Source organism: Lolium perenne, chromosome 3, assembly GCF_019359855.2.
Source record: "Lolium perenne isolate Kyuss_39 chromosome 3, Kyuss_2.0, whole genome shotgun sequence".
Lineage (NCBI taxonomy): Eukaryota > Viridiplantae > Streptophyta > Magnoliopsida > Poales > Poaceae > Lolium > Lolium perenne.
The window spans coordinates 344,879,026-344,950,062 of record NC_067246.2 but is presented as its reverse complement, the minus strand read 5'-3'; the positions used below and the strand labels follow the sequence as shown (position 1 = coordinate 344,950,062).

The 71,037-nt window shown below is 42.9% G+C and overlaps 4 protein-coding genes, 2 long non-coding RNA genes and 1 other non-coding gene across 10 annotated transcripts; 3 read left to right on the top strand and 4 right to left on the bottom strand.

Annotated features, from left to right (window-relative positions):
- Positions 1–1,468: 1,468 nt before the first annotated feature.
- LOC139838671 (putative disease resistance protein RGA4) lies at positions 1,469–6,358 on the top strand. The gene is made up of 3 exons (XM_071828781.1): positions 1,469–1,514; positions 1,617–5,512; positions 5,917–6,358. The coding sequence occupies exons 2-3, from the start codon at positions 1,663–1,665 to the stop codon at positions 5,967–5,969; spliced, it is 3,903 nt and encodes a 1,300-aa protein (XP_071684882.1). The 5' UTR covers positions 1,469–1,514; positions 1,617–1,662; the 3' UTR covers positions 5,970–6,358.
- A 4,609-nt stretch (positions 6,359–10,967) lies between these two features.
- On the top strand, positions 10,968–12,462 carry LOC127346097 (uncharacterized). The gene is made up of 3 exons (XR_007879324.1): positions 10,968–11,581; positions 11,690–11,969; positions 12,188–12,462. It is a non-coding gene; the product is annotated as an uncharacterized lncRNA (long non-coding RNA).
- Positions 12,463–25,333: 12,871 nt separating this feature from the next.
- Positions 25,334–31,438, top strand: LOC127346092 (disease resistance protein RGA2-like). 3 transcript variants are annotated; one of them, XM_051372618.2, is made up of 4 exons: positions 25,334–25,641; positions 25,788–25,802; positions 26,706–30,569; positions 30,988–31,438. In XM_051372618.2, the coding sequence occupies exons 3-4, from the start codon at positions 26,720–26,722 to the stop codon at positions 31,038–31,040; spliced, it is 3,903 nt and encodes a 1,300-aa protein (XP_051228578.1). In that variant the 5' UTR covers positions 25,334–25,641; positions 25,788–25,802; positions 26,706–26,719; the 3' UTR covers positions 31,041–31,438. The 3 variants fall into 3 exon arrangements, with proteins under 3 accessions (XP_051228578.1, XP_051228579.1, XP_071684881.1); XM_051372619.2 differs by lacking the exon at positions 25,788–25,802; XM_071828780.1 differs by lacking the exon at positions 25,334–25,641 and having other exon boundaries at positions 25,786–25,802.
- A 982-nt stretch (positions 31,439–32,420) lies between these two features.
- Positions 32,421–32,503, bottom strand: TRNAL-UAA (transfer RNA leucine (anticodon UAA)). The gene has a single exon. It is a non-coding gene; the product is annotated as a tRNA-Leu (tRNA).
- Positions 32,504–32,676: 173 nt separating this feature from the next.
- On the bottom strand, positions 32,677–38,459 carry LOC127346091 (BTB/POZ domain-containing protein FBL11). 2 transcript variants are annotated; one of them, XM_051372616.2, is made up of 18 exons: positions 38,189–38,458; positions 37,984–38,101; positions 37,634–37,769; positions 37,475–37,524; positions 37,203–37,291; positions 37,004–37,112; positions 36,870–36,906; positions 36,596–36,741; positions 35,632–36,172; positions 35,246–35,527; positions 35,028–35,173; positions 34,214–34,552; positions 33,893–34,133; positions 33,757–33,812; positions 33,472–33,552; positions 33,340–33,384; positions 33,187–33,255; positions 32,677–33,096 (listed from the first exon to the last, which is right to left on the bottom strand). In XM_051372616.2, exons 1-18 carry the CDS (start codon positions 38,413–38,415, stop codon positions 32,920–32,922), a joined length of 2,889 nt encoding a protein of 962 aa, XP_051228576.1. In that variant the 5' UTR covers positions 38,416–38,458; the 3' UTR covers positions 32,677–32,919. The 2 variants fall into 2 exon arrangements, with proteins under 2 accessions (XP_051228576.1, XP_051228577.1); XM_051372617.2 differs by having other exon boundaries at positions 32,937–33,089; positions 38,189–38,459.
- A 478-nt stretch (positions 38,460–38,937) lies between these two features.
- LOC127340522 (uncharacterized) lies at positions 38,938–40,037 on the bottom strand. Its single transcript, XM_051366264.2, has 2 exons — positions 39,809–40,037; positions 38,938–39,650 (listed from the first exon to the last, which is right to left on the bottom strand). Exons 1-2 carry the CDS (start codon positions 40,035–40,037, stop codon positions 38,938–38,940), a joined length of 942 nt encoding a protein of 313 aa, XP_051222224.1.
- Positions 40,038–53,048: 13,011 nt separating this feature from the next.
- Positions 53,049–67,934, bottom strand: LOC139837754 (uncharacterized). Its single transcript, XR_011754421.1, has 3 exons — positions 67,860–67,934; positions 67,687–67,743; positions 53,049–53,144 (listed from the first exon to the last, which is right to left on the bottom strand). It is a non-coding gene; the product is annotated as an uncharacterized lncRNA (long non-coding RNA).
- Between the last annotated feature and the right edge of the window lie 3,103 nt (positions 67,935–71,037).

Below are 71,037 nucleotides of genomic sequence, written 5' to 3'. Positions count from 1 at the left end.
ATTTGACAAAAAAATTCAAAACCAAATTTGAAACCACTCTTGTACTTGCATAAGAGTTGAATCTAGAAAAAAAAATGCCAACGGTACCAATTCTGGGTAAATAAGTACTTCCTCTGTCCATAAAAGAATATGAAAAATTTATGTAAGTTTAGATGTATCTATACAATAAAGAGTGTTTAAATACACCTAAATTTAGATAAACTTACGATATTATTTTATGGAGAGAGGTAGTACTATTGTAAGTAAACCAGGAATTTCTCGATTCAAAATTTAGGGGAGTATTTCCATCAGCGTTTCAAAACGAGACTTATTGCACGGTAACATAATTAGTGCATGTGGTTGGCAAGTGCATTATTGCAGTATTGAGAGCACGAGCCGAGAGGTAGGAACGAATTAAATTGCACGCGCGGGACACGGGTCAAGCGAGCACATGTGAAAGCACAAGACCATGAGATTGACTAATTGACAGACCCATCAAGAAGGAGCAGCAAGCAGTAGGGAGTTTTCACTTGGGTGATTGCATTACATGGCCATAATTTTAGGTCTAATTTTAACTAGTATAACTTTGGTTAAACAAATACTCCACTGTTGATTTCCTACCCGAATGAAATGTCCGATTGTATAATTTTTATGTTATTTTTCTCATGTACTGTTAATTTTTATGTTAGTTTCGAGTATTTTGCCCACAAGTAGATCTAATGACCAGATAACCGGTGAGCAGCAGAGGACTGAATCAATGCTGTTTGGACCGTTGCCAGCGGCTCGGCGTACGAAATGTTGAAGACGGGGGCCAGAGGACTGCTCTGCTGCTACATTGCTACTCAATCAGCTCCGCAAAATTTCCCATTCCCGGAACCAGAATCCCTAGCCCGCCGTGCTGCCAGAGGCGCGAGACGGCCGCCGGACGACTCGGAGCGCGCCGCCCACGGGTACCCATGCCGCTGGCCGGCGCCGCCGGGCGCGTGTGAACCAGAAGGCGGATCCGCCGGCCGTGCGCACCTAGCCCGCGAGCGCGGCGCCAAGCCGCCAACCATAACGCGTTGCCGCCGGGCGCGGCGGGAGCGTGTCTAGCCTCCTCTCCAGGTTCAGCTCCAGACGGCCTGTACACGCGGACCCAACCTAGCCTCCGCGCCGGAGCTGGTCGGCGAGCCTCTCCAGGTACTGCATTACAAAGCCAATATTCAAGTTTGCTTCCATTTCTCGTCAGACGCAAGCTAGCTAATACTTCCATTTCAGCGCCAAAGTGCCTCCACACACGTACCTCAGCTAGCCTCCAGAGCTGGTCGGCGAGCCGGGCGCGGTGCCAACCAGCCTCTCCGGCCTCCTCTCCAGGTACTGAATAAGAAATGCAGTATCCACGCCTGCTCACATTTCTCCTCAGAAGCAATCACCTGCAAGCTAGCTCACAGGGCCGTTTCCGGCCTCCTCTCCAGGTTCAGCTCCGGCGCGGATCTCCTAGCCTCCAGACACACTGACGTTGGCCGTGGCGCGAGGTTGTCCGGCCTGCTCTCTAGGTACTGCATTAGAAAAAGGCAGTACTCAACTTTGCTTACATTTCTCATCAGAAGCATAAACATCTCTGCATGCTAGCTCACACCGACATTTCTCCTTTCCAGGAACTGCACTTCTTGTTTGCCTGTGCTGCGAGCTCTGAGCGTTCCAATGGCGGAGCTGGCGGCCACCATGGTGGTCGGGCCACTGCTGTCCATCGTGAAGGACAAGGCGTCCAGCTACCTGCTGGACAAGTACAAGGTGATGGAAGGCATGGAGGAGCAGCATAGGATCCTCAAGCGCAAGCTGCTGGCCATCCTCGATGTCATCGCTGATGCCGAGGAGGCGGCGTCCCACAGAGAAGGTGTCAAGGCTTGGCTCGAGGAGGTCAAGAGGGTGGCTTACGAGGCGAATGCGATCTTTGACGACTTCAAGTATGAGGCTCTCCGTCGTGAAGCTAAGAAGAATGGGCACTGCAGAGAGCTCGGCTTCGATGCAGTAAAACTCTTTCTGTCCCACAACCGTGTTGCATTCCGCGTCAAAATGGGGAAGAAGCTATGCAGGGTTGTGCAGGCCATTGAGGTCCTTGTGACTGAGATGAATGCATTTGGGTTCAAATATCAGCAGCAAGTGCCAGCATCCAAGCAGTGGAGGCAGACTGATCATGTTATGTTTGATCCAAAGAAAATCATCAGCAGATCGAGGGACCAAGATACAAGGAATATTGTTGATACTCTACTTGGTCAAGCTAGCAATGCAGATCTCACGGTTGTTCCCATTGTTGGAGTAGGGGGACTAGGCAAGACCACCTTAGCGCAGCTCATTTACAATGAACCGGAAATTCAGAAGCATTTTGAGTTGCTCATTTGGGTTTGTGTCTCTGAGACCTTTGATGTGGATTCCCTGGCTAAAAGCATAGCTGAATTTCATCCCCCAAAAACTAAAGATGAAGCAGCTCCCAAAAAGAGCCCACTCGATATCCTTCAAGATGCACTAAGAGGGCACAGGTACCTCCTTGTGCTGGATGATGTCTGGAACAGAGAGCCCGATAAGTGGGAAAAGCTCAAGTCTTGCCTTACACATGGTGCCAAAGGTAGTGCGGTTTTGACAACTACTCGTGATGAAAGGGTTGCGAAAATAATGGGTACAGTTAAGGCCTATAATCTCGCAGCTTTGGGGGATAATTTTATAAAGGAAATTATCGAGATGAAAGCATTCAGTTTGCAGAAGGAAGAAGAAAGGCCTTCCGTGCTAGTTAATATGGTTGGTCAGATTGTGAAGAGATGTCGTGGCTCTCCTTTGGCCGCAGTATCACTAGGTTCGGTGTTGCGGACCAAGACCAGCAAAGAAGAATGGAAGGCTGTGTTAAGCAGAAGCAGCATTTGCACTGAGGAATCTGGAATTCTACCAATACTCAAGCTTAGCTACAATGACTTGTCATCCCAGATGAAGCAGTGCTTTGCTTTTTGTGCCGTGTTTCCGAAGGATTACGAGATTGATGTGGACAAGCTGATCCAACTATGGATGGCACATGGCTTTATTGAGGATCAAAAGGAAGTTAGTCCTGAAACCATTGGCAAACGAATTTTCAATGAGCTGGCCTCAAGGTCATTCTTTGTGGATGTGAAGCAAGAAAAAGTTCCAATGAACAAATATTACCCCGAGATGGGTAGCTTTTCCAAACATACATGTAAAATCCATGATCTTATGCATGATGTTGCACTGTCTACAATGGAAAAGGAATGTGCTCTCATGCCTGAGCAACCAAGTCAGATTGAGTGGCTTCCAGATACAGCTCGCCACTTACTTTTGTCTTGTGAAAAACCAGAAACTGTTTTGAATGATTCTCTGTTGACAAGATCTCCGGCTTTCCAGACACTTCTATGTGATAATGGTATGCAAGAACCATTGCAGCACTTATCGAAATACAGCTCTTTGATGGCATTACAGATCTATACAAATAGAAGGTCATTCCCCTTAAAATCCAAGCACCTGCATCACCTAAGGTACCTTGATCTCTCAAGAAGTTGGATCATAGCATTTCCTGAAGATATAAGCATTCTATACAACCTGCAAACATTGAACGTCTCTGGCTGCAAAGAACTTTCTGAGCTTCCAAGGCAAATAAAGTATATGACTGCCCTTCGTCACCTCTACACTCATGGTTGTCCGAAGATGAGGAGCATGCCTGTTGGCCTCGGAAAGCTCTTGTCCTTGCAGACACTTACGTGTTTTGTAGCAGGTCCTTCTGGCTCTGGGTGCAGTGATGTTGGAGAGTTGCAGCAGTTAAACCTTGGCGGACAGCTTGAGCTACTTCAGCTAGAGAATGTGACAGAAGAAGCTGCGAAAGCGGCAAACATCGGAAAGAAGGAGGAACTCCGGGAACTGAAATTCAAATGGAGTGCTGGTTGCGAGGATGATGCGAGAGTGCTTGAGGGTCTCAAACCTCATGATGGGCTGCAGGCTGTAACGATACAGTCATACGGAGGAACCGCCTTTCCGACATGGATGTCTATGTTGCGAACCGTGGTTGAGATTCATCTTTCAGGTTGTAGCAAACTGCAATGGTTATTCAGTTGTGATACATCCTTCAGTTTTCCATATCTGGAGGAGTTTACACTACAAGGTCTGCAATCTTTGGAGAGATGGTGGGAATTAAGTCACCAGGAGCAAGGAAAAGAGGTAATATTTCCTCTGCTTGAAAAGTTGTCTATTATACACTGTCCAAAGTTGACAACGTTACCTGAAGCAACACTCCTTGGAGAGTCTTATGGTATAATGGCACGGTCAGCATTTCCAGAATTGAAAGAACTCTGCTTAGATGACTTGGGCAGCTTTGAGAGATGGGAGGCAATCGAAGGAAATCAAAGTGGATACATAATATTTCCTAGGCTTGAGAAACTTGAAATTTCCAGTTGCCGTGTGTTGACAGCATTCCCGGAAGCACGGCCTGGTGGAGATTATGGTATGGCACGCTCAGCCTTTCCTGCGTTGAAGGTTCTCAGCTTAAATTATTTGCAGAACTTTGAGAGCTCGGACGCAGTTGATGGATCTCAAAAAGAAGACGCAATGTTTCCTCAACTTCAGGAGTTGTATATTGTAGGCTGTGTGAAGATGAAAGTATCATCAGGGAAACAAAAGGTTTCTCCAAAGCTGGCTGTGTTACACACTGAGGGAAGTGAGGAAGAGATGTTCCGGTTGGTAGCTAGACATATGACTTCACTGACCAACTTGAAACTGAAGAGCAGTGGAGAAACGGAAACAACCTTGTCAGTAGCTGATCATAGTTTGAAACTTGTGGTGGATGCCATTGAAAAAGGGAATCACAATGATTTGCCTCTAAAAGATATGGAGTTATGGGGCTTTAAGTCGGCGGGTGCAGCTGAGCTATGTGCACATTTTGTACAGCTTCAACACTTGGATTTTACTAGGTGTGATGCACTTGTCCACTGGCCAGAGAAAGAGTTTCAAAGCTTGGTATCCTTGAGGAGCCTAATAATTTATTACTGCAAAAAACTGATTGGATACGCACCACAAGCTCCTGCAGCGGAGCCATCAACAACACCAGAACCCTCGAGTGAACTCCTGCCACGTCTCGAATCTCTCAAGATATTTGGTTGTGCAAGCATGGTAGAGGTCTTAAAGCTCCCTGCATCCCTGAGGGTACTGACAATTATTGATTGCAATAAGCTCACATCCATATACAGCAGGAGGCTACAGCAGGGACAGTCAACATCATCAATTCTTCAAGGGCCGTCACCTGTATATTCAGAGGTGTCATCATCATCTGCCAGTGCCAGGACCACCAGCTTAGCAGGTGTCCCCTATCTTCTCCCATCGCTGGTTCTCCTCCGCATCAATGATTGCAAAACCCTGTCATCCCTACCGAATGGACCACAAGCATACTCATCTCTGCAAAGACTTGTCATCACGGAGTGTCCTAGTCTAAAGAGGCTCCCTGCATGCCTGCAGCAACGTCTAAGCAGCATCCCGGACAAAGATCTAGATGCCCGTTTTCAAGGTATTCACGTGTCAGTTTCCATCTCTTTTAGTTTGTCACATTTCAGTAAAAAAATAAGACGTACTTCCAGATATACTACTATTTCAGCTGGATCGACTACTTTAGCCAGCTAGCTAGATACACAACTAAATGAATATGTTTATCAATATTTTTCTGTGTAACAGCAGACATGTGTTACGGACACATGTAGTATGCTTCTAGTTCATCAATACACTAGTGAGCATACTTAACCAAGTAGCTACGTAAATGGCACACGCCATAGATAGTTGTAACAGCATGACTAGTAGTACAACCCAAAATCTGTTGCAAATATATTCCTTTTACGTAAATTTGTTGTTCCTTCAAATGTAAATCTGATGCTGTATTGATACTTACCAATTTTCTATGACATCATTTGTGAACAGATCCCAGTCTATTCAATCCCCAGTCATGGAGGAATGCCATCCGCAGAGCTTAGCGAGCTGTCAATATGCAACACCATCACCATGGGAAGCTACCAAGCCGCAAGCAGGAGATCTGACTGGGCCATGGATCATTGTATATTCCGAGCTTTCTTCTGGTGTCGATTGTAAGGCCGGGCGGTTCCTTGGCGGAACTGTTTCTGCCATCCGTATGTACAACCTATATATCAAGAGTAATACTGCCGCTTCTTGTCCTCCTGCTTTCATTCACCAACACTCATTCCTAGAATTGTGTAACATTTCATTTCTTGTTCCAAACTACGTGGCAAGTTTTAGTGCTTTATCTCCTTCAGTATGTATAGAACCAGAACACTTCCTGTTTGTGTGCTATGTATGGATACTCTCTATGCAATAATGCAGCTGCATCTTGAAACTTGGTAATCCAGGATTTACCTCCAGCTAAGCTTGTTTTCAGCTGCTTTCATGCATGGCGTGTGCAGCTTATTTTGTGATCAAATTCTGAAGCGGATAAAATACATGTTGTCATCAGAATATAGACAGGAGAGACACCTTCTGTCTATGTTGTCGTTCAGATCATGCAGCTACAGAAAATCTGAAGCGCACGCTACGGCACAAGGCCCGGAAGGGGTCTGGACGGCGACGGCGCAGCCAAATGCTAGGGACAGAGGGCCGGTGCCCAGTCAGCTTTCTGTATCGGCGTCGGCGACTGGATGGCGGCAGCAGCTGTAGGGCAGTCCTTTGATCTCTGTCCTTTGATCTCTGCAGCTCTGTTCGTAGTCTGAGCCGACTCGTCTGTCAGGAGCACCAAACGACTCGTCCCTCGGGAGCGCTCGGCCGAGTCGGTCACGCACGAGCACGCCTGACCTAGCTGCGTGAACCGGGATATGGAACGCCTTGAGCGTCGGCTATCGACCTTGCGCGCTGTCGCACTGATTCGTTAAGATGGTTCATGAAACCAAAGAACTGTTTATTTGATGGAACAAGGTCTCCAAACTTTCGGTTGATGTACAAAATGGAAAGTCGTTTGACGGATCATATAATCTCAGGAATTCTTTGACCAAGAAAACCATCACCAAAAACATTGAAAATAATAAAGAAAAGAAATTGTTCACTCTCATGTTTTAGAAAAAACAGTACCACTTGTTCTTTTTTCTTCCGCTGGCTGAACCTGAATTTGAAAATACAAAGACGATTGAGGATGACATCATCGGCAAATCGACCTACTCGAGCGTTTGTTGGCGGCCTTCACCGGTTGGCATCTTTGAGTACATCGATAATGGCACCTCCACTGCCACGAATATCAAGGCGATCATGTTTGAAGAGAACTGATTAGGCTCCGGAGGTACCATCTTACGTGCTCATGCCAAGTTGGGAAGTACATGACGACCATCCGCACATTGTTTTTAAACATAAGGCACAAGTGCCAGCTTTAAATTAATAAAGCTCAAACGGCCGAGGTTCGATACAAGGTACAACGAGTTTACAACACAACGAACATCAAAAGCACTAGATAAACAAGAAAACAACTTGTCGATGTCGAAGCCTCTTCGCGGAGCCACCAAGGAAGAAGCAGCACAGGCTCCAGGGATCCACCTGCTGCTTTGAGGGAAGTCATCGTCTACGTCGCAGGTTGGGGGGAGCTGCAACACCAACCATTTCCAATGCCGAAGAGGGATCCCTACCCTACCCTCTCGTCTTGGCTCGAAGGACGCCGAACCGTCGGACATCGGATACGCTCCGCTGAGCAATGGGGTAAGAAAGCCAAAGGCCAACCTGGCCAGAAACCAGACACACCTCGCCGAAGCTGACGAAGCCACCAGCGTTGAACTGCCGCCGATCGAAAGAGACGCCACGCAGAAATCAAACATGGGCCACGATCGCTGATGAAGAAGGAGCAGGGCACTGAGCATGCTTAGGCACCACTACGAGCCACCTACCACCTCCGCCGCCCTCAACCGACAACCGTTCCCAAAGCGACGCCCCCAAGGAGGAAACGACGCCCATGGCGCCATCGTCGCCCAATCCAAAGGATTGTGGGTTTTCACCCGGGAACATGACCGAGGTGGGGAGAAAATGGGACCTCAGCAGCACCTAGAGAGGAAGTGCGGCGCCCATGGCGTGGCCACTGCCATGATGGACCAGCCAACCAAGGATTTCTCCCGGTCCCAGACTCAGACCACCACCCCTCAAACCGTCCCCAGAACCAGCAAGGACCGATGACCAGCAAGAAGGGGAGGAGAGCTAACTACAGAGCTAAAATCTCACCTTCAGATCTAGCGGATGGTCGCCGGAGCAACCACCATGCCACAACCGCCACCCACCGCCACCGTTCCACCCACGTGGCCAAGAACGGCGGCGCGCACCCCGCGGACGTCACTAGCCACCGTCGTCGACGCCGCACCACCCAAGGCCGCCGCCCCGTCGTCCAAGAGACCCACCAGAAGAAGTTATGCCTCCGTAGTCGTCCCTCGCGAGGAAGACGCCTCCATCGTCGAGCTCCGCCGCCTCAACCACGATGAGCGCCAGCCACGCGAGGAGCCGTCGCCTCGTCGTTTTAGATCCCGCCGCCAGGTTGGGAGAGCCCCGCGCCGCCCCTCACGACTGGAATCCAGGGATCCGCCGCCGCCGGTACCGCACGGGCTTTGCCCAACGGCTATCACCGGCGGCAGCAGTGGAGGAGGGAGGGGAGAGGGGTGGCTGGGGCTAGGGTTTGAGGTAGCCCTCCCATCGCCCGCGGGCAGCGATAGGACGGGCCCACGGGGGGAGGGGACGGGAATGCATTGTCACTGTCTATCAAGACATGAGCGACATTTGTTTCACTTGTGGCAATGCCCATGTGAAAGTTGTGTGTATGTCAATTGTGCCTCAGACGAGGAGGCGGCAACATAGGGTTATTTCATTCTTTATAGTGCTCTTGGAGTGCCGTGTTTCACTTTCTAGGGTGAAAACTTTAGATCTAGCCTTCATTGGTTGCCTTCATTGGTTGTACGATTCTTCTAACCTTTTCTAGGGTGAAAACCTTTAATATGACTATTGGTTAGACAGGACGATGACAAACACTGATACCTTTTTGAAGGAATTGTTTTAGAGAACTATTTTGTAGTCTAGGTGTCGTCAATGGTGGTGGTTTGTTTCTTTCAGCTACGAGTCACTAATTGCATGGCTCGCATGTGTCCGGGGAACCCCACATGGAAGTGGGAGGCGGTGTCTCATGACGCTAATGCTTTTTTAATTGCGATACCTACAGCCGATGACTTGTTGAGGATTGATGGTATGCAGATGAGTGTGCCTAAGATAAATGCACATGCCATAGTATCTTCATGGACTTATCAGGATGTTACACCTGAGTTTGTTATGGAGCCTGTGTGGGTGCATGTCGAAGGTGTGCCAGACTCTCTCCGTCACTTCCTGGGTCTATGGGCTGTTGGTACTTTTATTGGCTCTACTCTTGATGTGGACTTGTATTCCCTTCGGAGTCAGGGGATAGTTCGGATTCAGGTAGCCATGAGGAATGTATCTGTTTTGGAGAAAGATAAGTCTAAGGACAGGCCACCATGCTTAGAGGTCTTGGCTCGTCTACAGCTTAATGTATATAGATTTCGGTTTCGTCGTGAGGCTCTTGGGTATAAGCCGGATCCTCGGTTTCGGCCTTTCTTCTGGAAGGGCGATGATGATGATGATGCGTCTCATGGTTTTGAGGATGAGGGGCTTGATGATTCTACGGCGGATGTGGCACCAGGGTCATCACACATGGAGGTCGATGGCCATGCACCTATGCACTCCTCTGACACAGCTTCGGTACCGGTTACTCAGGTGGCTTTGACCCCGTTTAACCGCTCGCCGAGGACAGACAGGGGGCGGGAGATAGTGGCACGAGCCATGACGGTCTCGCCTCATTTGGTGGCCACTCCGCCGTCCACGACCAGGGCGTCTTCTCCGTCTCACGTTCGGACTTTTATGCAGGGGAGGACTCGTCCCACTTCGTCGTCTACACCGTTGGGTAGTCCCTCAGTTGTTCCCGCTCCGTCTTCTACCTCAGCTCAGACGGAGAGGGTGCAGCCGAGGACTTTCCCTTCTTCGGCAGTGGACACGGCGGCCCCGGGGCAGCAGCCGGCAGCGACTACTCCGACGGCGCAGCAGCGTGACGCCGGTTCGGAGGGGCGGCAGCAGCCGGCCGGTGGCTCCGCGCCATCGCAGCAGCTGGCGTATGGACCGACGGGGCAGCTGCAGCCTGTCCCCATCGCCGTGGAGCAGCAGCAGCCGGCCCAGGGCTTGGCACTGCAACAGCTACCTCGCGGGGATGGTGAGATGTTGCGACCCCCACCGTCGGCCGTGCTCCCTCGTGCTCACTCTGGAGGCAGCGACGACATGACGGGGGCGCTGCCGGCGCAGCTTCACCCTGAGGCGGTGGTGCAGGCCGGGTTGGGGAGGAGCCCCAGCCCATCTTCCACGCCCCCTTCGCCTGGGGGGCAGCGGCGTCGCGGTCGGCCTCGGTGCAGGGGGCTTCTACGCCATTTACCCCTGCATCGTGTGCGCCTTCACCAGCTTCACGGGCTTCGTCTACTACGTCTTCGCTGTTGGGCTCGGCGCCTTCTTCACCACGCTTGAGTCCTTCTCCGCCAGCTGCCGTACCGCAGCCTCAGCCCACGAGTCCTCCACCGGTTGTTCAGCCGACAGTGAGGAGGAGTGGGAGGTATGCTGTGGCGGAGGACGGCGCGGGGGTCACGGATGAAGACGTGATGCAGAGGGCTATGCGGCGCAAGGCGGAGTTGAACCTCGACACGGCAGGTACTAAACAAACAGCCAAGTCGTTTACCTCTTTTTCGGATACTCGGATTTCTTCTAATCTTCTCTTTCTTAATAGATGGCCCCATTTTAGAGCCCTCTCATGCGTCCACGTCATCACTAATTCTGCCTTCCGTTGCCTATCGTTCGACCATGCTCGCTTTCTCGACATTGGGCTAGACGTCACACATATCTGTACGTGGCCTGGACATGTCCACTTAGGCTTCTATTTGGGCTGGAAGAGACAGCCGTACATGCCGCTCGCCATTCCATCTTCTTTAATTTTCCACGGCCGCAACGATTCATGGTCATAATTGCTTGTGAAACCGCTCTATGGTGCCCACCATTCATCAGCCATCATTAAATACAGAAAAAGCTGCTTCTAGATCAAACTTAACCGGAGCGCAGCTAGGTTGAACTGAACCGGCGCGCCTTGGTCTTTAAGAAGCTCCCCGTGGTTCCATGTAGATCCCGAGCGCCGGCCTGCTCACGTCCGTCTTTGGTAGAGGTCTCCGGTTTGGTTGCTGTCCGGCCAGATTCTCCTTCTCCCTTTCTTTTTATCCCCTCACTTATTTTTTCAATCTGCTAGGTTCACCTCCCGCTCGAAAACTGCTCAAGGTTTTGCCTGCTCCGATTTGATTGGAATTTTATTCATTCAAGATTGGTTCATGTTGGTTGGATTGCAGGTAGTCTAGCTGCTGGCCTTTGAAATGGTTCCCACTCTTCTCTGCTATCAATGGCGCTTACTCTGCCTAGAACGTGCCACCTCAAGGTTAGATTTTCTAAATCATATTTGAAAGTTAATGTTCATTGTCCTTCCTTTGTGAGCAGGGAGGTGGAGCTATGCAAATGTCAATTGCCTGTAAGTGCGATCTTGGCCTTAGATCTTATTCTCTAGATCGTTCTCTTTTTTCGAAACAAAATTACTTCGTGGTATAGAACTATGATGAATAGTATTTTATTGTGGCAGATCTGTTGTAAAGCTCGGAGTATAGAGATATAGAGCGTTCCAGATGTGCATTCACTATTATTATCAATTTGCGGCAATTCATCTTCAGGTCTATAGAAGCTAAAATAGTAAAGTTACAGTGTTTATATTGTGATGAACACTGATATATTATGGTAAGCCAATTGGTCAGTCCTGCAGCTATTGATGCCCTGGCTTCCAGCACCCGATCTATTTCAGGAATCATGTTTCTTGCATCTTGAAGACTCAAGAATGTGAGCTATTGGTTCTTAAACTAATAATGGTCAGTTGATTTTACTTCTAGAATCGAATCTATTTCATGAATCATGTTTGTTAAACTAATGGTCAATTAACTTTAGTAGAAGAGGCTATAAGAATTCACTTCCCATTCACTCATTATGCAATAATAAAATTTTGGATCTGAAAAATAAGCATCCACTTCTTTTTTTGCATGATCCTATTATTTACTGATGTCATTGTTTCTCACTGCAAATATTACAGGTGAAGTCGGGACATAGACAATGCCAGTTTGTTTGGGAGCATTATGTCTGTACAGTAGACACATAAAAGCAGAAATTCCAAAGATATGTACGATCATCATAGCATCGACTATTTGCTTATTTGGATAGAGCCAAATAGCATTTCGTTCCCTTTCCTATTCCCGTATGAAGTTTGTAGCCACTTGAAGGACATCCTTCCCAGCCAAAAAATAAATATTGAAAGGACATGCTCTGTGATTTTTTCTAGAAGTTTTTTATGTTGAAGTTTGTGATGTATTTAGGCAGCGATTGTTAGATTCTTATATGGATTTTTATGCATGTGCTATCAAAAAGGAATTATATACATGTTTGCTCTAAGCATCTCTTAATTTAACAATTTCATATAATGTTTCCGCAGCAACGCGCGGGAAATTATCTAGTTTATGTAGAGTAGGGGTCTCGTTGGGTAGTCGGTCTGATGAGATTTTAGCATCGGCTAATGTGTTGAGACAAACGGAGCTTGACCGTTTAACGGTTGCTTCAAATGGATCCACTGAGCCTGCTACTTCCTTTGTAGACGATGATGAAGATGATGACATCCTAGATGGTCAGCTTCTCTCGGCTATAGTTGGGAGTGTTACAGAGGTCGATTTAGAACACTCAGAGCTTAGTTCAGTTTATGATCTAAATACTTCTGCACGTGTGATGGCGTGTAACTCACACGTTCGTTGGGAACCCCAAGAGGAAGGTATGATGCGCACAGCAGCAAGTTTTCCCTCAGAAAGAAACCAAGGTTTATCGAACCAGGAGGAGCCAAGAAGCACGTTGAAGGTTGATGGCGGCGGGATGTAGTGCGGCGCAACACCAGAGATTCCGGCGCCAACGTGGAACCTGCACAACACAACCAAAGTACTTTGCCCCAACGAAACAGTGAGGTTGTCAATCTCACCGGCTTGCTGTAACAAAGGATTAGATGTATAGTGTGGATGATGATTGTTTGCAGAAAAACAGTAGAACAGGTATTGCAGTAGATTGTATTTCAGTAAAGAGAATTGGACCGGGGTCCACAGTTCACTAGAGGTGTCTCTCCCATAAGATAAGCAGCATGTTGGGTGAACAAATTACAGTTGGGCAATTGACAAATAGAGAGGGCATGACCATGCACATACATATTATGATGAGTATTGTGAGATTTAATTGGGCATTATGACAAAGTACATAGACCGCTATCCAGCATGCATCTATGCCTAAAAAGTCCACCTTCAGGTTATCATCCGAACCCCCTCCAGTATTAAGTTGCTAACAACAGACAATTGCATTAAGTATTGCGCGTAATGTAATCAGTGACTACATCCTTGAACATAGCACCAATGTTTTATCCCTAGTGGCAACATCATATCCATAACCTTAGAGGTTCTTGTCACCCCTCCAGATTCACGGAGACATGAACCCACTATCGAGCATAAATACTCCCTCTTGGAGTTACTAGCATCAACTTGGCCAGAGCATCTACTAATAACGGAGAGCATGCAAGATCATAAACAACACATAGACATAACTTTGATATTCAACATAACAAGTATTCTCTATTCATCGGATCCCAACAAACGCAACATATAGAATTACAAATAGATGATCTTGATCATGTTATGCAGCTCACAAGACCCGACAATGAAGCACAATGAGGAGAAGACAACCATCTAGCTACTGCTATGGACCCATAGTCCAGGGGTAGACTACTCACTCATCACTCCGGAGGCGACCATGGCGGTGAAGAGTCCTCCGGGAGATGAATCCCCTCTCCGGCAGGGTGCCGGAGGAGATCTCCAGAATCCCCCGAGATGGGATTGGCGGCGGCGTCTCAGTAAGGTTTTCCGTATCGTGGCTCTCGGTACTGGGGGTTTCGCGACGGAGGCTTTAAGTAGGCGGAAGGGCAAGTCAGGATGGGGCACGAGGGGCCCACACCCTAGGTCGGCGCGGCCAGGGCTTGGGCCGCGCCGCCCTATGGTGTCGCCACCTCGTGGCCCCACTTCATCTCCTCTTCGGTCTTCTGGAAGCTTCGTGGCAAAATAGGACCCTGGGCGTTGATTTCGTCCAATTCCGAGAATATTTCGTTACTAGGATTTCTGAAACCAAAAACAGCAGAAAACAAAGAATCGGCACTTCGGCATCTTGTTAATAGGTTAGTTCCAGAAAATGCACGAATATGACATAAAGTGTGCATAAAACATGTAGATAACATCAATAATGTGGCATGGAACATAAGAAATTATCGATACGTTGGAGACGTATCAGCATCCCCAAGCTTAGTTCTGCTCGTCCCGAGCAGGTAAAACGATAACAAAGATAATTTCTGGAGTGACATGCCATCATAACCTTGATCATACTATTTGTAAAGCATATGTAGTGAATGCAGCTATCAAAACAATGTATATGACATGAGTAAACAAGTGAATCATATAGCAAAGACTTTTCATGAATAGTACTTCAAGAGAAGCATCAATAAGTCTTGCATAAGAGTTAACTCATAAAGCAATAATTCATAGTAAAGGCATTGAAGAAACACAAAGGAAGATTAAGTTTCAGCGGTTGCTTTCAACTTGTAACATGTATATCTCATGGATAATTGTCAACATAGAGTAATATAATAAGTGCAATATGCAAGTATGTAGGAATCAATGCACAGTTCACACAAGTGTTTGCTTCTTGAGGTGGAGAGAAATAGGTGAACTGACTCAACATTGAAAGTAAAAGAATGGTCCTCCATAGAGGAAAAGCATCGATTTCTATATTTGTGCTAGAGCTTGTCAACGGTAGTAATAAAGCATATGTATCATGTAAATTATATCTTACAAGTTGCAAGCCTCATGCATAGTATACTAATAGTGCCCGCACCTTGTCCTAATTAGCTTGGACTACCGGATCATCGCAATGCACATGTTTTAACCAAGTGTCACAATGGGGTACCTCTATGCCGCCTGTACAAAGGTCTAAGGAGAAAGCTCGCATTGGATTTCTCGCTATTGATTATTCTCAACTTAGACATCCATACCGGGACAACATAGACAACAGATAATGGACTCCTCTTTTATGCATAAGCATGTAACAACAATTAATAATTTTCTCATATGAGATTGAGGATATATGTCCAAAACTGAAACTTCCACCATGGATCATGGCTTTAGTTAGCGGCCCAATGTTCTTCTCTAACAATATGCATGCTTAACCATAAGGTGGTAGATCTCTCTTACTTCAGACAAGACGAACATGCATAGCAACTCACATGATATTCAACAAAGAATAGTTGATGGCGTCCCCAGTGAACATGGTTATCGCACAACAAGCAACTTAATAAGAGATAAAGTGCATAAGTACATATTCAATACCACAATAGTTTTTAAGCTATTTGTCCCATGAGCTATATATTGCAAAGGTGAATGATGGAATTTTAAAGGTAGCACTCAAGCAATTTACTTTGGAATGGCGGAGAAATACCATGTAGTAGGTAGGTATGGTGGAAACAAATGGCATAGTGGTTGGCTCAAGTATTTTGGATGCATGAGAAGTATTCCCTCTCGATACAAGGTTTAGGCTAGCAAGGCTATTTGAAACAAACACAAGGATGAACCGGTGCAGCAAAACTCACATAAAAGACATATTGTAAACATTATAAGACTCTACACCGTCTTCCTTGTTGTTCAAACTCAATACTAGAAATTATCTAGACCTTAGAGAGACCAAATATGCAAACCAAATTTTAGCATGCTCTATGTATTTCTTCATTAATGGGTGCAAAGTATATGATGCAAGAGCTTAAACATGAGCACAACAATTGCCAAGTATCACATTACCCAAGACATTTATAGCAATTACTACATGTATCATTTTCCAATTCCAACCATATAACAATTTAACGAAGAAGAAACTTCGCCATGAATACTATGAGTAGAGCCTAAGGACATACTTGTCCATATGCTACAGCGGAGCGTGTCTCTCTCCCACAAAGTGAATGCTAGGATCCATTTTATTCAAACAAAACAAAAACAAAAACAAACCGACGCTCCAAGCAAAGCACATAAGATGTGATGGAATAAAAATATAGTTTCAGGGGAGGAACCTGATAATGTTGTCGATGAAGAAGGGGATGCCGTGGGCATCCCCAAGCTTAGACGCTTGAGTCTTCTTAGAATATGCAGGGGTGAACCACCGGGGCATCCCCAAGCTTAGAGCTTTCACTCTCCTTGATCATGTTGCATCATACTCCTCTCTTGATCCTTGAAAACTTCCTCCACACCAAACTTAGAACAACTCATTAGAGGGTTAGTGCACAATAAAAATTAACATGTTCAGAGGTGACATAATCATTCTTAACACTTCTGGACATTGCATAAAGCTACTGGACATTAATGGATCAAAGAAATTCATCCAACATAGCAAAAGAGGCAATGCGAAATAAAAAGCAGAATCTGTCAAAACAGAACAGTTCGTATTGACGAATTTTAAAATGGCACCAGACTTGCTCAAATGAAAATTCTCAAATTGAATGAAAGTTGCGTACATATCTGAGGATCACTCACGTAAATTGGCATAATTTTCTGAGTTACCTACAGAGAATTTAGCCCAGATTCGTGACAGCAAAGAAATCTGAAACTGCGCAGTAATCCAAATCTAGTATGAACTTTTCTATCAACGACTTTACTTGGCACAACAAAACACTAAACTAAGATAAGGAGAGGTTGCTACAGTAGTAAACAACTTCCAAGACACAAAATAAAAACAAAGTACTGTAGGTAAAAACCATGGGTTGTCTCCCATAAGCGCTTTTCTTTAACGCCTTTCAGCTAGGCGCAGAAAGTGTGTATCAAGTATTATCAAGAGACGAAGTGTCAACATCATAATTTGTTCTAATAATAGAATCAAAAGGTAACTTCATTCTCTTTCTAGGGAAGTGTTCCATACCTTTCTTGAGAGGAAATTGATATTTTATATTACCTTCCTTCATATCAATAGTAGCACCAACGGTTCGAAGAAAAGGTCTTCCCAATATAATGGGGCAAGATGCATTGCATTCAATATCCAAGACAACAAAATCAACGGGGACAGAGTTATTGTTAACGGTAATGCGAACATTATCAACTTTCCCCAAAGGTTTCTTTGTAGAATGATCAGCAAGATTAACATCCAAATAACAATTTTTCAGCGGTGGCAAGTCAAGCATATTATAAATTTTCTTAGGCATAACGGAAATACTTGCACCAAGATCACATAAAGCATTACAATCAAAATCTTTAACCTTCATCTTAATGATGGGCTCCCAACCATCCTCTAGCTTTCTAGGAATAGAGGCTTCGCGCTCTAGTTTCTCTTCTCTAGCTTTTATGAGAGCATTTGTAATATGTTGTGTGAAAGCCAAATTTATAGCACTAGCATTAGGACTTTTAGCAAGTTTTTGCAAGAACTTTATCACTTCAGAGATGTGACAATCATCAAAATTCAAACCATTATAATCTAAAGCAATGGGATCATTATCCCCAATGTTGGAAAAAATTTCAGCAACTTTATCACAGGCAGTTTCAGCAGTTTTGGCAATTTCAGGCAGTTTCTCGCGCTTTGCATTAGAAGTGGAAACATTGCTAACACCAATTCTTTTATTATTACTAGTAGGAGGTGCAGCAACTTGTGTAGCATTAGCATTACTAGTGGTGGTAATAGTCCAAACTTTAGCTACATTCTTCTCTTTAGCTAGTTTTTCATTTTTTTCTCTATCCCACCTAGCACGCAGTTCAGCCATTAATCTTATATTCTCATTAATTCTAACTTGGATGGCATTTGCTGTAGTAACAATTTTATTTTCAATATCCCTACTAGGCATAACTTTCGATTTCAAAAGATCAACATCAAAGGCAAGACTATCAACTTTAGAAGCAAGTATATCAATTTTCTCAATCTTTTCTTCAACAGATTTGTTAAAGGCAGTTTGTGTACTATTTAAGCATAGCTTCAAGTCCAGGGGGTGTGTTCCTATTATTATTGTAAGAATTCCCATAATAATTACCATAGCCGTTGCCATTATTATAAGGATATGGCCTATAGTTGTTACTAGAATTGTTCCGGTAAGCATTGTTGTTGAAATTATTATTTTTAATGAAGTTTACATCAACATGTTCTTCTTGGGAAACCAATGAAGCTAACGGAACATTATTAGGATCAACATTAGTCCTATCATTCACAAGCATAGACATAATAGCATCAATCTTATCACTCAAGGAGGAGGTTTCTTCGACAGAATTTACCTTCTTACCTTGTGGAGCTCTTTCCGTGTGCCATTCAGAGTAATTAATCATCATATTATCAAGGAGCTTTGCTGCTTCACCAAGAGTGATGGACATAAAGGTACCTCCAGCAGCTGAATCCAATAAATTCCACGAAGAAAAATTTAGTCCTGCATAGAAGGTTTGGATGATCATCCAAGTAGTCAGTCCATGGGTTGGGCAATTTTTAACCAGAGATTTCATTCTTTCCCATGCTTGTGCAACATGTTCAGTATCTAATTGTTTAAAATTCATTATGCTACTCCTCAAAGATATAATTTTAGCAGGTGGATAATATCTACCAATAAAAGCATCCTTGCATTTAGTCCATGAATCAATACTATTCTTAGGCAGAGATAGCAACCAATCTTTAGCTCTTCCTCTTAATGAGAAAGGAAACAATTTTAATTTTATAATGTCACCATCTACATCTTTATACTTTTGCATTTCACATAATTCAACAAAATTATTAAGATGGGCAGCAGCATCATCAGAACTAACACCAGAAAATTGCTCTCTCATAACAAGATTCAGTAAAGCAGGTTTAATTTCAAAGAATTCTGCTGTAGTAGCAGGTGGAGCAATAGGTGTGCATAGGAAATCATTATTATTTGTGGTTGTGAAGTCACGCAACTTAGTATTTTCAGGAGTACCCATTTTAGCAACAGTAAATAAAGCAAACTAGATAAAGTAAATGCAAGTAACTAATTTTTTTGTGTTTTTGATATAGCAAACAAGATAGCAAATAAAGTAAAACTAGCAACTAATTTTTTTGTGTTTTGATTTAGTGCAGCAAACAAAGTAGTAAATAAAACTAAGCAAGAGAAAAACAAAGTAAAGAGATTGAGATGTGGAGACTCCCCTTGCAGCGTGTCTTGATCTCCCCGGCAACGGCGCCAGAAAAAGAGCTTGATGGCGTGTAACTCACACGTTCGTTGGGAACCCCAAGAGGAAGGTATGATGCGCACAGCAGCAAGTATTCCCTCAGAAAGAAACCAAGGTTTATCGAACCAGGAGGAGCCAAGAAGCACGTTGAAGGTTGATGGCGGCGGGATGTAGTGCGGCGCAACACCAGAGATTCCGGCGCCAACGTGGAACCTGCACAACACAACCAAAGTACTTTGCCCCAACGAAACAGTGAGGTTGTCAATCTCACCGGCTTGCTGTAACAAAGGATTAGATGTATAGTGTGGATGATGATTGTTTGCAGAAAAACAGTAGAACAGGTATTGCAGTAGATTGTATTTCAGTAAAGAGAATTAGATCGGGGTCCACAGTTCACTAGAGGTGTCTCTCCCATAAGATAAGCAGCATGTTGGGTGAACAAATTACAGTTGGGCAATTGACAAATAGAGAGGGCATGACCATGCACATACATATTATGATGAGTATTGTGAGATTTAATTGGGCATTACGACAAAGTACATAGACCGCTATCCAGCATGCATCTATGCCTAAAAAGTCCACCTTCAGGTTATCATCCGAACCCCCTCCAGTATTAAGTTGCTAACAACAGACAATTGCATTAAGTATTGCGCGTAATGTAATCAGTGACTACATCCTTGAACATAGCACCAATGTTTTATCCCTAGTGGCAACAACACATCCATAACCTTAGAGGTTCTTGTCACCCCTCCAGATTCACGGAGACATGAACCCACTATCGAGCATAAATACTCCCTCTTGGAGTTACTAGCATCAACTTGGCCAGAGCATCTACTAATAACGGAGAGCATGCAAGATCCTAAACAACACATAGACATAACTTTGATATTCAACATAACAAGTATTCTCTATTCATCGGATCCCAACAAACGCAACATATAGAATTACAGATAGATGATCTTGATCATGTTATGCAGCTCACAAGACCCGACAATGAAGCACAATGAGGAGAAGACAACCATCTAGCTACTGCTATGGACCCATAGTCCAGGGGTAGACTACTCACTCATCACTCCGGAGGCGACCATGGCGGTGAAGAGTCCTCCGGGAGATGAATCCCCTCTCCGGCAGGGTGCCGGAGGAGATCTCCAGAATCCCCCGAGATGGGATTGGCGGCGGCGTCTCAGTAAGGTTTTCCGTATCGTGGCTCTCGGTACTGGGGGTTTCGCGACGGAGGCTTTAAGTAGGCGGAAGGGCAGGTCAGGATGGGGCACGAGGGGCCCACACCCTAGGTCGGCGCGGCCAGGGCTTGGGCCGCGCCGCCCTATGGTGTCGCCACCTCGTGGCCCCACTTCGTCTCCTCTTCGGTCTTCTGGAAGCTTCGTGGCAAAATAGGACCCTGGGCGTTGATTTCGTCCAATTCCGAGAATATTTCGTTACTAGGATTTCTGAAACCAAAAACAGCAGAAAACAGCAACTGGCACTTCGGCATCTTGTTAATAGGTTAGTTCCAGAAAATGCACGAATATGACATAAAGTGTGCATAAAACATGTAGATAACATCAATAATGTGGCATGGAACATAAGAAATTATCGATACGTTGGAGACGTATCAACGTGGTTCTCGATCGTCCGCTGGAAAGAAGTCTCCTGGATATGGCAAAAATACTAAATCTAAAATAGTTTCTCGATGAATGGCATGTTTCGGAATAGCAGAGATCTTGGTGAATTGGCTAAACATTCTCACATTGCCGACGGTTGTAGAGATTATGATTTAGATTTTATTGCTATATCTGAGACGGGTAGGCGAAAATTCTCACAAAGTTTCCTCGACCGTTTATCGGGTGGGATCAACTTTCAGTGGTTTTCTCGCCCGCCCCGTGGCAGGTCTAGGGGCACTTTACTTGGCGTCCGCATAGACACCATGACCGTTTTAGCTAGTTCTGATGGCGAGTATCACATTAAACTCGATATTCAGAACAAAGCAGATGGTTTCATTTGGAGTCTGGTCGCTGTTTATGGTGCCGCCCAAGACGCTTTTAAAGCTGACTTTTTACGTGAGTTGGTAAATCTTGCAAAAGATAATCCGCATCCGATTTTAATCGGAGGGGACTTCAATTTGCTGAGATTTCCTCATGAGAAAAGCAAAGGCATTTTCGATGGACATTGGCCTTTCTTGTTTAATGCTGTCATTGATAGCTTAGACTTAAGAGAGGTATTTATGTCCGGTCGACAGTTTACTTGGGCCAACAGCTTATCTGAACCCACATACGAGAAACTAGATCGCTTGTTGATGGATACCGAATGGGAACATAAATATCCTATGGTGTCCGTCCGTGCACTAGAACGTATTGAAAAAACTGTCTGACCATGCTCCTATCCTTCTAACTACTGGGAATCCCCGACCTGTTTGTAAGCGGCCGTTCAAATTTGAACTTGGCTGGTTACATCGAGACGGATTTCATGAGATGGTTAAGACGGTTTGGGAAAGACCAGTCGGGGGTAGTTCGCCAATATTGAGATGGAATAATAAGATGCGTGCTATGTGCAAACATCTCTCTGGTTGGGCTGCCCATATGGCTGGTATTCTTAAAAAAGAGAAGGCTCGCTTATCAAAAGTGATCGATGATCTTGAGGCCGTAGCGGAAGTGAGACCGTTGTCTACGCAAGAGATTGACCTTAAGAATCAATCTAATGCACAGATGGCGAGTCTTCTTCGCGCAGAGGAACTCAAATGGTATCAAAGATCCAAAGCCCAATTCATTTTGGAAGGTGATTCGAATACGCGATATTTTCATGGCTTGGCCAATGGCAGACATCGAAAAAAGCGTATTCATTCTCTCATCCAAGATGAAGGGCTGATTGAAGGCCACGAGCAACTCAAATCATACATTACTAATTATTATAAAGACATGTTCGGTCCTCCGGAGGAAAGTTCTTTTTCTCTTAACGAGGACTTAATGGATGACATACCCCAAGTTTCTATGGAAGAAAATGGTCTACTAACCGCACCTTATTCTGAGGATGAGGTTCAGAAGGCAATTTTTCAAATGGAATGCAATAAAGCACCGGGTCCAGATGGTTTTCCAGCGGAGTTTTACCAAACTTTTTGGGATACTATTAAATCGGACCTTCTAGATTTGTTCAGTGATCTCCACACAGGACAACTAGAATTATTTCGTCTAAATTTTGGTGAAGTAATTTTGTTACCGAAGGTTAATGAGGCAGAAAGGATTCAACAATATAGACCTATTTGCCTATTAAACGTCAGTTTCAAGATTTTCACGAAAGTGGCCACCATTAGACTTAAATACGATTGCGGATCACGTCGTTCAACCATCACAGACCGCTTTCATGCAAGGAAGGAATATACTTGATGGAGTGGCAGTGTTGCACGAGACGGTACATGAGATGCATTCTAAGAAACTAAATGGGGTCATTTTAAAATTAGATTTCGAAAAGGCGTGTGATAAGGTCAAGTGGTCTTTCCTACAGCAGACACTTAGGATGAAAGGTTTTTCTCCTGAGTGGCGGGCTCTAATTCATGATTTTGTGTATGGAGGTAGTGTGGCGATCCGGGTTAATGATGACACCGGCCACTATTTCCAAACATGAAAAGGGTTACGCCAAGGGGATCCGCTATCACCGATGTTGTTTAACATTGTAGCGGATATGTTGGCGATACTCATAGAGCGGGCCAAGTATGATGGTCAGATTGAAGGTGTGATCCCACATTTGGTTGATGGGGGTTTATCTATCCTTCAATATGCTGACGATACAATTCTATTTATGGATCACGATCTTGAAAAAGCTCGCAATCTGAAATTAATCTTGGCGGCTTTTGAGCAGTTGTCGGGATTGAAAATCAATTTCCATAAAAGTGAATTGTTCTGTTTCGGAGATGCCCAAAACGATATGACTCTATACACAGAGTTGTTTGGTTGTGGGCAAGGCCAATTTCCTATTCGCTATTTGGGTATTCCGATTCATTATCGGAGACTTACAATTGCGGAATGGAAAATTGTGGAAGAAAGATTACAAAAACGCCTTAGTAGTTGGAAGGGTAAATTGTTGTCCCTCGAAGGAAGATTGGTTCTCATTAATTCAGTACTGACAAATATGGTAATGTATATGTTATCATTCTTCCTGTTGCCAAAAGGAATTCTGCATAAACTCGATTATTATCGATCCAGATTCTTTTGGCAAGGGACAGCGAGAAAAAGAAATATCGACTGGTTAAATGGAGTGTAGTTTGTAGTCCCAAAGATCAAGGCGGACTGGGAGTTCATGACCTGGAGGTCAAGAATTCAGCTCTGCTAGGTAAATGGCTTTTTAAGCTTCTTACTGAGGATGGGATTTGGCAAACTATTCTTCGTAGAAAGTATATTGGCTCGAAGGCGCTATCCCAAGTGGTTTGGAAACCTGGGGATTCTCACTTCTGGGCTAGTCTCATGGCGACCAAAAATGTATTCTTTCGCCATGGTACTTTTTCTATTAAGAATGGATAACAGATACGGTTTTGGGAAGATGTTTGGTTAGACAATGCTTCCTTAAGTGAACAGTATCCTGCCTTGTATAGTATAGTTCGTCGCAAAGGTGATACCATTGCCACAGTAATGGCTACCTCACCTCCGAATGTGACGTTCAGACGGGTTTTACTTGGACAAAGGCTATTGGCATGGAATGCTTTAATTCAACGGCTGGGAGATATTCACCTATCACCTGAACCGGATGAATTTAGATGGAATCTTCATGTAGATGGCACTTTCTCAGTCAAATCTTTATACAATGTGATTCTTCATTCTGATATACCGGTTGATAATAATAAGAAAATCTGGAAGATGAAAATACCATTAAAAATTAAAATTTTCGGATGGTATCTTCGTCGCGGAGTTATTCTTACCAAAGATAATCTTGTCAAGCGGAATTGGCATGGAAATTCTAGGTGTGTTTTTTGTCACCAAGATGAAACTATTAAACACCTTTTTTTCTAGTGCCATTTTGCGAGATCTATTTGGTCAGTCATCCAAGTAGCATCTACCCTGTATCCCCCTACTAGTGTAGCCAATGTCTTTGGCAACTGGCTTCATGGTATCGATTCAAGGTTTAAGTTGCTTCTTAGGGTAGGGGCGCTAGCAGTTATCTGGGCACTCTGGCTAAGTAGAAATGACAAGATTTTTAACGATAAAAATTGTTCTTTTTGCAGGTCATCTACAGATGTACATGTATTCTCCGTTTGTGGTTACCTCTTCAGCGGATGGAGAACCGAGACCTATTTACGGAGGTCTGTACACGGTTGGAGGCTACGACGAGGGATACTTTTTCCCTACATGGGTGGCAGCATAGTCTACGGATTGCAGCACCACCCACACCTTAGGCGCTATATGATTCATCGCTCCGATATGTATTCCGCCTTGTCTTATATACTTTGAATCCACACACTTTGAACGGCTGTGTGCATCCTGGTTATGCAGAGGCTGGATGTAATTGCTTTCCAAAAGTAATAAAGCATCCTTTATCGAAAAACGAGTCACTAATTGCGTCAATGTCGTTTCTCTTTTTTTTTCTTTTTACTTTTTTCTATATACATTCTTGATATCTAGACTAGCTCACGACATTATATTGTTGCAGAGGTCTATATAATCCCTTTATCAAAGAAAATGTCCTGAAGAAGATTATGAAAAATGTAGCAATGATATGAGAGGTAAAGAGTTTACGTAGCTACTACATCAAAAAGAGTTGATGTTTTTGTCTTTGCTGGCATTTTCTTGAACAGTTCAAGAAATCTCTCAAGTCAACCGCTAAAATTACAAGGATATGCCCTGGAAGAAACGACGCTACTTGTACACGTCAGCACGAGTGTACATTTTATTTCCCTGGTCTAAATATTGTTTCTAGAATCCTCAGCTCCAAGTCTCACAATTTTTGTTCTGTTGCTAGCTGTGCGATAGAGATCCAACGGCTCTGGAATCCTCCTCAGCTCTAAGATTCCTGTGCTCCAGAACTGAACCACCCCGAGCTTCCGGGCTCTACGGTGGCGGCGGACGCCTTTGCCGGAATTCACCATTACCACACCTGCGCCGCCGCATTCGGACCTAATCCGGCGCGGTCCGCCCGTCCACTTCCCCCCGCCACCGCCTCCCTACCATTCTCAACGACTTCCACTCTCCTCCAGTCGGCATCCTCAGTGCTGATGCGTTTATCCGCAGCACGCCGGAGATTGGGCGGCCCGGTGGACGTCGAGGCGCGCCGGACTGCCGTTCAACCGGAGCAGCCCCAGGTAAATTTTCCGGCCTCACTCCCTCCCCTGCTCCGCGGTCAGCAACCCCCGAATTCGTCGCCACTCGGTTTATTTATTCAGATTAGTTGGGGGGTCACACTCTCTACTCTAATACCGTCTAATTTGTTCTCTGCATTCGTGTACAGGCTTATCAACCCAAGGTAAATTTGATTGTACTACCCGATTACTTCTGCCTGGCAGCACTGAACTACTACTAACTGTCAAGTAGATAATGCAATGGTTCTCCAGTTCATGAATCAACATTTAATCGAGGAGCGACTAGAGGGAGTTTTTTTTCCGGCACAACTTGTTATTCTTTATGTTCTCCAAAATGGTATTTTTTTTTATCTCTTTTGTGAATTAACAGTTCGTTTCTTTTTTTGACTCTGAGTAGGACAAATCTTTTTCTCTGCAAAATTGATTTCGAGAAACTCTTATGTGCTACTTTCCCGGTATCTGTTTTTTCTTACAAAGAGACGTCTCCGGTATCTATTAAATACGATTATTTTTAGAATCTTTTGGTGGTTGATGCTTCATGCTTTTGAGAGTAGCAACTTTGGCTGCACTCGGAACCTGCTTCATTGGCTGCACATATATATGTCTTGAACTGTTTGTCGATGTACGACAATGATTTTGTGCTAAGCTGTGGGGCATCATCTTAGTTAAGAAATAAAGGTGCCCTGTATTATTAGCTATATGTCAGATGGTTAGTTAGCTGTCCCTATTGCTATCCGTCAAGCAAGAAACAAAACAATGCCGGCCCGGTGCTGAGCTACTGCTGGCTGAAGGGAGCAGACCAACCTAATTGACTAGAAAAATACTGCAAGATTGAACTTGATTGGTTCAAGACGTACAGATCAAGCTTAACTCCTCCATAGGAGTATTTTATTAATAAGTGCAATCACCAATTTATATTCCGGTGATCAATGGAAGCAGCCATATACTCGCATTGGCTTCCATTTTCCTCAGAAGCAATCAATGCGCCTTTAGCTTGCTCGCACCACCATCCTCTTCTCCACCCTGCTCTGAGATTGTCTTTCCCTGTGCTCTGTGTGTGTTGCTAGTTCGGGGCAACCCAATGGCGGAGCTGGTGGCCACCATGGTGGTCGGGCCACTGCTGTCGATCGTGAAGGAGAAGGCGTCCAGCTACCTGCTGGACCAGTACAAGGTCATGGAGGGCATGGAGGAGCAGCACAAGATCCTCAAGCGCAAGCTGCCGGCCATCCTGGACGTCATCACCGATGCCGAGGAGGCGGCGTCCCACAGAGAAGGTGCCAAGGCTTGGCTTGAGGAGGTCAAGAGTGTGGCTTACGAGGCGAATGAGATCTTCGACGAGTTCAAGTACGAGGCGCTCCGTCGCGAAGCCAAGAAGAACGGACACTACAGCAAGCTCGGCTTCGATGTAATAAAACTCTTTCCCACTCACAACCGTTTTGCGTTCCGTGAAAAAATGGGAAAGAAGCTATGCAGGGTTGTGCAGGCCATTGAGGTCCTTGTGACTGAGATGAACGCATTTGGGTTCAAATATCAGCAGCAAGTGCCAGCATCCAAGCAGTGGAGGCAGACTGATCATGTTATCTTTGATCCAAAGAAAATAATCAGTAGATCAAGGGACCAGGATACAAGGAATATTATTGATACCTTACTTGGCCAAGCTAGCAATGCAGATCTCACGGTTGTTCCCATCGTTGGAGTAGGGGGGCTAGGCAAGACCACCTTAGCGCAACTCATTTTCAATGAACCAGAAATTCAGAAGCATTTTGAGTTGCTTCTCTGGGTTTGTGTCTCAGACAGCTTTGATGTGGATTCCCTGGCTAAAAGTATAGCTGAACTTCTTCCCAAAAATAGTATAGCTGATTCATCTTCCAAGAAGAGCCCACTCGATATCCTTCAAGATGCACTAAGAGGGCACATGTACCTCCTTGTGCTGGATGACGTCTGGAACAGAGAGCCCGATAAGTGGGAAAAGCTCAAGTCTTGCCTTTCACATGGTGCCAAGGGTAGTGCGATTTTGACAACTACTCGTGATGAAGGAGTCGCGAAAATAATGGGTACAGTTGAGGCATATAATCTCGCAGCTTTGGGGGATAATTTTATAAAGGAAATTGTCGAGACAAAAGCATTCAGTTTGAAGAAGGAAGAAGAAAGGCCTTCCGTGCTAGTTAATATGGTTGATCAGATTGTGAAGAGATGTCGTGGTTCTCCTTTGGCTGCAGCATCACTAGGCTCGGTGTTGCGGACGAAGACCAGCGAAGAATGGAAGGCTGTGTTAAGCAGAAGCAGCATTTGCACGGAGGAATCTGGAATTTTACCAATACTCAAGCTCAGCTACAATGACTTGTCATCTCAGATGAAGCAGTGCTTTGCTTTTTGTGCCGTGTTTCCGAAGGATTACGAGATTGATGTGGACAAGCTGATACAACTATGGATGGCACATGGGTTTATTGAGGATCAAAAGGAAGTTAGTCCTGAAACCATTGGCAAACGAATTTTCAATGATCTGGCCTCAAGGTCGTTCTTTGTGGATGTGAAGCAAGTCAATGTTCCAATAGACCACTTTGACCCCACGATGGGTAGTTATTCCAAACATACATGTAAAATCCATGATCTTATGCATGATGTTGCACTGTCTACAATGGAAAAAGAATGTGCTCTCATGCCTGAGAAACCAAGTCAGATTGAGTGGCTTCCAGATACAGCTCGCCACTTACTTTTGTCTTGTGAAGAACCAGAAACTATTTTGAATGATTCTCTGTTGACAAGATCTCCAGCTTTCCAGACACTTCTGTGTGATAATGGTATGCAAGAACCATTGCAGCACTTACCGAAATACAACTCTTTGATGGCATTACAACTCTGTACAAAGAGAAGGTCATTCCCATTAAAATCCAAGCACCTGCATCACCTAAGGTACCTTGATCTCTCAAGAAGTCATATCAAATCACTTCCTGAAGATATAAGCATTCTATACAACCTGCAAACATTGAACGTCTGTGGCTGTGAAGAACTTCGTCGGCTTCCAACGCAAATGAAGTATATGACTGCCCTCCGTCACCTCTACACTCATGGTTGTCCGCAGATGAGGAGCATGCCCGTTGGCCTCGGAAAACTCTTGTCCTTGCAGACACTTACGTGTTTTGTAGCAGGTCCTTCTGGCTCAGGGTGCAGTGGTGTTGGGGAGTTGCAGCAGTTAAACCTTGGTGGACAGCTTGAGCTACTTCAGCTAGAGAATGTGACAGAAGAAGCTGCGAAAGCGGCAAACATCGGAAAGAAGGAGGCACTCCGAGAACTGAAATTAAAATGGTCTGCTTGTTGCGAGGATGATGCGAGAGTGCTTGAGGGTCTGAAACCTCATGATGGGCTCCAGGTTGTAAGGATAGTGTCATACGGAGGAACCACCTTTCCGACATGGATGTCTATGTTGCGAAACGTGGTTGAGATTCATCTTTCTGGTTGTAGCAAACTGCAATGGTTATTCAGTTGTAATACATCCTTCAGTTTTCCAAATCTGAAGGAGTTTAGACTACGACATCTGGAATCTTTGGAGAGATGGTGGGAATTAAGTCACCAGGAACAAGGGAAAGATGTAATATTTCCTCTGCTTGAAAAGTTGTCTATTAAAAGCTGTCCAAAGTTGATAACGTTACCTGAAGCAACACTGCTAAGAGAATCTTATGGTACAATGGCACGGTCAGCATTTCCAAAGTTGAAAGAACTCTGCTTGGATGACTTGGCTAGCTTTGAGAGATGGGAGGCATTCGAAGGAAATCAAAGTGGATACATAATATTTCCTAGGCTTGAGAAACTTGAAATTTCCAGTTGCCTTGTGTTGAAAACATTCCCGGAAGCACAGTCTTGTGGAGATTATGATATGGCACATTCAACATTTCCTGAGTTGAAGATTCTCAGCTTAAAATATTTGCAGAACTTTGAGAGCTCGGACCCAGTTGATGGATCTCAAAGAGAAGACGCAATGTTTCCTCAACTTCAGGAGTTGTATGTTGCAGGCTGTGGGATGATGAAAGTATCATCAGGGCAACAAAAGGTTTCTCCAAAGCTGGCTGTGTTACACACTGAGGGAAAAAATAATGAAGAGATGTTCCAGTTGGTAGCTAGACATATGACTTCACTGACCAACTTGAAACTGCAGAGCAGTGGAGAAACGGAAACAACCTTGTTAGCGGCTGATCATAGTTTGAAACTTGTGGTGGATGCCATGGTAAAAGGGAATCACAATGATTTGCCTCTAAAAGATATGAAGCTAAGGGGCTTTAAGTCAGCGGGTGCAGCTGAGCTATGTGCACATTTTGTACAGCTTCAACGCTTGGGGTTTACTAACTGTGATGCACTTGTCCACTGGCCAGAGAAAGAGTTTCAAAGCCTGGTATCCTTGAGGAGCCTAGAAATTTATTACTGCAAAAAACTGATTGGATACGCACCACAAGCTCCTGCATCGGAGCCATCAACAACACCAGATCCCTCGAGTGAACTCCTGCCACGTCTCGAATCTCTCATGATAGAGGGTTGTCCAAGCATGGTAGAGTTCTTGAAGCTCCCTGCATCCCTGAGGGTACTGACAATTAGTGATTGCAATAAGCTCACATCCATATACAGCAGGAGGCTACAGCAGGGACAGTCAACATCATCAATTCTTCAAGGGCCGTCACCTGTATATTCAGAGGTGTCATCATCATCTGCCAGTGCCAGGACCACCAGCTTAACAGGTGTCCCCTATCTTCCCCCATCGCTGGTTGTCCTCTACATCAATTATTGCAAAACCCTGTCATCCCTACCGAATGGACCACAAGCATACTCATCTCTGCAAAGCCTTATCATCACGAACTGTCCTAGTCTAAAGAGGCTCCCTACATGCCTGCAGCAACGTCTATGCAGCATCCCGGACAAAGATCTAGATGCCCGTTTTCAAGGTATTCACGTGCCATTTTCCATCTCTTTTAATTTGTCACATTTCAGTAAAAAATTAAGACATACTTCCAGATATACTACTACTTCAGCTGGATCGACTGCATTAGCCAGCTAGCTAGATACACAACTAAATGAATATGTTTATCAATATTTTTCTGTGTAACAGCAGACATGTGTTACGGACACATGTAGTATGCTTCTGGTTCATCACTGCACTAGCAAGCATATTTGACCAAGTAGCTACGTAAATGGCACACGCCATAGATAGTGGTAACAGCATGACTAGTAGTCTAGCAGTACAACCCAAAATCTGTTGTAAATATATCCCTTTTATGTAAATTCGTTGTTCCTTTTAAGTGTAAATCTGACGGTTCATTGATACAGTACTTACCAATTTTCTGTGACATCATTTGTGAACAGATCCCAGTCTATTCAATCCCCAGTCATGGAGGAACGCCATCCGCAGAGCTTAGCGAGCTGTCAATATGCACAACACCATCACCATGGGTCATGGGAAGCTACCAAGCCGCAAGCAGGAGATCTGACTGGGCCATGGATCACTATATATTCCAAGCTTTCTTCTGGCGTTGATTGTGAGGCCGGGCGGCTCCTTGGCGGAACTGTTTCTGCCATCCGTATGTACAACCTATCTATCTAGAGTAATACTACTGCTTCTTGTCCTTCTGCTTTCATTCACCTACAGTCATGCCAAGAATCGTGTAACATTTCATTTCTTGTTCCAAACTACTTGGCAAGTTTTAGTGTTTTATCTCATTCAGTATGTATAGAACCAAAACACTTCCTGTTTGTGTGCTATGTATGGATATTATCTATGTAATAATGTAGCTGTATCTTGAAACTTTGTAATCCAGGATTTACCTCCAGCTAAGCTTGTTTGCAGCTGCTTTCATGCATGGCGTGTGCAGCTAATTTTGTGACGAGTTTCTGAAGGGGATAAAATACATGTTTTCAGAATATGGACAGGAGAGACACCTTCTGTCTATGTTGTCGTTCAGATCCTGCTGCAGTGTGCTGCTACAGGAAATCTGAAGCGCACGCTACGGCAGAAGGCCCGGAAGGGGTCTGGACAGCGAGGGCGAGCCAATCAGCTTATCCAGGCTCTGTGTCGCTCGGTGAACCCTTGTGCCATCACTCTACGGAAGGCCTTCAGCGTCGGCCATCGTTCAGCTCCTGCAGCTTAGCAGAACTCTAGCGCACGATGCTTTGACTGTATACAAGTTGTTGATGGCCGGATGGAGGGGTCACTGGCGCCGGCAGAAGGCCCTGACTGTAGACATGGACATAGGGCCAACGATGGAGCTCATCATCAGCTCAGCTGCTGCCTCGACTGGACGGTGAGAGCAGCTGTAGCGCAGATACAGGAGAAACCGAGGGATGAGGCGGCCAAGGCGATGACGATAGCAACTGAGCCGCCGTCCTATCCTAGTCGTCGCTGCTGCCCTTCTCCAGATTCATTAGTTATGAACTCTTTGCTCTTGAACATCAGAACATGCTACCTAATGTTGTCGTTACCAAAAAAGTAGGTTTTTTGGAGAGAAACTATTTGGCAAGGATGATGGTTCAAATCTCATTGAGAATTACTTTTACACGGAAATAAAATCGATGATTTTAGAGGAGAAGGAAGGAGCAAAAATAAGAGAAACAGACTAACAGTGTACATAAAAAAAGAACAAAACAAATATTTGGCAAGAGGGTTTTGTTCAAATCTCAATGAGAATTATTTTTACACAGAAATAAAATCGATGACTCTAGAGGAGAAGGAAGGAGCAAAAATAAGAGAAGCAGACAAACAGTGTACAGAGAAAAAAAAGAACAAAACAAAATATTTATATTGCTGGCTGTGGGGTTCGAACCCACGCGCACTTGAGTGCAGAAGATCTTAAGTCTTCCCCCTTAACCACTCGGGCAAACCAGCTGCTTTTGACTTTTTTCTTTATTAAGACTTCTTAAATGCTTTACCATTTTCACAACCCGCTTTACCATTTTTACCATACCTTTCTCCTGCGGACATGTTCCTATTTTTCAGAAATGCTTGCTTTGTACGATATTTCAGATAAACCGGACAATTTTCAAGGTCAAGATGCTTCCTTATGCACGGCCACTATAAGTCTGTAAAGCCATGTCAGTCATGTTGAAAGACCGTACATTTCATATCCCAAAAACTTCAGTTTTTCTTTTGCCGGTTTTCTCTTATATATTTTCCTGGATCCTTGTTCTTATCATCATACACTCCACAAAATATACAGAACCCCTATATCTGGGGAATTTCTGGTAAAATACGCGCACGAAAACAACTGTTGCTTCAAAACATTAGAGCTTTCTCTAGAATCATTACAATCTTTCTTCCACTACGGTGGTTCTGAGCTGCTTGCTGGTCCACTCCAGCACGATGGTCTCCTTGTGCACCGGCTTCGAGGAGGACGACACCTCCACGCGAGGATCGAAACACGATCTCGCTGACTTGCATCTGCTCATCCTCACGCTCCTCATCATCTTCCCCTCTGGATTCTTTGGAAACAACGGAAACCATGTTAGCAAAATTCTCTTTAGTTCGTATCAAGTCGCGTAAGTGCTTTGGGAAATCTATGTGATGCTCACGTTTGGGGTGTTGTAGCCTCCCTCAGAAGCATCGCAGAGATCTAGTGCCAGTTGCCTTAGCAGGGGCAACTGTAATTGGGAGCAAATAGGGCTGTAGTTACATCTACTAATGGTACAAAGGCTGAATTATAGATTAGAGGAAGTACATGGTACCTCTCTGATAGCATCTGTTATGATGGTTCTTCCAATACCTCTGCCCTGCAGTACTCAAGATTCAGGAAAATATCTTTAACTCAGATTGAACTACTTTGAGTTGAGTGGCAGCATATACGAGTCTGAACTGACCGTGTGCCTAAGTAAGATGTCTTCCAAAGCTTTACAATTCAAAATAGAAGAAACCCCGTCAACTGTTATCTGACCGCATTCCTGCATACCAGAAAAAAGAAAGTCCAATGAGCAACAGAGCTCTTTACCCTACCACTAAGGGCAAATCCTGGTTGTTATGGAGAATTGAAGATATTAGCATTGACATCCGCAGTTTGGATTTGATAAAAAAAGTTATACATATAAAATTCCCATGTAATTTTACCTACAAGTGCCATGTAATATTCACGGTGAGTTTGTGTGTACCTCAAGGTGTAAGCATGTCAAGTTTGGCCACCCAGACGAGATTATCTCTTGAGAGCCTATCAATTAAGATTAAAAAAAACTCAAGTCAACAAAATTACAAATGGATCCAAATAACTGAACCTGAGAGTAAACTTACTGGAGTCGAGGAGTTTGCAACCAGAGAGACAAAGCTCAACTAAATTACAATTATGTGCAAGAATTGTCAAGTCATCGTTTGTCATCCATGGAGTAACCCACTGGAGACATAAAATTCTTAATGTTGGTGCCTTTGTTTGAAAGCCAAATGAAGTAAAACTGCCAAGACAATACTGCAGGCAGAGCACCTGAAGATTCATCGAGGATTCCAGTAGATTCCTTACAACATTGTCAGAGATTACCTGGATTCAGTTCATATAATTATTATACAATGAAAGGCACAGGTAGCTCACTAATTCAACAGTGCAGAGTAGTGACCCACCTGAAACCTAAGAACCAATGACTCGAGAAATGGGCAAATATCAGGAAGGGCATGCAGTATATTGTCTGGTATTGTTGTGCCAAGACCAACTGTCATCTTTCTTACTTTACTAAAAGAAGGAATAAGGTCATCTATTCGAACAGGACAAAATGCCCAGCCCAATTCGACATCCTCCAAACAGCAAGTACTGGTAATCTCCTGAAGAAAACTGCCATACTTGTTACCATTCACGGACTGTACCTCACCATGTTCAGACAGCAGGTTGCGACATCCAGTAGTTTTCAAGCAGCACAAATTAGAACTTCTCCTTATAATTGGTGCCAATGAGACCATGGAAACCTGTAATTTTCATGGCGGAAAAGGATAAACACTAGGTATCAAAATGAGCAGGCCGATGGTTCTGTTGTGAATAAAAATGGAACTAGCATTTCATCTTCAAAGTTTGCCAAGCCATCAAAGCAACAAATGTGATTATCCTCTCATTCAAATATAAACGTTTACCAAAACATGTTCTATTCAACTATGCGATCAGTAAGATGGGTTGCTAGAAAGAAATAAATGTTCCAGAGTTTGGTATGTGTTGATAAAATCAATATCTGAAAATCTGTAATACGGTTGATCTGTACTTCTAAAGCTCTATATTTGTTCAATCAACTAAATATAGTGTTTGGTTCACTGTAAGTTCACAACTAAAGGTTACATTATAAGGATAATAATATTCTTTAAAAAAAATCAGGAGAAGAGCCTAACAAATATAAGGTGGCAAGCAGATTGAACTTAATACGGAGTATATAATTTAAACAGATAATCATACCACAGTCTCTGAAATGTCAAGATACTCAAGAGAAGAGCCAACAAAGTTGCAGAGAGCGCCATCTGTAAGTGATGTCTGCCTTAAGCATAAGGACTTCACAATACTCAAATTACTCACTAGCTGGGACATACCAGCACAACAAATACCTACAAACAGAAGAATTCAAATTAGCTCAGTTGTGAAAGACCCATGGTAATGAACAAAAGGACGACCTTTACCTTTACATCCTTCCAGATGCAATTCTTGCAACCTAGATGCCATAGCATAAGGACCTTCATCCTTATGGTAAGGAAAGCTGTCAGAGGGATCCAAGTAATCCAACGAGCATAGCGTTTGAATCGACTGATTTCCGAAAGAAGTATAAGAAAGAACCATTGAGTGGATCTTGGTACAATTAAGCAGTAGTTTAGATATGCCATCGTCTGTTAACAGGGTGCAATGTTTAATGTTTATATAACATAGCGATTTGTCCAGCATGGATATCTGCGCTAAGTTATTGTCTGTACATAAAGATACACAATAATAAGAAACTCAATTGCAAGGTTGCAAATAAAATAGGCATACTTCACAGCAACAGATAGTGAGCACAAAACATTTCCCCTACCAGTAATATCATTTCGGCCTTCCAGTGTCAGTTTTGATACTTTTGAGAAAACTGGGTATATTGGTGTCCTGTATGGACTTTGCTTGTAGTAGCTAGACATATTTCGATTCATTTCACTCCGTGCTTCAAATCTAGAAGATATAATCAAGTACTTGGGTAGTATAATGCTCAAATCAATACTCAAATCAACTTCTTTAATCCATGGACATGTCAGTAACAGGTATTGCAAATCTTCAAACTGAAAGAGCAAACAATGGGAAGCTCGGAATGTTCTCAGTTCTGGAAATGCCAACGTCAGCCAGTCAATTGCTGCACCAAAATGTACATTTGGACATTTCGAGAGATCCACCATGTGTACATTTGGAAATGAGACGGTTTTAGCCTTCTTCACCAGTTCAACATAAAGTGAAAAACTTCCAGAGTGACCCTGGCTATACGAACTTGCTAACCTTCTCTTAAATATAGCATCCAGATCAGTGGGGAGCACTGATATGTACAAGAATTCGGTAGTTAACTGGGGACATCCTGAAAGTACAATTTTCTGCAAACAAAGTCCTTTTTTCAAAAGTAGTGTATGGTCATCTCCGGGGAATGCAGCACCAAAGTAAATTGCAATGAAGGATAAGATGATTCCAACTTTCAAAACAAAAAAATATGGGAGCATATGAATTTTGTAAGCAGATTTATTCAACCTAAAAGCTTTTTGAAAGTGCCCTATGATGAATACTACGAATCGAACGATATCATAATATAACTTGTTCTCTTCTCCAGCAGTTGATCAGATAAAATTAAAAACAACTGAGTCATTCAAATATGTAAGTTTGTGAAGAGGTTGCAGTCAAGTTAGTGTAACAATTTTGCAAGGAAGCAAGGTCGAAACAAGCAATTTGAAGGTCCATGAATTCAGGAAGATTCAAAATTAACATAGGAGTAATACTGCTACAGAAGTGGCTTTGAGGAAAACCTTGGAATATTCTGTTATTCGAATACGATAACTATTCAAGCTGTCGTCAGCATCCGTACCCAGCAGGGCTTGCAAACTGTCCTTGAGAAGATTAAGAATCATACATACCGCACTGTTCCCAAATTCAACCCAGTTTCTTTTTATCCCTAAAGTAGGATTGAAGAGTCAGGACATTATAAATGGAAGAGAAGTATGGGAGATGTATACCATAGAGAAATGTAAAAAAAAAAATGACAAGTTCATAACAAAAGTGCTCCAAACCAAGAAGGTATACCTGCCGCACACCCCAAAGGTAGAAGGCATACCCTAACCTGCAGAAGAAGTTAAAACAGAATGATATATGTAAATGAACATGACAAAACATCTGAGCAGGTAATATGCATCTAAATAGGTTGCACAAAAGTGTACCTTGCTAAGAAGAAAGAGTTGGCTATCTGCTGAGTTGGGGACCAATTGTTCATAGGGTCGAATCCTTGCGGAAAGCCAAAATAAAATTGCTTCACATAATTGCTTTTCACTGCAAACGGTCAGGAAATCATTCTCTGCGCAGAGGGGAAATCACAGCAATTTGGTCATAGGAAAACGCCGGAAATAGATAAAAACAAACCTATCCACAGTCAAGTGAGGGCATTCAATAGTAGAGCACAGAAGATCATAAGGTATTCGAGCAAACGATCTACTGGAAATAACCTGTACCTGCATAGGATTTGCATGCCAGAGAGATAACTATCAAAAAACAAAATGACCCTTTCTGCATAAAGAATTCCATATCCACATCAAGTGAGCCCAACAAAGCTGGCCTCACATCAATACAACAGCATAATTTAAATTGCAAACAGAAAGACACACAACATTGAAATGTAGTTATATTGTACCTACAAAATTCTGAGCTAGATATCCTGGGCACACGTCTTGAACAAAAGTAACCCCTGCAGCCACATCAAAAGTCAAAAACCATACTCCGCATTCAAGTATTGAATATGTTTTGTAAGATTATAAAATATGTGGGAAGACCATTAATTAAGAAGAAAAACTCACCGTGCGTTTGACCAAAGTACCAGACCTCGATTATGAAATCCAGTGGGACCAACATGGAGGAACTGTGAGATCCCGTAGCCCTGAACCATCTTTCACAGTCCAATAGAAGGTTCTCAACAGCGAGAAACAAAGCACCCTGATGTGATAAAAACATCATCAAGCATTAGCTGCTGGGCATCACAGACCATACACCAAACCTCTAAAGGAAGCCAAAATTAAGAAAAATGCATCATCTAACGATCACCTAGCTCAAGCTTTCAGCTCAGCCGCCGGTTAAACTGATACACTACGCAGTATAGAAAGATCCCAAAGCATGGATAATTCAGTACAGGTAAGTCGAGAGAGCATACCTCCAGCAGCGGGAGGAAATTCTCATGCGTGATCGCGGGAGGCTCGAACAGATAGCGGAGGACTTGCACGGCGGCGTCCAGGTTGCAGCTGATCTGCACATATCCGCTGCCCGATTCACTGCAGCCACCGGAGGAATCCAGCTCACGTGCTCGCGAAATGGGACGAATCGTTAGCGCAAGAGGTTCAGAGGGCGAGGGTGCTGACCTGAAGCTGCCTCCGAGGAGGGCGCGGAAGTAGGAGGAGCTCTCGATGAGCCTGCTCCGGTCGGCCCGAACCGCGACGGTCGGGGACGGGAGGGGGCCGTCGAGGGCGGAGACGGGGATGGGAGGAGGTGGCGGCGTGGAAGTGGTGGAGTGGGATGACGAGTCGGTGATCTCCAGGACCACCTCGTCGGCGGCGACGCCGTCTCCTCCGTCGCCGGCAGAGGACATGCCTGCCCGTCGTGGTTGGTTCGGGTACGGACGGAAGTTCAGTCGTGATGACAAGTCAACGTTTTGTGTCCCGGCCGGAGTTTCTCGTACTACCACATTCAGGCCCAAGCCCAACTACGATCAAAATGGAAAGATAAACAATTGATGGAACAAAGTTCCAAATGCAGGAATATTTTGTTAGTAGCCTCTTAAACGTTTACAGGAATATTCTTGCAACAAATTATTGGTTTTCTGAAATCAAAATTTTTCCATTCACTTATTTGGACGGGATCTCTTCACTTCCTACTCCTTGAAACATACTAGTATGCAATTGCTTTCTTGCTCAAAATAAGAATACAATTGACTCAACCATGTATCAATCGACACTTATTTCAAAGTTTTTTTTTTTGAAAAAAAAACACTTATTTCAAAGTTAATTGCATGAAATTCACGCATACCCTACAAATGTGACCGACGATTTCTCTCCCTCTAGACTCATGTTCATTTATTTCTTGTATTGATCAAAATAAACTCCCATGACGTTTATGAGGTGAATGTCTCCATGGTGGCCGGACGAAACTGAGTAACTGCGCAGTCGGTGGAGAAGAGACCGGTCGAGAGGAACTTGGGCGCGCCACCCATGATAGGCATCTTGGCCGTGACGTTGACTTTGCTGACATAGTCAGAACGGTATGTCTGGCCGAGCACACCGTCGACACTTTTGGTGAGGACGTGGAACTTGAACCCAAGGTCGAGGTGCATGAGACTATCCTTCCTAGTCTTGCCATAGCTATGGATCCGGGAGTCCTCGTCGGTGATGGGCACCGCATTGGCCGAGATGCTGAACACGCCGTCGAGTTCCACGATGATGGTGTTGACCGTGTCAATGCGGGCGACGGAGAGTCCCCGCACGGTGTTAGAGACCCACCGCGCATTGTTGGCGGCCTCCACCTCTATGGGCTCGTCGTCGAGAGTGATCTGGACATGGTCCTCCTCCTCGTCCCACTCGACAGCCTTTTGGGCACCGACGTAGAGGCGGTGGCCGTTGCCGAATGTGATGCCGAGGGCCTGCACCCACGTGAAGTCGCGCTTCGTGTCCGAGTTGCGGTTGCCGATGAAGTGCGCGTTGATGTGGAGGTCGGCGTCGGAGACGATGCAGAAGTCCTGGTCCCTCTCACCGTGGAAGTAGAAGGTGTTGCCGTCGCCACCCGTGAAGCGCGGGTCCCCGCACGACGTGCCCGGGAACAGGTCGCACACTACATACATGTATATGAATCAGACACAATTAAACCAACCGATCGAGATAGTATGTCAGATGTGTGTGTGCGCGCGCATAAACGTCTATGAATGGAGATCTACCATGCACCGACGAATGGCAGGAGAAAAACTGAAGATGAGAAGATGGTACACGTACTGCAGAAGGTGAGGCAGTATTTGCACATGGCGAGGCACTTGTCGGGGCACTGCTTCGGGCAGCCGACATAGCAGGACGGGCCCTTGTTCTCGGTGCAGGTGGCCTGGTACCTCCGCTTCTCGAACTTGGGGAAGTTCACCCTCGTGAACCTGCCCTGCTGCGCCGCCGCCACCGCCACGGCCGCAACCAAGCACCAGCACACGAGCTGCCGTTTTGCCGCTGACGCCATGGCCACTGCCGAGGACGAGAACGAGGTAGTTAGCTGGCAAAGTGAACTTGTGTTGCTGATCGGCGTGGGCAGGTTCGTGTGAGACGCGGAGAGGGATTCTTATGGGAGACTCGATCATGGGGTCCGAGCTTTGGGGATCGGATCAATGGCCGGAGCCGGAAGCGAAGCAGGTTGCTTGTGTGGGGACGAAGTGGCGTAGGGGACGACAAAGGTGCCATGCAGAAAATACGTCGTCGGTTTTCTCAACTGCAAAATGAACATGCACACGCGTTGACTGTATATGTTAATCAATTAGTATTATAATTTGCTGGAAACCATACTTACCTTTGCGTGAATTCAGTTGTACGCATTGTCGTCAATTAGGTACCACCTGGTAAAGCTCTGAGCCTCTGACTGATCTGACTCCGGCCGGCCGGTCGGCAAGAAGGGAGGGAGTTGACCTAGTACTTGTACATAAAGTTGATACATTGGTTTCACTAATTAATCGCTCACAAGAGTAACTATTAGCTCTCCAGATGCATGCATGTGGATTATTCGAGTAGCAGCAGATAGGTGTGGATATAAAGCTCGGCGAGTTCGTCTGCTCAACTCGTTTAACTCGGCTGGTTGTGTAACAAATAGATCCAAACAATAACTTTAGCATGATATCATTAATGAGCTAAAGGAGCAAGCCGACGAGCTTCACGACCTGCTCGTTGAACTTGTTACTTACGATCTCATCTAATTTACGAACTTCAAACACCAAAACAGATTGTGCATAACTTGTTTTGTTAGCCAAACTAGCAATGTGGCCCTCGCAAATGCGAGAGCATCAACTTTAGCATGTTGAGATGAAATTACAATATCAATGTTATCACATTATTTGAAATGAATTAATACAGTTGTATGACTATCACTTGTTTAGCGATATACCAAATGTAACAGATATGAGTATAATCATTAGTTTTTCGTTCAAACCTCCGTGTGTTTTTGTTTTGTAAGTGACATTATTATCTCAATAATTACAAATATAGTTATTATGTGATGTTAGATTTTTGTGAGGTAGATTAATTCATACTCGTTGATAGGTAGGCCAAATTAAGTCGTTAGAATTGTTACATTGTTCCATTATATGAGTAGTTTCAAGAAGTGTGACATTTTAAATATTTATTAGTATCCACAAGAACTTTTTAACCATTTATATATTATCATATTCCATAAATTAATGATAAATAGAGAGATAGAAAATAGTAATATTATTTCCAAGAAATACTTTGTACTTACACGCATTTTTCTTTCCAATATTTCCATTAACATCTTTATACCACGGTAGTCAAAGATAGCGAAGTACCACTTCAAGTTTCTTGAACGTCAATTATTTTGGTACATTATTTTTTGATCTATTTTATTTAAATCTATCCATGTTACATCGATCTTTGATGTAGTGGTTCTACAAACTCGATTGCATGCATTTGATATTTACATGACGTGGCTTGTATTGGATAGTTCTAAGATTTTAATCACTCGTTGGTTTAACTGAATCCTAGGCATGGATTGTATTTTTGATTGGTTGTCTCTTCATAGTTTGTCACACTCTATCTTGCCAGGATGGTGCCTCTAGAATCACGTGCATCCGACTAACTTAGGTCCTACTCTTGGAAGTCACATCAATCGTATTTTTAAAAACATCAAGGCTAATAAAACTTTTACAAATACATTTTCTCAAATTTTATATGTATTCACTGATGTAGATATATACATACTTCATCCGTTCACTATTATAAGATGCTTCAATTTTTTTAAATTAATGTACCTAGAAGCGTTTTAGTGTGTAGGGTCATTCATTTTGGTATGTATCTAGTTTAGAATAAAATGTCTATACGGTGTTATATAGTGAACGATGGAGTGTTTGGACAGTCCGTCTTTCCAGAATTGTGCATGTTGAATCATCGTGCATCTGGCGACTTAGGTCTTACTCTCGAAAGTCAATTTCATTTTCAAAACGTGCAAGGTTAATAAAACTCTTACAAATAACCGTTTTTCAATTTTTATATGTATTTGGTGATGCAGATAAGTACCTACTTCCTCGGTTCACTATTATAAGATGTTTCAGCTTTTCTTCAAAAAATGAATGTATCTATAGGCGCTTCAGTGTGTAGGTACATTAATTTATGGTATCTTTCTTAGTCTAGACTAAAATGTCTACACGGTCTTATAATAGTGAACGAAGAGAGCACATAAAAATTCTTCTAATTTTTAAGATCCTCTTATAAACATTGTCTCACCGGTGTGTCAATAAAACTTGTGCTATGTTGTAACACATAGGCTAACTGCCCTTTGCCGCGGTTGTTTGGGTTGCCGCATTTCAGCACCGTTTGCATCCCACCATGCCAACCCTGGCATCGTCACTTCGTGATTGGTGGCTTGACGCTGAGTGTGCTGCTTCGCACGGAAGCCGCAAGGTCTTCAACTCATTGGTGTTGTTGGTCATTCGTTCGCTCTGGTTGGAGAGGAATGGACGAGTGTTCGGCGCCCACGCCAGACCGGTCTTCGAGGTTTCCCAGCGGTAGTGCGAGGATAGTCCTGCTCTTTCTGCTGGTGTGTGTGGGGTGCCTCGGGCATTCTCGCGTCGTCGACCACCTATGGTGTTCGGCATTCTTGTTACATACTAATACTTTCTCCTTTTATTCTTAATGGAATGACGCGCAGCTGTGGGTTGTCAAAAAAAATTATTTCATCTTCGATCAGTTTTGAGTTGGCTTCTCGTATGTACGATTTTATTTTTATTGACCGATATGCTTTTAAGTTGGCTGGCTAATCTACATACGAAGCTAGCTGATCAATTTTGAGATAGCTAGCTAGCTAATCTGGATTGATAATATATACGGTACTTTAGGTGGGAGCCTTTTTAAAACTTTCTTTGTATGTCGGATGGAGATGGACCAATGCCTCCGCGTGAGGTTTTTTTTTTGTTAGAACGTCTCTGTAAGTTTCGCAACTTGACTGGTCATGTCACGTCTAATGTGTTACGTAGTCTATAATTTTGATTAGATCATAGCCACATGTTATACATCTAACAGTCTAAATAATTTAAATGATGTGGATTAACGTGGTATCTCTATTTTAAACCTCCGTATTGTGCTTTTAGTATATAATAGATCCTGATGCTTAGATAGAATGTTCGGCTAATATATGTCAGCATGCACCATGTTGCTACATGGATACATATATCACTGATATATGTATGTACCACTTAATATGTTAGCCAATTTTCATTCGCAAAAAAAAACAAATGTTAGCCAATTTTTGTTAACGATCTTAGCGAACAGCTCGTGAGCGCTCGCGAGCACGTACATAAGGAACATAGCAAAACAATGATTTTAGCTCATCATTCTTTACAAGCTTAATGATCTGACTGAACAAGGTGTGTGGCAGGAACTAATACACAACAAATATCTTCATTCCAAATTTTTGTCTCAAGTACAGGCGAAAGCTTGAGACTCCTTTTTGGAAAGTTCTTATGAAACTAAACGATAATATTTTTGGACAAGGTTTCTTCAAAGTAGGGAATGGGGAAGCCACCCGCTTTTAGGAGAATACTTGGCTGGATAATTCCCCTCTATCGTGTCAATATTCATCATTGTATAACATCGTGCAACGAAAACAAGTTTCGATTGCCAATGTTATGTCGCAAACTCTGCTGAACATAGCTTTATGGAGAACTTCAACCAGAAATAGAGAAATATGATGGATTCATTTAGTGACACAGATTTTAGATTTTCTTTTTGCGAATAGAACCCTAGCTTTAAGAGAAATATCAAGCAGTACAAAGCACCTCAACAAAAACGAAATGGAGAAATGAGAGGATTTGAATACTAGGTGCAACCGGCTAGAGAGGGTTGCGTGGGATATCTAAAGCCAGTGCAGCTGGAGTTTTGGTTTCAGGGTAGCATTGATGCAATGTCGTTTCATGCTCTCTCTCTTTTGTTTAGATGGTTGATACATGTATCGACCATCTAGGACCCATGATGTAACTATTGGTAAACAAATACTGCAACAAGTTGATAAAAGAGATGCATGCATAAATTGCTACAGAGGCACATGCCAAGACTCCGTTTTGAAAAAAGGTCTAAGCCTTAACAATCACAAGCTTAACTAGTCGAGCCTTAGCGAGCCGAGCAACAGATCATACTTCCCCAGTTTTTTTTGAGGGGATCGGGAGGGGAAAACCCCTACCTACATTTTATTAAAAAAGGAGCTAAGGCAGCTCTAGGAGTTACAGAACCAGAGGATACAGGGGTGGACAAAGAGGTATATTTACAAGGAGAGGAACAAACAGACGCACAACAACTTCTAAGTATCAAGCTGCCCAATCTAAAAAACAGATAGAAAGTGCAGTTTTCTCATCCTTCCTAGCTCTATGAGACCAGAGCTTGCAAGTCTCCAAGCATTGCTGGGCTATAATGTGAATTGGAACATCGAGATCATCAAAAACCTTCCTATTTCTTGATAGCCAGATGCTCCACAAGGATGCAGTAATCACCAAGTCCCAAGCTTTCTTTTTCGGAGCCAAACATCTATCCCTGGCAACATCAAAAATATCCGATAGCTCGGTAATATCGGACAGGTCAATCCCTAGGAGAGCAAGGATTTGGGTTGTGTGCTCAAAGTTCAGCGCAAAGTGCTCTACCGTCTCCCTTGCGTTGCAGCCAAAGGGGCAACTATCATCACTTACAATTTTCTGTCGTAATAGTACCGTTCTCACTTTGATCCTTCCTTTACTCAGTAGCCAAGCAAAGAACTTACCTTTTTCGGTGCGGCACACATCCATATCGAGTCTGCACTCACATGCCTTATGCCCCCCCCCCCCCCAATTGACGATCTTGTACAAATTACGGACGGAGAAAGTGTCAGACTTATCGAAGCGCCATCCTCTCTCATCACCTTCTGAGGGTCGTAGTGTACAGGAATGTAAGAAGAGCAACAACACATCCTTTTCTTGTGCCGCCCTCTCAGAGGTGATATGATTTAAAGGGATGACCCAAGATCCATTTCTCCAGCAGTCCGCGACTGAAATGTTTGGTCTGGTGGCATGTGAGAAGAGGGATGGGAACTGAATGCATAGAGGTCCATCCGTTGTCCATTTGTCCTTCCATAAGGAGGTACTTTTTCCATCCCCAAGCTGCACACAGGTTGTGTTTCTATACGTGTCTATCAGCCTATTGATTTGTTTCCAAGCTCTAGTATGGTTTGCCGAGCCGTCTCCAAAATCTTTGTCTTGTAAGTGGGCAGCCCTAACCCAATTGGCCCAGGGAGAATTGGGTTCTATCAAGAAACGGTGAACAAACTTTGTCAGAAGGCATTCATTTTGAATTTGTAAGTTCTTGATACCGAGACCACCTTCTTCAAAGCTTCTGCAGACATAATCCCAAGCTACTAAACAGTCACTGCCATTGACAGTACTTTTGCCTTTCCAGAAGAAAGCTCGCATTAGTCTCTCCAACTCATCCAAAACCCATCGTGGGAGTTGGATACATGACATAAGATATGCTGGTAAGGCGGTTAAAACTGACTTAGTAAGTGTTAATCTCCCTCCATGGGTGATAAAGTCAAGTGAGAAACCAATTCTTTTTTTGACAGAAGAGATATAAGGGAGGAAAGCCTCTTTTGGGAGCTTAGAATCCGAGAGAGGTAGGCCCAAATAAGTTTGGGGGAAAGAAGCCACCTCGCAGTTAAGAGCCTCGGCAATTTGCTCACCTTCTTGCAAAGTAAGGTTTATGGGGACGAAGGTGGATTTAGCGAAGTTGATCTTGAGTCCAGCTGTATTTGCAAAGTCGTCCAAAATTTCTTTTAAGATTTTTGCTTGCTGAACCTCTCCCTGAATGACAATCAGGGTGTCGTCAGCATATTGCACCACTGGAAGGGCTGATCCTCAAGCACTGGATGCCGAAGCAAGCCGTTAAGGGCAGTACTTCCCCAGTTTCAAAATAAGTATCAATGTTTCTAGATATTAATATATATCTAAAACTCAAAATATGTCTATATCTAGATAAAGTTACGGTATTTATTTTCAAACATACTTGCATCGAAAGCGGCTGAGTTACGCTGCTACCTTGTGAGGGTGCCAACTGCTACCTGTAGGTCAACTCAACGTGTGCCTGTGCATGCCTCAACTCTCGCAGTCGCCTGGTGACACCTCTGTTGGCGGCGCCAGGATAGCCGGCCGATCGCACACAAGTCAAGGTCAAACCCCACCACCCTACGTCGATCTACACGTACGCACGCTACAAGTTGGATTTGACCGGCGGTCGATGAACATGCCGGTGTATCGTTGCTTTCCTTCGATCGCTTGACACGCGTTCGTGATGAGTAGAATGACATTTAGGCCCGAGCGCCTGTGCATGGCACAACAGAGGCAACGATGAAACTTAAATCATCTAAAAAAACGATGAAACTGAAATGGGAGAAAATCCTATCAGGAGAGAGCGTAGAGGAGCGTGCGTCAGGACACCACACGTTGCAAGTTATAGGTCGGCAGCAATCCTTTAAGAGCATCTCCACTCATTGGCCTTCCCACCCCGAAATTCGTGGTTAATTTCGTTCGGATTGGACGAAAAAATGGCGTGGGGAGGGCCAGCTACCCAGCCGCGATCCCAGGATGATACGGCAAATTCAGATAAAATTGGCGAGTTCGTTCAAACATAAGCGAAATTTAATGATATTTAACATATAGAGGCGAGTTCGTACATAAATAGGCCGAATTCGTACATATATTTGAATTCGGCGATTGACAAACTAAAACTTAAACTAAAAAACGTCCTCCTACATGCCGAAATGGCGGTAGAAGGACGTGTAGTCGCCGCCGTCATCGTCGTCGCTCGAGCCGGCGTTGTCCTGGGGCGGCGGCGCCTCATACCAGCGGCTCGTACCCTGGCCAGCGTCGCCGACGCGTGGCGGCGACGGCCGGTAGATGTCGTCGTCGCTGCTCTCCTCAACCTTGATCACCTCCCTGGGCGCGGTGTTCGGCGCGGAGGACGGTGCGGCGGCGCGTTCGGCGAGTTGACGCGTGGCGGCCAGATCCAGCATCCGCTGCTGCTGCTCCGCCTCCTGGCGCTCCCAGTCGCGCCTGGACCACTCCAGTGCGGCGTCGATGGGGAGGCTGTTGTCGGCGGGCACCAGGTCCTTAAGCGACCTGGCGATCGCCTCGGCCACCGTGGCGTCCTCTGCGCGCTTCGCCTCTTCCTCGGCGAGCTGGTTCGCGGCGGCCGCGGCGTCCTCCTTCTTCGCCGACTTCCTCTTACGCCCGCGCTGCGGAGAGGAGGGTTGGTCGCGGATGACAAGGGCGCCGCTGCTGCGCCCTCTGCTCGGCGGTGGAGACGCCGGCTCCTTCTTGACGCGCGCCAGTGTCGACAGAGACGCCACCTCCTTTTTCACCGGCGCCAAGGTTGGCCTCGACGCCGATTGATGACCCACAAGTATAGGGGATCGCAACAGTCTTCGAGGGAAGTAAAACCCAATTTATTGATTCGACACAAGGGGAGCCAAAGAATATCTGTAAGCCTTAACAGCGGAGTTGTCAATTCAGCTGCACCTGGAAACAGACTTGCTCGCAAGAGTTTATCAGTAGCAACAGTTTTATAGCAGTAGCAGTAGTGAAATATCAGCAGCTGTGTAACAAAGACAACAGTAGTGGTTATAGTAAACAGCAGGATTAAAATACTGTAGGCACAGGGATGGATGAACGGGCGCTGCATGGATGAGAGAACTCATGTAACAATCAAGGTAGGGCATTTGCAGATAGTAATAAAACAGTATCCAAGTACTAAACAACCATAGGCATGTGTTCCATATTTAGTCGTACGTGCTCGCAATGAGAAACTTGCACAACATCTTTTGTCCTACCAGCTGGTGGCAGCCGGGCCTCTAGGGAATCTACTGATAATTAAGATACTCCTTTTAATAGAGCACCGGAGCAAAGCATTAACACTCCGTGAACACATGTGATCCTCATATCACCGCCTTCCCCTCCGGTTGTCCCAATTTCTGCCACTTTGGGGCCTCGGGTTCCGGACAGCAATATGTGTATACAACTTGCAGGTAAGATCATAAAGCAATGAATATCATCATGAATTGATAACATGTTCAGATCTGAAATCATGGCACTCAGGCCCTAGTGACAAGCATTAAGCATAAAAAGTTGCAACAATATCATAAAAGTACCAACTACGGATACTAGGCAGTATGCTCTAACAATCTTATGCTATTACATGACCAATATCATCCAATCCCTACTATCCCCTTCAGCCTACAGCGGGGGAATTACTCACACATGGATGGGGGAAACATGGCTGGTCGATGGAGAGGCGTCGGTGGTGATGATGGCGATGGTCTCCTCCAATTCCCCGTCCCGGCGGAGTGCCAGAACGGAGTTTCTGGTCCCGAGACGGAGTTTCGCGATGGCGGCGGAGTTCTGGATGTCTTCTGGCGATTTCGTCTAACCCCCCGTGCGTTTTTAGGTCGAAACCCTTAAGTAGTCCAGAGGGGGGCGTTAGAGGCTGGCCGAGGCGCCGCCACCATAGGCCGGCGCGGCCCAGGGGCCTGCCGTGCCGCCTTGTGGGGTGGGCGCCTCGTGGCCCCCCTCCTTCTGGTCTTCTGGCTCCGTCAATATTATGTGAAAATAGGCCCATTGGAATTAATCCCGGGGATTTTCCTGAAAGTTGAGTTTCTGCACAAAAACGAGACACCAGGGCAATTCTGCTGAAAACAGCGTTAGTCCGTGTTAGTTGTACCAAAATACACAAATTAGAGGCAAAACAATAGCAAAAGTGTTCGGAAAAGTAGATACGTTTGTAGGATAACGTTGCATAGAAAACAAAAAATTTCCTACCGCGAGAACGCAATCCAAGCCAAGATGCAATCTAGAAGACGGGAGCAACGAGGGTATGATCAAGACTAACCCTTGAAGATTTCCAAAGCCTATAAGAGTAGGCTCTTATTGCTGTGGTAGACGATCACTTGCCGCTTGCAAAAGCGCGTAGAAGATCTTGATCACAGTGCCACAATCGGGCAGCACCTCCGTATTCGGTCACACGTTCGGTGTTGATGAAGACGACGTCCTTCTCCCCGTTCCAGCGGGCAGCGGAAGTAGTAGCTCCTCCTTGAATCCGGCAGCACGACGGCGTGGTGGCGGTGGCGGTGGAGATCTCCGGCGAAGCTTCGCTAAGCGTGCGGGAGAAGAGGAGGAGAGAGGGGGCGGCTAGGGTTTGGGAGAGGGGGTGGCCGGCCACCTATGGGTGCGGCCAAGCTATGGGCTTGTGGTGGTCAGCCCCCTCTCCTATGCCCCTCATTATATAGGTGGAAGCCCCAAGTGTTGGACTACAAGTCTTCGAATAAGACCCGAACCAAAAACCTTCCATGTGTAGGGAAACCAAAAACTTGGAATATGACTTCCTATATATGAATCTTATTCTCCGGACCATTCCGGAACTCCTCGTGATGTCCGGGATCTCATCCGGGACTCCGAACAAATATTCGAACTCCATTCCATATTCAAGTTCTACCATTTCTACATCAAACCTTAAGTGTGTCACCCTACGGTTCGCGAACTATGCGGACATGGTTGAGTACTCACTCCGACCAATAACCAATAGCGGGATCTGGAGATCCATAATGGCTCCCACATATTCAACGATGACTTCAGTGATCGAATGAACCATTCACATACGATACCAATTCCCTTTGTCACGCGATATTTTACTTGTCCGAGGTTTGATCATCGGTATCACTCTATACCTTGTTCAACCTCGTCTCCTGATAAGTACTCTTTACTCGTACCGTGGTATGTGGTCTCTTATGAAATTATTCATATGCTTGCAAGACATTAGACGACATTCCACCGAGAGGGCCCAGAGTATATCTATCTTTCATCGGGATGGACAAATCCCACTGTTGATCCATATGCCTCAACTCATACTTTCCGGATACTTAATCCCACCTTTATAACCACCCATTTACGCAGTGGCGTTTGGTGTAATCAAAGTACCTTTCCGGTATAAGTGATTTACATGATCTCATGGTCATAAGGACTAGGTAACTATGTACCGAAAGCTTATAGCAAATAACTCAATGACGTGATCTTATGCTATGCTTAATTGGGTGTGTCCATTACATCATTCATATAATGATATAACCTTGTTATTAATAACATCCAATGTTCATGATTATGAAACTAATCATCCATTAATCAACAAGCTAGTTAAGAGGCATACTAGGGACTCTTTGTTGTCTACATATCACACATGTACTAATGTTTCGGTTAATACAATTATAGCATGATATATAAACATTTATCATAAACATAAAGATATATAATAACCACTTTTATTATTGCCTCTTGGGCATATCTCCTTCAGTCTCCCACTTGCACTAGAGTCAATAATCTAGTTTACATTTGTAAAGATATAACACCTTGGCCTTCTGGTGTTTTATCATGTTTTGCTCACGGGAGAGGTTTTAGTCAATAATCTAGTTTACATGCTCAGAAACGTATGTATTTTGTAATTCATTTGCGTCTCAACGCATCACTCATTTCCAAATGAGTCGGCATTAAATATGTTTGGTCTTCTGGTGGAACCTTAATTCCGCAGTCTGAAATATGTTACTAATATTGTCACACACAATATAGCTTCAAAGTTCTGACTCTGTCGGAACTACACCAAGTTCTCAAAGAACCTCTTGACCTTAACATCCTTTGTCATTGTCAAAACAATGACATATTCTGCCTTCTTTTGTAGAATCCGTCATAATATTTAGAACTCTTCTAAATCTAGCATAGACAACTTCTAGCTCATCGTGCTACCTTTTAAACAACACTTAGTCTAATTTGAGATTGAAATTTTATTTTCATATGTGACAAAACAAATATCAGTGCAACATCTTACAGCGATTTGTTTGTCATTTCCCATACAAAACTATATATATATATCCTTAGTTCTTCTAAAGTACTCAAGAATATTCTTACTGTCGTCCAATGATCATCATATGAATCATTCTGGTATATGCTCATAACACTTTATAGCACATGACATCTGATTGTGTACATATTATTCGTGATCTATAATCACTCATGTGTTTTTACTCATTGAGTGTCAGATACACTCAAGTCTTGTTAAAACTTAATCATGACAAGAATATTTTCTTAATATTTTTATATTGAACTATTTCAATATCCATTCTATGTACTTTGACTTGAACATATTATGTGTTTCAATCTATCTTCATAGATCTTGACACAAAATTTGTTTCAGTCCATATCACTTTCATTGAAGTTAATTTTTCAATGAAACCTTTTAATCAAGCATGTAAATACATTATTTATAACCAACTATATGTCTTCTACATAAGTATTATAAATATGTCTCAGCGCTCCCACTTAATTTCTTGCAAATGCAAGCCTCTTCATCGTCTCTGATGAAATCAAAAACTCTTTGACTATTTCATCCAGTGAAAATTCAAACTCCGCTATACTTACTTCATCAAATTGAAGTTTGTATACCTATCTAGTATTCCACGGACCAGCAAAACTCTTGGTTGTATCTTGTATACACCTTTTAATACATACTTCTGATAAGTAATGTATTTTTCCATCCTACTAGCATATCTCATAAAAGAAATATGTAGTGATTACTAGAATAATCCACATAGACTATAAGCATTGCTACGGAAGATCTAATCTTATCGTAGTCAACTCTTTGAACTTCGTCGTAAACAATTTTTCGACAAGTCGAGCTTCTTTAGGCTCTGTTCGGATGTTGATATTGGGGGGCTAGACATTGTATTGGCCCGAATGTCCAATACCCAGGATATTGATATTAGAGTGAATGTCAATGTTTTCTGTTTGGATGTGCTAGATATTCGGAACTAGAGTAGATATTGAAGTTGAATGCCAAATGGTGTTCGGATGCTCAAAGTGATGTATTTCAGTCCTAGGAGAATTCAATCATATACACTATGTTATGTACAAAACATGCACAATATTTTTGCGGTCTCATTAACAAGCAAAGAATATACGAATAACAGTACGTACGAACAATAATTTTTTACAGAAGTTTGACAACATAAATATAGTTCCATTCATAATCCATCAAAAGCAAGCACATAAGATGAGATACATCACTGTCTCAAATCATACAAAAGAAATAGTCTAGAAACGGTGGTTCACATAGAAATTCCGATACAGTTACAAGTTATTCAAGGTAACATAAGCAGCCATTCCTTTCTAGCATCCAGTGGGAGCTCAAGAAGTGAATGGAATAAACGCTCACTGACAGTAAGTTTCGCATAAGCTCGCAGTTGTTCAGTTCTGGACATATCAGGTACGGCTTCAATTGTAGTAAGCATCACGGAAGGAGGAGTAACCTGCGGCTGCTGTAGTGGCTCAGTTGACTTCATGGCATCATCAAAAGATGTCTTCAAACTTCCAAGCATGCACATAATTGCTTCACCAGTACGTGGTCTCTTTGGTGATGGACCAACTGCTTCAGGAGATGTATCATTGGCTTCTACAGCTGGTTGTATCACCTCTGGATCAGTCGACTCAGCGCCTGTGCGAGCACCAAGCCCGGTCGCATGGTCTTTTGAGTAAATGGTACATATCTCATTCCAATTGTGGATTACTTTGTTCTTGTATGGAGCTGCTTTTTCATTAGCCTGGAAACACATACAATCTGAAGTTAGAAACCAAATCCCAAGCAAAATAGAAGTATAATTAGTTATGACATGTCTCATACCTCCACATATCTTTCCCACACTTCGTCACTCTCAAGTTGTAAGACATTCTTTTCCCAGTCCCAACCAAATCCCCTCTGAGAAAGAATTTTGCTAACTACCTCATAGTGCTTGTCAAAAGTTTTCAACCTTGATACAATTTTCTCCTTTGTGACATCGACCCCACACTTTTCGCGAACAGCTTTGATAGCAGCACGATACACATGTGACTTCCATCCGTTCTGGGCACGATCACCATTGTTGTGATGCTCAACAAATACATGTAGCAAGGCGTTGTCCATCTCCTGAGTCCATTGTGTGTAATTCCTGCTGAACTTCTTTGCTGGTACTTCCTCCATGGACCTACACAACCAAAAAAGATGCAATAGTAGACAAACACAATGTATCAATCTTATATTATATATATAATCTGGTCACATCATACATAATATCCAACCAAGGTGCTAGCTATCTATACCAAAACACCACGGACAAGGCAACCACCAAAATACCATCAACTAGCTAGCTAACTCATACATCCTACTAAACCTCTAGTTCTGCATGGGCAACAAGGTAATCCGCAAACATGTCATCAGCGAGTTGCTTCCTAAAGTTCTTCCAAGCAGTAGTAACTCTAACACTTGTAATGTAACCAACATGATCTTCAGCCTCAATTGGCTGAGCTGCTAGTTCTGCATCAACTTCCTCCAGTAATAAATCATCCATCATGTACTGCCTATCCCTTGTATAGTTGTGCAACACACAGCAAGCATTAATAATTCGAATCTGCAAAATATTTGTTCTTAGTCAGCATATGCCTATCTTTCATTTGCAAAATATTAGTTAGCATTTGCAACACACCTGGTCCTCTATGCGAAAGAAACATGGACACCGTAAGATAGCCCACTTTTTCTTCCACAGCCCAAATGTTCTCTCTACTACATTTCTAGCACGAGAGTGCCGCAAGTTATACAGCTCGTGGGCCGTTTTGGGCTGTTGTGCACTTGCTACCCATTCTTTCAAATGGTACCTAGTGGATCTGAATGGTGTAAGAAAGCCAGGTCCATTGGTGTAGCCAAGATCGCCTAAGTAATATTTTCCTATGGTCAATCAGGCACACAAGTTAGTTAAGAACCAAAGCAAATACAAACAAATGGACAAGCTAAAGAGTAGTACCATTAGGTACAGCAAATGCATCTTGGCGACTTGTTCTCATTGCATCTTTTAGGACTCGTGAGTCAGAAGCTGAACCCTCCCAGCCAGGCATGGCATACAAAAATTTCATGTTCCAATCAACTACACCGAGCATGTTAGTGGTGATGTCTTGTTTTCTATTTCTGTAACGCCCTTGGTCAGCCACATGAACACAAACATCAACATGGCATCCATCTATTGCTCCAAGTGCATTGGGGAACCACTTCCATTTGTAATCATCCGGAGGTGTGGAAGAAGGATCTGGCAGCTTAATGAACTCCTTATGGAGAGATAGTATAGCAGTTAAAACCTCAGAAAAGTGTGCACTAATTGTCCCCAATGACCTCTTGTACTGCCCATGCAACAACCTCATTTTCAAACCATGTCCAACTACAAGCAAGAACATTGCAACCTTTTCTTCCACAGCTACATACACGCTCTCACGCAAGCCACACTTCTCACGCAACATAGTGCACAAATCATGGAAATTTCTTTTTGTTAGACGGAGCTGATCATAGCATGCAACTTCGGACCCATCATACATATCTTTGAGCAAGTACTTTCTAAGCGAGTGTCTATGCTCATTGATACGTCCCCGACGTATCCATAATTTCTGTCGTTCCATGCTTGTTTTATGACAATACTTACATGTTTTGCTTGCACTTTATGATGATTTCATGCATTTTCCGGAACTAACCTATTAACAAGATGCCACAGTGCCAGTTCCTGTTTTCTGCTGTTTTTGGTTCCAGAAAGGCTGTTCGGGCAATATTCTCGGAATTGGACGAAATCAACGCCAAACCTCCTATTTTTCCCGGAAGGCTCCAGAACACCGAAGAAGAGTCGGAGAGGGGCCAGAGGGCCACCATACCCTATGGCGGCGCGGCCAAGCCTGGGCCCGCGCCAGCCTAGGGTGAGGCGCCCCCAGGTGCCCCCCTGCGCCGCCTCTTCGCCTATAAAATCCCTTTCGACCTAAAAACACCGTACCAATTGACGAAACTCCAGAAAGACTCCAGGGGCGCCGCCGCCATCGCGAAACTCCACTTCGGGGGACAGAAGTCTCTGTTCCGGCACCCTGCCGGGACGGGGAAGTGCCCCCGGAAGCCATCTCCATCAACGCCATCGCCTCCATCATGCTCCGTGAGTAGTTCCCCCATGGACTACGGGTTCTAGCAGTAGCTAGTTGGTATTCTCTCCTCTATGTACTTCAATACAATGATCTCATGAGCTGCCTTACATGATTGAGATCCATCTGATGTAATCGGTGTTGTGTTTGTTGGGATCCGATGGATGATACATTATGATTAGTCTATCTATAAAGTTTGTGAAGTTATTGTTGCTGCAATCTTGTTATGCTTAATGCTTGTCACTAGGGCCCGAGTGGCATGATCTTAGATTTGAGCTCTATATTTATTGCTTAGATTGTATCTACAAGTTGTATGCACATGTCACTGTCCGGAACCAAAGGCCCCGAAGTGACAAGAATCGGGACAACCGGAGGGGATGGTAGTGATGTGAGGATCACATGTTTTCACCAAGTGTTAATGCTTTGCTCCGGTACTCTATTAAAAGGAGTACCTTAATATCCAGTAGTTTCCCTTGAGGCCCGGCTGCCACCGGCTGGTAGGACAAAAGATGTTGTGCAAGTTTCTCATTACGAGCACGTACGACTATAATTGGAAAACATGCCTACATAATTAATAATCTGGATATTCTATCTTAATGCTTTGATTCCTATCAATTGCCCAACTGTAATTTGTTCACACAATACTTGTCACTTATTGGAGAGTTACCACTAGTGTAGATCGCTGGGAACCCCGGTCCATCTCTCATCATAATATACTTGTTCTACATGTCATTGGAAGTAGTATCAACTATTTTCTGGTGCCATTGCTCTCATATTGCTATTACTGTGTTACTGTTACTACTGCTCTCATATTACTGCTACTTTCACATCACCCCTGTTACTAGTGCTTTTCCAGGTGCAGCTGAATTGACAACTCAGTTGTTAAGGCTTATAAGTATTCTTTACCTCCCCCTGTGTCGAATCAATAAATTGGGTTATACTACCCGTCAAGACTGCCGCGATCCCCTATACTTGTGGGTCATCAAGACTGTTTTCTGGCGCCGTTGCCGGGGAGGCACAGCTCTACTCATAAGTTCACCTTGGGAGTACACTCTACCTCTCTCTCTGTTTTTATTTTGTTTTATTTTATTTTGCTTAGTTTACTTTTGTCTAGTTTATTTGTGCTTAGTTTATTTCTGTCTAGTATTATTTTGCTTAGTTTACTTTCTCTAGTTTATTTTTGTCTTGTTTTACTTTTCCTATATACCCAAAAATCCATAAAAATTTGAAAAACCTAAAAATTAAAAACTGCTGTTATGGGAGAACCAACAACCTACTTGGAGCTTATAGAATGTTATAATAATTATAGAGAATCAAGAACTGGTAAAATAATGAGTGCTATGATAGAAAAATTGAACACAATGGCTAGAATCTTGCTTAGACGCCATGATATAAACTGTTGCTCTCAACAGGATACTAAACATCTTAAATTTCAATGTGGCTTTAGTGAGGAATTTTTAATTACGAACTATAATCGGAATTGCTATATTCATTATTGGTTCGAAGAGGTAGAACAATTTGTCTTATTTATGGGAGCCTCCGAGATAGAATCCTTCATGGTTGAGAATTATGAAACTTGTGCTATTTGTAAGGACCTTAAAGATTATGTCTCTACTATCCTTAATTCTTGCATAGAATGCTACAGTAGGAACCCTTATATCCTTGATTATAAAGAGAGACACATTAATGCACAAGAATGCACTTACAATTTGCAGGAACCGGTGGTAGAAGAAATTGATGAACCTGAAAGCGCATTGGATGAAAAAGAGGAGGAAATTGATGAACTTGAAAGCTCATTGGATGAAAAAGAAGAGGAGAGTGACGAACAAAAGGAGGAAGAATGGATTAGCTACCCATGCCAACCTTCTAATGAGAGTAACTCTTTATCTCTTACACTATTTGATTGTCCTCCATGCTTACCGAAAGAGGTTGAATGTTATGTTCCTGTGGATTCTCTTGAAATAGTACCTATGAGTAAAACTTGTGAGAATAATTATGCTACTATTATATATGATAATCCATGCTACTTTGATAAATCTTATGATAATGCTTTGTTTGTGCATGATGTCGAAATGCATGGTACTAAAGAATTTTGCTTAGCAAATGTTTATGATAAATCTCTAGATGATGGTCCTATGTTACTTGATAAAATTAATTGTGCTACTAATGAAAATGGGATTGGAGAGTTCTTGACTTATTCTATGAGTCCCATATCTCTTGAGATTGATCAACTACCTTGTTATATTATTAATAAAAGTAAGCTTGAAAGTTTTAATTCCACTATTCTTGAGATTGATAAAAATTATGAGTTTGTGGATCATGAAAAGTATGCTGCATGTGATAGTTATATTGTTGAGTTTGTTCATGAAGCTACTGAAAATTATTATGAGAGAGGAAAATATGGTTGTAGAAATTTGCATGGTACTAATACACCTCTCTATATGCTTAAAATTTTGAAGTTACACTTGTTCTATCTTCCTATGCTTGTTACTTTGCTTTTCATGAACTTGTTTATTTACAAGATTCCTTTGCATAGGAAGCATGTTAGGCTTAAATGTGTTTTGAATTTGCCTCTTGATGCTCTCTTTTGCTTCAAATACTATTTCTTGCGAGTGCATCATTAAAACTGCTGAGCCCATCTTAACGGCTATAAAGAAAGCAACTTCTTGGGAGATAACCCATGTGTTATTTTGCTACAGTACTTTGTTTTATATTTGTGTCTTGGAAGTTGTTTACTACTGTAGCAACCTCTCCTTATCTTAGTTTTGTGTTTTGTTGTGCCAAGTGAAGCCTCTAATCGTAGGTTGATACAAGATTTGGATTTCTGCGCAGAAACAGGTTTCTATCTGTCACGAATCTGGGATGTTTTATCTGTAGGTAACTCAGAAAAATATTCCAATTTACGTGCATGTTCCTCAGATATGTACGCAACTTTCATTAGTTTTGAGTTTTCTGATTTGAGCAACGGAAATATTTATTTAAAATTCGTCTTTACTGGCTGTTCTGTTTTGGCAGATTCTGTCTCTGTTTTTTGCATTGTCTCTTGTGGACTTTAAGCGAGGTTTTCTAGACGTAGAGAGCTGTAGCTAATGTTTTATTGAGTTCTTGCAATATGCCACTACAGGACCAAGGTGGATTCAAATTTTTTGAGTACTAACCCCTCTAATGAAGTTTATGAGAAGTTTGGTGTGAAGGAAGTTTTCAAGGGTCAAGAGAGGAGGATGATATATGATCAAGAAGAGTGAAAAGTCTAAGCTTGGGGATGCCCCCGTGGTTCATCCCTGCATATTTTAAGAAGATTCAAGAGTCTAAGCTTGGGGATGCCCAAGGCATCCCCTTCTTCATCAACTTATCAGGTTCCTCCCCTGAAACTATATTTTTATTCGGTCACACCATATGTGCTTTACTTGGAGCGTCTGTGTGTTTATTTTTCGTTTTGTTTATGTTTGAATAAATTCGGATCCTAGCAATCCATGTTTGGGAGAGAGACACGCTCCGCTTTTTCATATGAACACTTGTTCTTCGTTTTACTTTTAATGTTCAATGAATAAAAGTTGGAAGCTACAATATTTATCTTTATTTGGTTGGGAAAAGAAAATGCCTCATATGTCTTGGATAATTTGACACTTGGCAATTGTTTTGAGCTCTCAAGTATGATTAAGTTTTTTCATGTAGTTTAAACCTATTAGTGGAGAACTACTGTAGAGCTTGTTAAAATTGGTTTGCATAATTGATCTCTCTTAAGGTCTAGATATTCTCTGGTAAAAGTGTTTGAGCAACAAGGAAGACAGTGTAGAGTATTATAATGCTTGCAATATGTTCTTATGTAAGTTTTGCTGTACCGGTTCATACTTGTGTTTGCTTCAAACAACCTTGCTAGCCTAAACCTTGTATCGAGAGGGAATACTTCTCATGCATCCAAAATACTTGAGCCAACCACTATGCCATTTGTGTCCACCATACCTACCTACTATGTGGTATTTTCTGCCATTCCAAAGTAAATTGCTTGAGTTCTACCTTTAAACAATTCAAAATGCTTCTCAATTTGTGTCAATGTTTTATAGCTCATGAGGAAGTATGTGGTGTTTATCTTTCAATCTTGTTGGGCAACTTTCACCAATGGACTAGTGGCTTCATCCGCTTATCCAATAATTTTGCAAAAAGAGCTGGCAATGGGATTCCCAGTCCCAAATTAATTAATAAAAATAGACACTCCTCCATGGTATGTGATTGATGGACGGCACCCGAAGGATTCGGTTAGCCATGGCTTGAGAAAGCAAAAGTGGGGAGGAGTGTCATCATAATAAAACTAAAATAAAAAGGCACTCCTTCATGGTATGAGATTGTTGGCAGGCACCCGAGGATTCGGTTAGCCATGGTTTGTGAAAGAAAGGTTGGGAGGAGTGCCACACAAAAATAAAAATAAAATTGGAGCCGCTCTTTGAAGGTTTGTCTGGCGAGGGGGTTAGAGTGCCCGCTACCATTCGTTGACAACAACATACACCTCTCAAAATTTTACTTTTTATGCTCTCTATATGTTTTCAAAACCAAAGCTCTAGCACAAATATAGCAATCGATGCTTTCCTCTGCGAAGGGCCATTCTTTTACTTTATGTTGAGTCAGTATACCTACTTCCTTCCATCTTAGAAGCAAACACTTGTGTTAACTGTGCATTGATTCTTACATACTTGCATATTTGCATTTATCATATTACTTTGTGTTGACAATTATCCATGAGATATGCATGTTGAAAGTTGAAAGCAACCGCTGAAACTTATATCTTCCTTTGTGTTGCTTCGATGCCTTTACTTTGAATTTATTGCTTTATGAGTTAACTCTTGTGCAAGACTTTTGATGCTTGTCTTGAAAGTATTATTCATGAAAAGTTTTGCTATAAGTTATCTATTTGTTAGCAACTATAGATCATTGCCTTGAGTCACTTCATTCATTTCATATGCTTTGTAATAGTATGATAAAGGTTATGTAAGTAGCATGTCACTACAGAAATTATTCTTTTTATCGTTTACCTGCTCGGGACGAGCAGGAACTAAGCTTGGGGATGCTGATACGTCCCCGACGTATCCATAATTTCTGTCGTTCCATGCTTGTTTTATGACAATACTTACATGTTTTGCTTGCACTTTATGATGATTTCATGCATTTTCCGGAACTAACCTATTAACAAGATGCCACAGTGCCAGTTCCTGTTTTCTGCTGTTTTTGGTTCCAGAAAGGCTGTTCGGGCAATATTCTCGGAATTGGACGAAATCAACGCCAAACCTCCTATTTTTCCCGGAAGGCTCCAGAACACCGAAGAAGAGTCGGAGAGGGGCCAGAGGGCCACCACACCCTATGGCGGCGCGGCCAAGCCTGGGCCCGCGCCAGCCTAGGGTGAGGCGCCCCCAGGTGCCCCCCTGCGCCGCCTCTTCGCCTATAAAATCCCTTTCGACCTAAAAACACCGTACCAATTGACGAAACTCCAGAAAGACTCCAGGGGCGCCGCCGCCATCGCGAAACTCCAATTCGGGGGACAGAAGTCTCTGTTCCGGCACCCTGCCGGGACGGGGAAGTGCCCCCGGAAGCCATCTCCATCAACGCCATCGCCTCCATCATGCTCCGTGAGTAGTTCCCCCATGGACTACGGGTTCTAGCAGTAGCTAGTTGGTATTCTCTCCTCTATGTACTTCAATACAATGATCTCATGAGCTGCCTTACATGATTGAGATCCATCTGATGTAACCGGTGTTGTGTTTATTGGGATCCGATGGATGATACATTATGATTAGTCTATCTATAAAGTTTGTGAAGTTATTGTTGCTGCAATCTTGTTATGCTTAATGCTTGTCACTAGGGCCCGAGTGGCATGATCTTAGATTTGAGCTCTATATTTATTGCTTAGATTGTATCTACAAGTTGTATGCACATGTCACTGTCCGGAACCAAAGGCCCCGAAGTGACAAGAATCGGGACAACCGGAGGGGATGGTAGTGATGTGAGGATCACATGTTTTCACCAAGTGTTAATGCTTTGCTCCGGTACTCTATTAAAAGGAGTACCTTAATATCCAGTAGTTTCCCTTGAGGCCCGGCTGCCACCGGCTGGTAGGACAAAAGATGTTGTGCAAGTTTCTCATTACGAGCACGTACGACTATAATTGGAAAACATGCCTACATAATTAATAATCTGGATGTTCTATCTTAATGCTTTGATTCCTATCAATTGCCCAACTGTAATTTGTTCACCCAATACTTGTCACTTATTGGAGAGTTACCACTAGTGTAGATCGCTGGGAACCCCGGTCCATCTCTCATCATAATATACTTGTTCTACATGTCATTGGAAGTAGTATCAACTATTTTCTGGTGCCATTGCTCTCATATTGCTATTACTGCTGCTGTGTTACCGCATTACTGCTCTCATATTACTGCTACTTTCACATCACCCCTGTTACTAGTGCTTTTCCAGGTGCAGCTGAATTGACAACTCAGTTGTTAAGGCTTATAAGTATTCTTTACCTCCCCCTGTGTCGAATCAATAAATTGGGTTATACTACCCGCGAAGACTGCTGCGATCCCCTATACTTGTGGGTCATCAAGACTGTTTTTAAAGCGCTCGTTGCCGGGAGGCATAGCTCTACTCATAAGTTCACCTGGGGAGTACACTCTACCTCTCTCTCTGTTTTTATTTTGTTTTATTTTGTTTTGCTTAGTTTACTTTTGTCTAGTTTATTTGTGCTTAGTTTATTTCTGTCTAGTATTATTTTGCTTAGTTTACTTTATCTAGTTTATTTTTGTCTTGTTTTACTTTTCCTATATACCCAAAAATCCATAAAAATTTGAAAAACCTAAAAATTAAAAACTGCTGTTATGGGAGAACCAACAACCTACTTGGAGCTTATAGAATGTTATAATAATTATAGAGAATCAAGAACTGGTAAAATAATGAGTGCTATGATAGAAAAATTGAACACAATGGCTAGAATCTTGCTTAGACGCCATGATATAAACTGTTGCTCTCAACAGGATACTAAACATCTTAAATTTCAATGTGGCTTTAGTGAGGAATTTTTAATTACGAACTATAATCGGAATTGCTATATTCATTATGGGTTCGAAGAGGTAGAACAATTTGTCTTATTTATGGGAGCCTCCGAGATAGAATCCTTCATGGTTGAGAATTATGAAACTTGTGCTATTTGTAAGGACCTTAAAGATTATGTCTCTACTATCCTTAATTCTTGCATAGAATGCTACAGTAGGAACCCTTATATCCTTGATTATAAAGAGAGACACATTAATGCACAAGAATGCACTTACAATTTGCAGGAACCGGTGGAAGAAGAAATTGATGAACCTGAAAGCGCATTGGATGAAAAAGAGGAGGAAATTGATGAACTTGAAAGCTCATTGGATGAAAAAGAAGAGGAGAGTGACGAACAAAAGGAGGAAGAATGGATTAGCTACCCATGCCAACCTTCTAATGAGAGTAACTCTTTATCTCTTACACTATTTGATTGTCCTCCATGCTTACCGAAAGAGGTTGAATGTTATGTTCCTGTGGATTCTCTTGAAATAGTACCTATGAGTAAAACTTGTGAGAATAATTATGCTACTGTTATATATGATAATCCATGCTACTTTGATAAATCTTATGATAATGCTTTGTTTGTGCATGATGTCGAAATGCATGGTACTAAAGAATTTTGCTTAGCAAATGTTTATGATAAATCTCTAGATGATGGTCCTATGTTACTTGATAAAATTAATTGTGCTACTAATGAAAATGGGATTGGAGAGTTCTTGACTTATTCTATGAGTCCCATATCTCTTGAGATTGATCAACTACCTTGTTATATTATTAATAAAAGTAAGCTTGAAAGTTTTAATTCCACTATTCTTGAGATTGATAAAAATTATGAGTTTGTGGATCATGAAAAGTATGCTTCATGTGATAGTTATATTGTTGAGTTTGTTCATGAAGCTACTGAAAATTATTATGAGAGAGGAAAATATGGTTGTAGAAATTTGCATGGTACTAATACACCTCTCTATATGCTTAAAATTTTGAAGTTACACTTGTTCTATCTTCCTATGCTTGTTACTTTGCTTTTCATGAACTTGTTTATTTACAAGATTCCTTTGCATAGGAAGCATGTTAGGCTTAAATGTGTTTTGAATTTGCCTCTTGATGCTCTCTTTTGCTTCAAATACTATTTCTTGCGACTGCATCATTAAAACTGCTGAGCCCATCTTAATGGCTATAAAGAAAGCAACTTCTTGGGAGATAACCCATGTGTTATTTTGCTACAGTACTTTGTTTTATATTTGTGTCTTGGAAGTTGTTTACTACTGTAGCAACCTCTCCTTATCTTAGTTTTGTGTTTTGTTGTGCCAAGTGAAGCCTCTAATCGAAGGTTGATACTAGATTTGGATTTCTGCGCAGAAACAGGTTTCTATCTGTCACGAATCTGGGCTGTTTTATCTGTAGGTAACTCAGAAAAATATGCCAATTTACGTGCGTGTTCCTCAGATATGTACGCAACTTTCATTAGTTTTGAGTTTTCTGATTTGAGCAACGGAAGTATTTATTTAAAATTCGTCTTTACTGGCTGTTCTGTTTTGGCAGATTCTGTCTCTGTTTTTTGCATTGTCTCTTGTGGACTTTAAGCGAGGTTTTCTAGACGTAGAGAGCTGTAGCTAATGTTTTATTGAGTTCTTGCAATGTGCCACTACAGGACCAAGGTGGATTCAAATTTTTTGAGTACTAACCCCTCTAATGAAGTTTATGAGAAGTTTGGTGTGAAGGAAGTTTTCAAGGGTCAAGATAGGAGGATGATATATGATCAAGAAGAGTGAAAAGTCTAAGCTTGGGGATGCCCCCGTGGTTCATCCCTGCATATTTTAAGAAGATTCAAGAGTCTAAGCTTGGGGATGCCCAAGGCATCCCCTTCTTCATCAACTTATCAGGTTCCTCCCCTGAAACTATATTTTTATTCGGTCACACCATATGTGCTTTACTTGGAGCGTCTGTGTGTTTATTTTTTGTTTTGTTTATGTTTGAATAAATTCGGATCCTAGCAATCCATGTTTGGGAGAGAGACACGCTCCGCTTTTTCATATGAACACTTGTTCTTCGTTTTACTTTTAATGTTCAATGAATAAAAGTTGGAAGCTACAATATTTATCTTTATTTGGTTGGGAAAAGAAAATGCCTCATATGTCTTGGATAATTTGACACTTGGCAATTGTTTTGAGCTCTCAAGTATGATTAAGTTTTTTCATGTAGTTTAAACCTATTAGTGGAGAACTACTGTAGAGCTTGTTAAAATTGGTTTGCATAATTGATCTCTCTTAAGGTCTAGATATTTTCTGGTAAAAGTGTTTGAGCAACAAGGAAGACAGTGTAGAGTATTATAATGCTTGCAATATGTTCTTATGTAATTTTTGCTGTACCGGTTCATACTTGTGTTTGCTTCAAACAACCTTGCTAGCCTAAACCTTGTATCGAGAGGGAATACTTCTCATGCATCCAAAATACTTGAGCCAACCACTATGCCATTTGTGTCCACCATACCTACCTACTATGTGGTATTTTCTGCCATTCCAAAGTAAATTGCTTGAGTGCTACCTTTAAACAATTCAAAAATTTTCTCAATTTGTGTCAATGTTTTATAGCTCATGAGGAAGTATGTGGTGTTTATCTTTCAATCTTGTTGGGCAACTTTCACCAATGGACTAGTGGCTTCATCCGCTTATCCAATAATTTTGCAAAAAGAGCTGGCAATGGGATTCCCAGTCCCAAATTAATTAATAAAAATAGACACTCCTCCATGGTATGTGATTGATGGACGGCACCCGAAGGATTCGGTTAGCCATGGCTTGAGAAAGCAAAAGTGGGGAGGAGTGTCATCATAATAAAACTAAAATAAAAAGGCACTCCTTCATGGTATGAGATTGTTGGCAGGCACCCGAGGATTCGGTTAGCCATGGTTTGTGAAAAAAAGGTTGGGAGGAGTGCCACACAAAAATAAAAATAAAATGGGAGCCGCTCTTTGAAGGTTTGTCTGGCGAGGGGGTTAGAGTGCCCGCTACCATTCGTTGACAACAACATACACCTCTCAAAATTTTACTTTTTATGCTCTCTATATGTTTTCAAAACCAAAGCTCTAGCACAAATATAGCAATCGATGCTTTCCTCTGCGAAGGGCCATTCTTTTACTTTATGTTGAGTCAGTATACCTACTTCCTTCCATCTTAGAAGCAAACACTTGTGTTAACTGTGCATTGATTCTTACATACTTGCATATTTGCATTCATCATATTACTTTGTGTTGACAATTATCCATGAGATATGCATGTTGAAAGTTAAAAGCAACCGCTGAAACTTATATCTTCCTTTGTGTTGCTTCGATGCCTTTACTTTGAATTTATTGCTTTATGAGTTAACTCTTGTGCAAGACTTTTGATGCTTGTCTTGAAAGTATTATTCATGAAAAGTTTTGCTATATGTTATCTATTTGTTAGCAACTATAGATCATTGCCTTGAGTCACTTCATTCATTTCATATGCTTTGTAATAGTATGATCAAGGTTATGTAAGTAGCATGTCACTACAGAAATTATTCTTTTTATCGTTTACCTGCTCGGGACGAGCAGGAACTAAGCTTGGGGATGCTGATACGTCCCCGACGTATCCATAATTTCTGTCGTTCCATGCTTGTTTTATGACAATACTTACATGTTTTGCTTGCACTTGATGATGATTTCATGCATTTTCCTAACTAACCTATTAACAAGATGCCACAAAGCAGCCTCTGTTTTCTGCTGTTTTTGGTTCCAGAAAGGCTGTTCGGGCAATATTCTCGGAATTGGACGAAATCAACGCCAAACCTCCTATTTTTCCCGGAAGGCTCCAGAACACCGAAGAAGAGTCGGAGAGGGGCCAGAGGGCCACCACACCCTATGGCGGCGCGGCCAAGCCTGGGCCCACGCCAGCCTAGGGTGAGGCGCCCCCAGGTGCCCCCCTGCGCCGCCTCTTCGCCTATAAAATCCCTTTCGACCTAAAAACACCGTACCAATTGACGAAACTCCAGAAAGACTCCAGGGGCGCCGCCGCCATCGCGAAACTCCAATTCGGGGGACAGAAGTCTCTGTTCTGGCACCCTGCCGGGACGGGGAAGTGCCCCCGGAAGCCATCTCCATCAACGCCATCGCCTCCATCATGCTCCGTGAGTAGTTCCCCCATGGACTACGGGTTCTAGCAGTAGCTAGTTGGTATTCTCTCCTCTATGTACTTCAATACAATGATCTCATGAGCTGCCTTACATGATTGAGATCCATCTGATGTAATCGGTGTTGTGTTTATTGGGATCCGATGGATGATACATTATGATTAGTCTATCTATAAAGTTTGTGAAGTTATTGTTGCTGCAATCTTGTTATGCTTAATGCTTGTCACTAGGGCCCGAGTGGCATGATCTTAGATTTGAGCTCTATATTTATTGCTTAGATTGTATCTACAAGTTGTATGCACATATCACTGTCCGGAACCAAAGGTCCCGAAGTGACAAGAATCGGGACAACCGGAGGGGATGGTAGTGATGTGAGGATCACATGTTTTCACCAAGTGTTAATGCTTTGCTCCGGTACTCTATTAAAAGGAGTACCTTAATATCCAGTAGTTTCCCTTGAGGCCCGGCTGCCACCGGCTGGTAGGACAAAAGATGTTGTGCAAGTTTCTCATTACGAGCACGTACGACTATAATTGGAAAACATGCCTACATAATTAATAATCTGGATGTTCTATCTTAATGCTTTGATTCCTATCAATTGCCCAACTGTAATTTGTTCACCCAATACTTGTCACTTATTGGAGAGTTACCACTAGTGTAGATCGCTGGGAACCCCGGTCCATCTCTCATCATAATATACTTGTTCTACATGTCATTGGAAGTAGTATCAACTATTTTCTGGTGCCATTGCTCTCATATTGCTATTACTGCTGCTGTTATTCTTTACTGCTCTCATATTACTGCTACTTTCACATCACCCCTGTTACTAGTGCTTTTCCAGGTGCAGCTGAATTGACAACTCAGTTGTTAAGGCTTATAAGTATTCTTTACCTCCCCTTGTGTCGAATCAATAAATTGGGTTATACTACCCGCGAAGACTGCCGCGATCCCCTATACTTGTGGGTCATCACTCATCGTCGGTAAAGCTCCCTAAATCCCGCGGTACCCTTTGTGTACTAACATAATACAAGGCTAGAAGAGTGGATTCAAAGAAATGTTTCATGAACACAATCCTTCTCTTCTTTCTTCTTTTGTTTTCTTCAGTAATGTAAGAAACCATGGCTAACTCATCCGACATTTTGCAACTACAATATATAGATCAATGTTAATTAGCATGGCATGCAATTTGTATAGATCGATTTAAAGTAGCATGGCATCTGCACAAAGCATCACATAGGAACACACAACGCAGGCATCAAATAAATATGCACAGAGGTCAGGGACAACACAGGCAACACAGGCGTCTCCCCAAACAAAGTGCAAGGACAACAGATCGACCGGACCTACGGAACAAACCTGCGCAGACGGAGGTCACCGGAGCTCGGGAGGTGGTCGCCGGAGCACCTGCGAAACCTGCCACGAATGTTGGAGAAAGTGAGATGGAGGGCGGACGGCGAGGGATAGGAAGGTAGAGCGGAAGCCGAGGGATCCGTTCTGAGGCGGAGATGGAGGGCGGGAGGGCGGGGTACCTGAGCCGCCGCCGCCGGCGGTAGGGTTCCGCCTGGAGCCTGCGTGTTCGAGCGAGGTTGAAGTGGTGCGTGGGGAGCGAACGAGCGAATACCGAGCCAATCTCCACCTATATCCCTCGACATTGCCTGCCCATATTTTCTGCCGTTCGGCCCAACATGAGATATCAAGGCCGAATACCTAGCCCCAATACCTACACCAGCCAAACGCTCAGAATCCAGGTATTCGGGAGCCCAATGTCCCGAATGTCCAATACAGAGCCCCAATATCAACATCTGAACAGAGCATTAAGGATATTCCATCCAAGTCCATCAATTTTATAGATCCATTTACTTTCAAAAAGTATTTATCTATCTTGGATTTCATGGCATATAGCCATTTTAACGGAGTCAGGGCCCATCATAACTTCTTTGTTTGTAGTTGGTTTATCATTGTTCAAAATCAATCCTTTATTCACAAATCATTTATTTGATCACAAAGTAAACCATACCTACAAGGTTCAATATGTACTTCGATCTCCATGGCTAAAACACTTTGTAGTCATGGGAGCCATGTTCGTCATGGTTGCTTCCGGAACCAATTTCCGATGCTGCGCTACTCTGATCATTATGCTCAGGTTCATAAACCTTATCAAGTTCTATTGTCCTCCCACTCAAATACTTCGCTAGAAAACAATTTCTTGGAAATAAGCAAGTAACATTAACAAACACTTTTGTCGTTTACTTCATAGTGGAAAGAATTCCCAATCAATTCTTTGGGATAACCAACAAAGACATTCATCCGATTTTGGTTGTTAACTTTTAGACCAAAATTTAAAGAAAGGACTATTAGGGTTTATACCCATGCCATAACTCGTATGGTGTCATTTCTACGGATCATGATGATGCTCTATTCAGTGTAAAAGCGGTAGTCACTAAAGCATAATCCACAAAAATATAATGGCGTCATAATATTTTATCTCATCATTAATCCAACAAGGCTTGGATACATCTCTCGGATACTATATCATCATTATGATGCTCCAAGAAATGTGAGTTGTAGAACAATTTCATGACTCTCTTAGATGTTCGCTAAAACTCGTAATTCAAATATTTTCACCATGATCCAATCATTGATATTTGACTTTTCTATTACGATGATTTCCACTTCATGCTGAAATTTATTTGAATCTATTCAAATGTTTCAAACTTCTTCCTTATTGAATATATCCACATATATATACTCAATTCATTGTTGAAAGTTTTCATGAAGTAGAAGAATCTCCCGCACACAACTATGCCCAGTGAACCACATACATCATCATGTATTTTTCACTAAGTTAGTTGCCCGTTCAACTCTTGGCCTATGAACGGTATTTTAATCATTCTCTTTAGAAAAGATTTGCAAGCGCCAAATGATTCAAAAATCAAATGACTCCAAAATCCATTTGCATGGAGTTCCTTCATGCGTTCCTTTCTAACATGACCTAAATGGCGGTTCCACAAATACGTGGAATTCAAATCATTTGCCTTATGGCATTTTAGCGTCAGTGTTATGTATGTTTGTTTCACCATTAAGATTTATAATAACTTATCCATCGTACATGGAGTAATGTCATAATTTGAACAACTCATTGTTTTCATTTGACCAGAGCAAAATAACAATTATTAAGTTCTTTATTATAAATTCTAAGGGCTAGATAGAATGCCAACGACGAACATAATAACACTTTATTTTGTTCCAGACGTGTATTCCTATCATATTCCTTGTCAGTCACTTAGGCCATTGTATTCTTGTATTGTGTTGTTTTGTATGACACTTCATACCAACCAATATAGTACTAATACCCAAGAATTTCATAGTGTGACCTAACTAGGAATACAACCATAACATGTATATCATTTATATACACCTGAGCTAGACTTTCTAGTCTTTTCTTTCTTTCTGCCAAAATATCTTTTGCGCTTTCTCTTTAGCTTTCCTCATTATTCAGAAAAACACTTCAACATCAATAACTTCTAGGTTTGTTGGTCAAATACCAATAACCTTGAGGTTCTTACTTTGAAGTTGATCATCATATGACAAGTGTTCCGGATTTCTCTATTAATAACCTTTTAATATGATGAACAATTTCACTCATAATTTTATCCATTATATCATGACGACTTTCCGAGACCATGTCTGTACATGCTAGGCTCGTAAAGTTTTAACCTTGGTATTCGCATGTGCAAATCTTGCTTGTACCCGTTGTAAGCACACGTAGAATCTATAACACCCGATCATCACGTGATGCTTCGAAACGACGAGTCTTAGCAACGGTGCATACTAAGGACAGTCACTTCATGGATATGCGAATATCGTTAGTGCCCCAATAGTTGGAGGATTGGGACGCCTTGCGTCTTCAACCTTCGTACATTCCCATAAAACTTATGAGTTTATGTAGTCTCACCAAAATATATTCTATCATCTTGCAATAAGGTCTTAGATATCACATATATCTCATACCTTGATTATTTCTGAAAACTAAATTTTCAGCTCCTTATTTTTCAAACAGATTTGAACTTCAAGTTTTACGGAGACAAGATAACTTTAGGTACTAATTGAAAACACAACTCTTTGAATCAACAATGTGAGGTTTACTAAAAGTTTGCAATAGGACTTAATCATTTCTTGATTATTTAACAATACGGTACCAGTCCGTAAAGTTTCTTATCAGACTTAAGTACTTAACAGTATTTCTATCTCAATTACAAGACTAGCGCATGGTAGAAAACGGATGCCAATACTACAAAATTAATTCAAAATACTACTCAGACTATGTTTATGATAATTAGTTCATGTTTTAATCTAATTACTAATGAACTCCCACTTAATACAACATCCCTCATAGTTGTTAAGTGGTACACGATCCAAATCCACTACACCAAAACCGATCATCACGTGAGATGATGTAGCTTCAATGGTGAACATCAACATGTTGATCATATCATCCATATGACTCATGTTCAACCTTTCGGTTTCCGTTGTCCCGAGGCCATGTCTGTACATGCTAGGCTCGTCAAGCAAACCCAAGTATTCCGCGTGTGCAACATGGCTTACACCCGTTGTATGTTGAGTTTATCACACCCGATCATCACGAGATGCTTCAAAACGTCAAACAATGCAACGGTGCATACGAGGGGAGAACACTTTATTATCTTG

What these genes read in the sequence shown, in the direction of transcription:
- LOC139838671 (XM_071828781.1), top strand. Translation starts at nt 1,663, where the DNA reads ATGGCGGAGCTGGCGGCCACCATGGTGGTCGGGCCACTGCTGTCCATC. An exon ending in TCTAGATGCCCGTTTTCAAG is followed by an intron (nt 5,513 to 5,916) that starts GTATTCACGTGT and finishes ATTTGTGAACAG; the next exon opens with ATCCCAGTCTATTCAATCCC.
- LOC127346091 (XM_051372616.2), bottom strand. Translation starts at nt 38,415, where the DNA reads ATGTCCTCTGCCGGCGACGGAGGAGACGGCGTCGCCGCCGACGAGGTG. An exon ending in CCTCACTTGACTGTGGATAG is followed by an intron (nt 37,113 to 37,202) that starts GTTTGTTTTTAT and finishes GACCGTTTGCAG; the next exon opens with TGAAAAGCAATTATGTGAAG. An exon ending in ACATCTTACTTAGGCACACG is followed by an intron (nt 33,385 to 33,471) that starts GTCAGTTCAGAC and finishes TGAGTACTGCAG; the next exon opens with GGCAGAGGTATTGGAAGAAC.
- LOC127340522 (XM_051366264.2), bottom strand. Translation starts at nt 40,037, where the DNA reads ATGGCGTCAGCGGCAAAACGGCAGCTCGTGTGCTGGTGCTTGGTTGCG. An exon ending in ATACTGCCTCACCTTCTGCA is followed by an intron (nt 39,651 to 39,808) that starts GTACGTGTACCA and finishes ACATGTATGTAG; the next exon opens with TGTGCGACCTGTTCCCGGGC.
- LOC127346092 (XM_051372619.2), top strand. Translation starts at nt 26,720, where the DNA reads ATGGCGGAGCTGGTGGCCACCATGGTGGTCGGGCCACTGCTGTCGATC. An exon ending in TCTAGATGCCCGTTTTCAAG is followed by an intron (nt 30,570 to 30,987) that starts GTATTCACGTGC and finishes ATTTGTGAACAG; the next exon opens with ATCCCAGTCTATTCAATCCC.